The sequence below is a fragment of the Clavelina lepadiformis genome, chromosome 5 (genome assembly GCF_947623445.1).
Source record: "Clavelina lepadiformis chromosome 5, kaClaLepa1.1, whole genome shotgun sequence".
Lineage (NCBI taxonomy): Eukaryota > Metazoa > Chordata > Ascidiacea > Aplousobranchia > Clavelinidae > Clavelina > Clavelina lepadiformis.
In genome coordinates, this window is record NC_135244.1 from 22,890,988 (window position 1) to 22,958,452 (window position 67,465).

General features: G+C 36.7%; 7 protein-coding genes across 11 annotated transcripts in view; 4 read left to right on the forward strand and 3 right to left on the reverse strand.

The window, feature by feature from the left end:
* Positions 1 to 6,277, forward strand: part of LOC143459607 (kelch-like protein 26) — a 7,704-nt gene extending 1,427 nt beyond the window's left edge. Inside the window, exons 2-5 of the mRNA XM_076956823.1 lie at positions 412 to 552; positions 2,603 to 2,764; positions 2,832 to 2,976; positions 6,140 to 6,277. Of these exons, the coding sequence (XP_076812938.1) occupies positions 412 to 552; positions 2,603 to 2,764; positions 2,832 to 2,976; positions 6,140 to 6,245 (554 nt within the window). The 3' untranslated portion in view covers positions 6,246 to 6,277. The remainder of the gene's footprint in view (positions 1 to 411; positions 553 to 2,602; positions 2,765 to 2,831; positions 2,977 to 6,139) is intronic.
* Positions 6,278 to 10,564: 4,287 nt separating this feature from the next.
* On the reverse strand, positions 10,565 to 16,587 carry LOC143461008 (uncharacterized). 3 transcript variants are annotated; one of them, XM_076958740.1, is made up of 11 exons: positions 13,839 to 16,587; positions 13,610 to 13,758; positions 13,332 to 13,495; positions 12,959 to 13,036; positions 12,704 to 12,840; positions 12,530 to 12,614; positions 12,209 to 12,317; positions 11,409 to 11,492; positions 11,203 to 11,294; positions 10,868 to 10,976; positions 10,565 to 10,743 (listed from the first exon to the last, which is right to left on the reverse strand). In XM_076958740.1, the coding sequence occupies exons 1-11, from the start codon at positions 13,922 to 13,924 to the stop codon at positions 10,733 to 10,735; spliced, it is 1,104 nt and encodes a 367-aa protein (XP_076814855.1). In that variant the 5' UTR covers positions 13,925 to 16,587; the 3' UTR covers positions 10,565 to 10,732. The 3 variants fall into 3 exon arrangements, with proteins under 3 accessions (XP_076814855.1, XP_076814854.1, XP_076814856.1); XM_076958739.1 differs by having other exon boundaries at positions 10,565 to 10,976; XM_076958741.1 differs by lacking the exon at positions 10,565 to 10,743 and having other exon boundaries at positions 10,855 to 11,005.
* A 13,941-nt stretch (positions 16,588 to 30,528) lies between these two features.
* On the reverse strand, positions 30,529 to 37,884 carry LOC143460873 (uncharacterized). Of its 2 annotated transcripts, none has more exons than XM_076958535.1 (9): positions 36,241 to 37,884; positions 35,999 to 36,104; positions 33,240 to 33,346; positions 32,849 to 32,940; positions 32,306 to 32,467; positions 32,123 to 32,214; positions 31,655 to 31,795; positions 31,371 to 31,438; positions 30,529 to 31,221 (listed from the first exon to the last, which is right to left on the reverse strand). In XM_076958535.1, the coding sequence occupies exons 1-9, from the start codon at positions 36,391 to 36,393 to the stop codon at positions 31,090 to 31,092; spliced, it is 1,053 nt and encodes a 350-aa protein (XP_076814650.1). In that variant the 5' UTR covers positions 36,394 to 37,884; the 3' UTR covers positions 30,529 to 31,089. The 2 variants fall into 2 exon arrangements, with proteins under 2 accessions (XP_076814650.1, XP_076814649.1); XM_076958534.1 differs by having other exon boundaries at positions 32,123 to 32,223; positions 36,241 to 37,877.
* Positions 37,885 to 40,241: 2,357 nt separating this feature from the next.
* Positions 40,242 to 42,044, forward strand: LOC143460569 (leucine-rich repeat protein soc-2 homolog). The gene is made up of 3 exons (XM_076958144.1): positions 40,242 to 40,549; positions 41,151 to 41,264; positions 41,347 to 42,044. The coding sequence occupies exons 2-3, from the start codon at positions 41,244 to 41,246 to the stop codon at positions 41,785 to 41,787; spliced, it is 462 nt and encodes a 153-aa protein (XP_076814259.1). The 5' UTR covers positions 40,242 to 40,549; positions 41,151 to 41,243; the 3' UTR covers positions 41,788 to 42,044.
* A 1,415-nt stretch (positions 42,045 to 43,459) lies between these two features.
* On the forward strand, positions 43,460 to 49,071 carry LOC143458846 (uncharacterized). 2 transcript variants are annotated; one of them, XM_076955723.1, is made up of 6 exons: positions 43,460 to 43,547; positions 44,539 to 44,607; positions 46,118 to 46,361; positions 46,705 to 46,788; positions 47,106 to 47,180; positions 48,458 to 49,071. In XM_076955723.1, exons 1-6 carry the CDS (start codon positions 43,533 to 43,535, stop codon positions 48,484 to 48,486), a joined length of 516 nt encoding a protein of 171 aa, XP_076811838.1. In that variant the 5' UTR covers positions 43,460 to 43,532; the 3' UTR covers positions 48,487 to 49,071. The 2 variants fall into 2 exon arrangements, with proteins under 2 accessions (XP_076811838.1, XP_076811837.1); XM_076955722.1 differs by lacking the exon at positions 48,458 to 49,071 and having other exon boundaries at positions 47,106 to 47,543.
* A 723-nt stretch (positions 49,072 to 49,794) lies between these two features.
* Positions 49,795 to 52,468, forward strand: LOC143460523 (uncharacterized). The gene is made up of 2 exons (XM_076958060.1): positions 49,795 to 50,441; positions 50,522 to 52,468. The coding sequence occupies exons 1-2, from the start codon at positions 50,141 to 50,143 to the stop codon at positions 51,892 to 51,894; spliced, it is 1,674 nt and encodes a 557-aa protein (XP_076814175.1). The 5' UTR covers positions 49,795 to 50,140; the 3' UTR covers positions 51,895 to 52,468.
* A 9,514-nt stretch (positions 52,469 to 61,982) lies between these two features.
* On the reverse strand, positions 61,983 to 64,662 carry LOC143458845 (uncharacterized). The gene is made up of 2 exons (XM_076955721.1): positions 64,009 to 64,662; positions 61,983 to 63,928 (listed from the first exon to the last, which is right to left on the reverse strand). The coding sequence occupies exons 1-2, from the start codon at positions 64,307 to 64,309 to the stop codon at positions 62,556 to 62,558; spliced, it is 1,674 nt and encodes a 557-aa protein (XP_076811836.1). The 5' UTR covers positions 64,310 to 64,662; the 3' UTR covers positions 61,983 to 62,555.
* Between the last annotated feature and the right edge of the window lie 2,803 nt (positions 64,663 to 67,465).

Genomic DNA, 67,465 nt, shown 5'->3' on the forward strand with positions numbered 1-67,465 from the left:
GAAACAGTGAAAGCCATTTTAAATTTACAGTACACCCAGCTTTAGTTCTTACCTGTTTATGACATCACAATAGCAAGGTAGATTTAACTTAAGCGAGGATCCGCCACTGCTCTTGCCCCAGTCACTCGGCTTGTCTTTTTACGTTTTCTGATTGATTTGTTTTCTCCATTTTAAAATCATATTTGATTTTGCCCAGATTTGGAATTGTTCACCAGGACCACTGAACAGGAGCAAGTTTACTTAAATATCGTGCCCAAGGAGATAACAATGATAGGATAGCGCCGTCGAAACAAAAAAAGCACCTCACAATACACTCTGTTTAGATCTCATTATAATCCAATAATTATGATGTCATTGTAGGATATAACAAAAAGCTTCCTGCATAAATATTCACCTGGTTATGTCTTGTAGGTCTTGTTTATTGTGCTGGTGGTTATAATGGCACTGGTCGTCTATCATCATGTGAAAGTTACAATCCTAAAGAGAGGAAATGGTCTTCGATAAGAAACATGAATACAAAGCGAAGTTGGCTTGCATTGGTCAGTGCACGAGGTGAGTTTATTATTTTGATGTTTGAAGTAAACTTTTGTGAAAGTTATCGAAGTTGCGACAACTTGTTGCGACGGCAATATACGTAAAGCAGATACTCGCGTTCTTATTCGCATATTTTACTTTATGTCGTTGATTGTCACGTCACAGGTCCATTTTATAACTTAGTAAAGTGCACATGGTTGCGGTTTTCTTATTCTCATTCGTGTTCATGTCTGTGTTGTAACTCATTGATTCGAGTTGTTACGAGAACATGGTCTTCAAAGAAATCCAGACACTTAGATATACTCCTAAAAGTTTAACTTAACAGAGCTCCTTGGCGTTCATCATCACCATGAAATAGTTTGGTGGCAATAACACTTTTTACTTCTCTTTTTACTTTTTACTTTTTACTTTAGTTTTAAGCGAGTTCATCTCGTTTCATGAGCGCACTTCTCTCAAGTGTTTCCAACCCGGGTTTTTACCCAACCCGAAACCCGGGTTTTTCTACCCTTTTCTACTACACGAAACCTGGGTTTTAAAATGTAAACATTCCAATTTTTAGACAAATCCAGGAAAACTTTTGCGTTCACATTTTTCAAACAAAATGGGGTCGCTGTATACTATTTGCGCAATTTATGTTTTGATATTAGGCGATTAGTTCATCACAATATTTAGTGTGTGCAATATTTTTACTGGCAAGCTATAGGCATTTATTGGTATTGCGTGATAAGCAGCAAAGCAAGGAAACGTTCTAAACTTGATTAACAAGCACAATATAACTTGGCACATCAGACCTTTTATTTACTTAATAGGAGCTTTCGCAAGCTTGAGCTCACATGATCAGGTGGTCTTTAGGTTATCAATTGCGCAATATGCAAACAAGTAATAACACACGAGCACAGACAGTGCATTCTCTCCAGGGCTTCCTCACAACATAAAAACACCATCAATTACCCTTTTAAGATGCATTTACTGTACAAACTCACACATTCATACAATCAAAATGCGTTCATCGCGAAAGTTCTCTCATGTCGTTGCTTATTTATGCTGAGGTTCAAGCAAAGTTCATGACAAAATTTGGCAACAAAAATATTTGTTGGAGTAAAAGAAAATTGCCGAACTAATGAAATTACGAAAAAAGCCGAATTAACCGAACCAGAAAACATGAAAATATTCACAGACTTGCCAGGATCGAAACAAATGATTGTATCATTTAAACGGATACGAATTACGCAAATTCCACCGTAATACAATAATGTTGATTTTACCTTAATATTGAGTTAGTTTTCACAAATGTATTCTTTTGTCCGTAAAACCAATAACCGTGTTTGACACTTATACCCGGAACCCGGGTTTTGAAATTTCGTCCCAAATTGGAAACATTGTTTTTCTCTCGTTTAAAAAGTAAAAATCGAAAGCGAGTTTACGGGTCTGTCTGATCGCGTCAAGTGGACTCGTATAAGTGACGTAACGGTGACGAGCTTGGAAGCGGCTTGAGACATTTTAGAAAATAATATTCACAATATCACAAAATGCTGATGACTTGATTTATTTCTATGGAAACGAAAAATCCATGCACAAGTTTAGACACTTACTTGAGATATTTTCTTCAAAATATTTGAATAAATTGCCCTAACCCAGTAGCCTCAATATCGCATTGCGGGTACTCATTTGTGCGTAGGTCGTTGGTTTATAAATTAACGCACCGCACTGAACGGCATTTCGCTTGCTTGCTTGATAAAGCGCAGTCATTAAATAAAAGGAAATAAAACATGAACATTTGGATAATAATATCAATAAAACATTAATTATAATTTATTTATTATATTAATTATATTGTTATTATTTAACTATTAATTATATTATATTGTTATTAATTGAATTATATTAATTATGTTATTTATTTCTTTATTTCTTATATAAATATAATATCAATTAATTAATATTAATATTAATAAAACAATGAAACATTTTAGTTAATCTACTGAAACATTTGAAAGTGGTCAACAGTGTTTCAAGAATTTAATTCCACAAGGGACGTGTTTGACTGATTGATGGTTTATTTTCAAAGATTTGCTTTATGCGCTTGGAGGAATTGATGATGACTTCAATGAAACAAAAACAGCAGAATGTTATGATCCACGAAATGGAAAGTGGGAATATATTCCACCGATGAAAACCTGCAGATATGGATTAACTGCTGTTGTATTAAACAACGAAATATACGCGATAGGTGAGATATCTTTGAAATGTTTAAGGAGGTTTATGACTTGTCATGTTCTTTAAATGAACCAAATCAGGTGGACATGACGGTTCAAATAATCTCAATTCTGTTGAAAAATACAACCTGGACACAAAAACTTGGATTAATGTTTCATCTACGAATGAGAAAAGAAATGGTGGATCCGCTTGTGTAGCGGATGGTCTTATATGGATGTTTGGAGGGTGAGTAATTATATGTACAGTATACAGGTACATAATTATTGTTCATAATTATATTATTTTTTTTTATATTCACATTACTTAATTTATGTATTATACTATCAGAAATTTACCTTTATTAAAAGCTTAATATCTGATGCTGTGATTGCCAACCTGGGGTCCATGAAACGCTAGACTAGATTAAGGTGACAGTCATAATGAGTTTTGGGAAATCAATTAAAAACATTTCATTTCATTAATTTACCCAGTTAAGCTATGACTCGAACAGTGACAATTTTCTTAATAACAAGTTTTCTAATGTAAATTACTACTGGTGGAGCCGCTCAATTACCAGTGTTTTTAAATGCGGCTCCAACAGTGATATTTTGAGATAAAATATCATCACTGAAATAATTATCACATAAAAGGTGATAACTAAAATTGTCAATTGTTAGCTCAGAAAAGATTGATTTTTTAAAACTTTGCAACAGCACTCCAGCATGTAGAATAGATCATTCGTAGTTAGAGACATGGAGAGTGACAGTTCTTCAAACAGCGAGGAGGAATGTTTAGCTGTAATAGCCGTTGCTCTGACATACAGACAAAGAAAGCACAGAGTGTGGGTTAGAAATGCGTTTAAGAAAAATGATATCAGCAAAAGATATCATCAAAAGATAACAGCAACTACAAGCTTGTTGAAGAACTCGCTATTGGAGATAGAGAATTGTATGTTCGATGCATGAGAATGACCTCTAGTCGTTTTGAGCACTTGCTTTGCTTGGTTGGTTCTCAAATAACAAAACAGGTTACAAACTACACAAAACCAATTCCACCTAAACAAAGACTTTCGCTGACATTTTGTCAACTAGCTACTGGTGGGTCTAAAATATCTTGGAGCTTGCAGTATAGAATTGGCCGTCAAACTATATCCACAATCATTCAGGAGACTCGTAAGGCCGTCTACACTGTTCTAGCCCCTACTTATGCAAATATACTTGCATAAAATGGAGATTGGCTAACTATCTTAAAACAGTTTGAAGAGAAGTGGAACTTGCCGAAGGTTATTTGGGCGCAAGATGGGAAGCATGTACCCATTCGCAGTCCAAAAAAAAAGTGGGAGTTTGTGTAATAATTATAAAACGTTTTTTAGTATGGTTCTGCTTGCCGTTTGTGACGCCGACTACAACTTCGTTTTGTTTGATTTCGGGCAATACGGCAGTAACAACGACATTTGCTTATTACTTAAAAGTGATATAGAAAACTAGTTGGCTCATTATAAATTGAATATTCTTGATGGCAGCACTGTCGAAGAATGGCTTTACGATTCTTTGCCATAGTTTTTGTCTGTGATGAAATAAAGTAAAACTTCGAAACATGTATTAATAACTTAACAATCAGCACCATGCTGAAACGAAATGTATACAACTAGTAGGTTTTTTACAAGTTGAAAAAGTTGTTCTGCATGTCGGTTTCAATAAGACATTCCTGAGCTTGTTGCATCGCGAAATATGTCGATGATGTGCTTTGAGACGTCTTTTTTGCTGTGTTGATGCAGCCATTCTATGATATATCTGTACAACAAGTCAGATATATCATGCTTGGCAACATACTTAGCTTCTTCTGGAATGATCTTCAACTGCGCAGCAACCATCTTGTCAAAGATGTCATCCGTTTTATCGCTTTGCTTTCGCGTCTTGCTCCTCTTGTATTTTAGAAATGATTTTATTTCGTTAAAAACTTTATCTTGTCTTCGACGTTTCTTTACACTGCTCTTTCCTACACTTTTTATATTTAAAATTTTTGATGCGCAACTTGTATCTCTACAGCTGGAAAAACGTTTTCCTTTTCGGATTCATATAAAAGCAAAATTTCGAAAAAATCGGGATTAATTTTGAAAGATGGACTTCAAAGATGATTTGAAAGATGAGAGATCAGCTGCGTCTGTTCATCATCATCATCATCTGTTCATCATCCTTTATCTGTTGAGCAACACTTTTCAATCAAAAAAAGAAGTGCCTGGCTGCTTTTCAAGCGTTTCATCCATCTTGTTCCAAGAGTCCGGCTTGCGTAATTTATCCTTGTAGCCGGAATCACTCCTATCAAATATACAGGGATACTTTCGAACTTCTTCCGAAAGTTTTTCAGCATCCTCTAAGCTGCACTGATTAGTTTTGACCATGGCTATAACCAAGTTGATGTGACCACAAATCAGTTTAAATGCGGAATGCCTGTCTTGCCTTTTAAACGAAGCTCGAATACAATCATTAGAGCAATGAGCCTTGCTTATGTTATGTAATAGAACACACTTGTCGTTTTTATTTCCCAATATTAATTTCAGTGATAATTTAATTTCTGAAAAATTTTTTGATAAAATGTTGCTTAATTTATCACTATAATTATCGCTAAATTTGACAATTTAAATCATCACCGGCTGGTACGAATTTTTAAATCTTTGCCAAAAAATGCAGTGATAATTTAAAATTACTAGTGGTAGAGCCATAGCTTTATGGTGGCAATAGTAGGCTTCGGGCGTGTTTTAATTCGTTTCCAAGCCAAGAGTGGTTGATGTTTCTCGGTCATTATGACATCATACAGCAAAACGTTATCATTTTCTTGCCTAATGCAATCTTCACATAACGAGCGAAAGGCTTTTACTTTACAGACGTAGCTTGTGATTGTCTGATTGTGAATATTAGTTAGACCGTATGCTATGATTCGGCAGAAGATTTGCCGTAGTACCTTATAACCAAGTTTGTTACTAACTTCATCTCAGCCCCAGAATGTTTCAAATTACGCCATAAAAATTGTTTTGGGGCTGATGAGATGGTGTGTTGATTCCCTTATACGACTGTTTTACGTTGATGTCAAACGTTTGAGTTATGCAAAAATTTTAACAAAAGATACTGATAAAGAATGGGATACGATAAATGGTCACAGTAATTGACCAAACTTCGGTTGCAGCTGGTGACGAGAGATCAGGCTGGAGTGATGTCTGGACCACATTGTTTTGTAATCGTCTATTGTGAAGTTAATGCTTAGTTTATTTATTATGATTAATATATCCTGGATAACATGCTTTCTAATAGTTAACTTGCTTATAACCTGGTACAGTTATTATTTTGATGGACTCGTCGTCTATCATTTGCAACCATTTTGTGTTTAAGAGTTAACTTTATATATGTTATAGGCTTGGTGCCAAAACAGTTGAGTTCTATGATCCAGCCACCAACAAATGGCAAGTATCGACCAACATGGACAGACAACGTTGGTGTCCTTGCGTCTTTTCCATCTGAAGTTTTGTTGGATTTTGATTTCTTTATCGGGATATGTTTGACAGTTCATTTAATTTATTTAGTGATTAGTCAAAATTTTTTTTATCTTCATTATATTTTTTGCTAAATTCCAACAGTAATCGTTTGGAATTTGATTTTGACGTCATAAAATCGAATTTTGAAACATTTCTGCTCTTATCGTCTTTCGTTTTAATTCATAAAATTTACTCCAGTATATCTTTGTATTTCCATCGGTACACTGTCCCTCTACCTTGGTTGTCTCAAAAAATGAATTTGTTTTAAATTTGGGCTCATTTCTTGTTGACAATGATCGAATATTTTCACTTTAATCCGATGATTATTTGGTTTTTCTTTTTTAACCTTTAATATAAATTTTATCAAACTTTTGCCTGTTATTAGTTGTTTTAATCACGATGCCTTATTTTCTTTAGTTTAATTTTTTCGATTCTGTGTGGGTTGTTAGTTTTATGAACCGTGTTATTATGACTTTTCAAATTTATTTTAGCATTGACCTTATTAATAAAATAACAATTTACACCTGGACATCATACGTTTCATCAAAATCTAGAATTGATCGTTTTTATGTTTCTCAACAAATAAAAGTTAACGGACTCCAAACGATGGAAAATCCCCTCTCTGACCACAAAATGTTACTGGCAAATTGTGTTTCTTTCACCCTAGGGAAAAGAGGCCGCGGAGTTTGGAAAAATAATGTAAACGTGTTTCAAAACGTAAAATTTCGCAAAACGCTTGAAGAAAGATGGCCCCTCTGGCGCACCTTATATCCCTTACTCATTCCAGACTTATCCGCATGGTGGGTGGAAATTAAAAACAGGATTAAAGACTTGATAATCCAAATCACGAGAGAAATCGCGCAAGAAAATAGGGAGGAAGAAACTCGCCTCGAAAACGATTATAAATTGGTTTGTGAACGATTACCCCAAGCAAAATGTAATTACGACGATTACCTAGCCGCCAAAAAATCACTGGCTGAATTCCAACGCAAAGATGCTGATAAGAAATTGCGTAAAAATTTGCAAAGAAACTTGGATACACCAACCAAGAAATTTTTTCAAAGATTTATGCAAGATAGGAAGTCAATCCGAATAACCGAGGTCATCGACTCGGGAGGCGTAAAGCACATTTCGTCCCCATCGATTTTAAAAGAAACCCGTAAATTTTACAATAATGTATACTCGAAAGAAGTATCGTCTGAGGAGAAACAACGCTCTTTTTTGAAACATTTAAACGCTCATTTATCGCCCTCCGAAAGAGAGACGTTAAACGCTGAACTTAGCGATCAAGAAATATTCACCGCAGTAACACAAATGAAAAAAGGCAAAACACCTGGCCCAGATGGTCTCAGCATTGAGTTTTACGTCCAATGTTGGGACATCATAGGAGGTGGCTTCTTCGAAGTAATCAAAACGTGGTTCAGGGACGCAAGTACGACTAAGGAAAACAAAGAAGGTGTTTTAACCTTAATCCATAAGAAAGGACCTACGAATGACCTTACCAATTACCGCCCAATATCGCTGTTAAACTGCGATCTAAAAATGTACACGAAAATATTAACTAACCGTTTAAAAGGCAAACTAAACAGTATTACGCACCAGAACCAATTTGCAAAACCCCACAAATCGATTCACGACGCCATCATCAAGATTCGCGATCTGTATGAAAAAAGTAGAAATGAAAACCAAAACCATTTGTTCATATCGATTGACTTCTTAAAAGCCTTCGATTCAATCAACCACGCATGTCTTTTTAAGGTGCTTGAACGAATGCATTTTCCTTCTCGCTTCCTACTTGCTGTTAAAAATTTGTATTCTGACGCGAAATCCAGGATAATCAACAACGGTTTTTTATCTAAACCTTTTGATTTACCAAAAGGGGTCAGACAAGGAGACCCGCTAAGTTTATATCTCTTCATATTGGCAGTGGAACCGCTAAGATGCGCAATTAACAGCTCGGTCGAAATAGACGGTTTGGGTCCCACCCCAAAGTACAGTACGAAATGCGTCGCGTATGCAGACGACACCACCTTCACCCTCAAAGATGCGTACTCCGCCGAAAAGACGTTTAACCTACTGGATGATTTCAGCGAAGCCTCTGGCCTAAAAATCAATATCTCAAAAACCAAAGGCATTACCCCAGAAATCAAACCAAATACCACGACGCAACTGCCACCAATACAGTGGACAAACTCTCACCTCCAACTATTAGGAACAACAATACGAAATTACGACCCTACCATAAGTTGGTCACGGCCGTTAGAAAACCTGAAAAAAGAAGCGACCCGCCTTAAAAAAGTACATTCCACCTTTGATGCCAAGTGCATATTGGTTCGAAGTAAATTACTCCCTTTAATTTCATAAAACGCCTTCAGCCAGCCCATAACGACCAAGACAGCCGAGACCATAAACAGGACAATTGAAAGGTACATTTTGACGAGTAATAATACGTTCGCAGACATCGAAGTTCTACAAAGACCCAGAGATTACGGCGGTTATGACATACTCAATATTCCTGTGTATGCGCATTTGTTTTATTTAAAACCTTTGACCCCATTTTGCAGGGACAAAATAGAAAACAAGGTTCTGTCGTTGGAAAACCGCACAATAGAAAACCAAATCGGTCACCAACTGTCCAACCTCCTCGGCGTCCAGATTGATAACTGTACACCACATGTCACCTCCCCATCGATTTATTATGAGCATATGCTCGAAATAATCAGGAAGCACCGTATCTCACTGAAAGAGATCTTAAGCGGAAAGGTTAAAAAAATATACCAGCGTATCATACGCGAATGTGCCCCGCAGTTTTATTTGACTCCACCAGAGCGGTCGACATAGCCCAGAGTACACAACGCAATTCTCTCCAACGCCCAAAAAGCTTTCAACTACAGAGTAATATGGAATGATTTACCTACTCGAGGTGATATGACCAACTTTGTTCCCTACACGGAAACAGCATGTCGTTTTTGCGCCAACGGCCCCGACTCAGTGTTGTACACGATGGTAAAATGTAAAAAAATAAGCACTATTTGGGAATGTGCTTCCGGCGTTGCGCAAATTTTAACTGGTAGTGACGACATTAACTTCGAACCAACCACAATAACCAACTTCGATGGAATAGGTGGCCCAGATTTCGAGTCCGAAGACATGTTAACCTATTGGCTAACAGTGGTAAAACAAAAAATTTGGAAACATAGGAACGCGATTTTGTTTGAAAACCAAACTTTTAACCCTGACGAAATTATCCGGTCTAAGTTATTAAGAGGACCGTGTATGCTAGACGCACATGGGACCAGCGAAATGAAGGCCCCTATAAACAACAGATTGAAAAACTGTGTGCTGCAATGCAAAAGTATTTCACGTCACCTCTATCATAGCTTTTGATGGAAAATGACCACGCTAGACCCTGCTTTGACGTCATTATCAAACTGTTAATGAATTAGAACCTGTGTAAATTCTAGATAAACTTTGTTGTAATTGTTGCTTGCGATGTACAACCTTTATCGTACCTGCTACGTACGCTCTGCTTACAATTTACAGATGTGTCATTACTAAGATTTCGCGACCTGTGTTATTGTCATTTGTTTAAATCCATTACCATCACCGGCATGTTCAATTAAAGTATTTTGCAAGTCGATTTTGGAAAAGTTTTCCTTGTACATATTTTCTCTTTCTGTGCTATTTTTCCGCAATAAAATATCGCCTTTTACTAAAGATTTCCGTGTTTGGGAGCAATACAATGAGTCTAGTTTATTTTTCTACCTCGCCAAGGCGAGGCAATATTCTTCATTACCAAATTCTTAAGCTTTCCAGTATATCGTCGTATTGCGTTACAATGTCATTGATGGAATTTGCAAAGCATTGATGTTGTGCTGTAGCCTGTTTAGTAATGTCTTCATATACGACGCTTGCACGTATTTATCGAATGATGATGAATTGAGAAATTCTCCCCAAATTTGCACGTTTCCGATAATTATTGGACCGTGACTACAGCGGTTTCATCTCACTCAGACGGCGGTGACCAGCCCTGTGGGAGATTTTAATCTCAACTGGTTGATTGTTTCTTACTTAGAACAATAAAACAGTTTGTTGATTATTGGAGCTGTTGAACTAAGATATGCATTACACCTTACCCTAACGACGTCATCATATCACGAAATTTACGATGTGACAACATTATTAAACCTACGTCATGCGGGAAAGATGACTGTGATCATGCATGAGATGGTTGTATTTCGGGTCAGGTCTCACTCAAAACTGAACAACCACGTGCTGAGAGTTACAGGTTTTATGAGACATTTGCGTTTTGATCTTTATTATACAACTTTCCATCAAATTCGCAAAACATTACAACTATAATATCGAAAACTCTAGAACATAATTCGCTTCATCTGCGGGCCGCATGTTCGTCATCTTTGATCTAAACTTTGTGAAGTCTTGTGTTTCGTCATTGTTTTGCTAATGATAACATCATTTTCTTCCTTGTACCAGGAAGAATCAAATTCAATAACAAAAAACTTGCTATATGGGTAACGTAGTTTTACATCTTCATTTTATGCATTAAGATTTTGGAAATGACATCAGTGAGCAAATTTAAATAATAACCTGCATCCTTTTGCTTTACCAGTTCCTGGGTTTCTTGAAGCTTGCTTTCAAGATTCGCAATTATTTGGTTTAGGTTTTGCACCTTCTCCGCATTTTCTTTGGAAGTAGTCTAGTGTATCAAAAACACTGGTTTGAAACCTAAAATTTCAGGAGTATAAAGTGTAACTGAAGACAATTAAGCCAAATTAACCGAAAATGCATTAGGTAGGAAAGGATCGATTCTTTTAAATAATTCTTCCTCTCCTGCCTCATTTCGTCTTGTGCTTCTTTCATGCTCTTAACAGTATGGTCAGTGTAAAAAAGTTAGTTTAATAAGTCAAATATTTTATACATACATTCATCAATTTCTCTATCTCCGCCTCCTTTTGTTTAAGTGCTTGTTTCATTTCTTCTAGTTGTTGAAGCTGTTCCTTTATTACTTCACGCCCTGAAATAATCAGTGAGAATTCAAGAAATTAACTCTGCAATACAGCAACATAAAATTAGGTAGCACGAAGCAAACAGTAATAACACAATAAAAGACGAGGCCTATTTCACCCACCATCTTCATGTTCTTTGTGCAAAGTTTCGTATTTTCGCACTTTCAACAAACTGTCAGCTCTACTCTTTTCCAAATCTTTAATGTCTGCAAGTCGATAAAATATACTGATGTTTCAAGTAATGGTCATAATTGAAATTGTTTTACTTGTTTGTATGCTGCACTGTTTCCGATTACAAAATTGAAATTGTAGCTGCTGAAGCATTCACTAACCGTTAAACTGTGATTAACTTTAAAAAGGAATGCCTGCACGAGTGAGACCAAACAAACTACGCAGCAAAAGTTAAAAGTTTAAAGTGAAGATGAGATTTCAATCTTGAGATCTAGTTAAAAACAATTTTGTTTGCTCTATAACGCTAGTTTCCCAAATACCAGAAAGTTATCTGTTCCGTTACTCATTAGTCATTACAAAACAGAATTCCAGAAAAGAAAGTATTCCAACATTAACTACATTAAGAACATGGACCATAGCTAAAAAAGCTTTACATGTAAAAAGACATGGAAATGAGATATATTTGCCATTAAAAACCGGTCCAGTAACGAATGACGGCAACGCCATGGTGCAGGCTTATTATTCTCAAAATGCGAAAAACACTGCATGGTGTGATATACGTTACTGTTAAAATAAAAATTTTGTCATTGTAAAACTTGTTTTGCTAATGGTAACATCATTTTCTTCCTTGTACCATGAAGAATCAAATTCAATAACAAAAAACTTGCTGTATGGGTAACGTAGATTTACATCTTCATTTTATAGATTAAGATTTTGGAAATGACATCAGTGAGCAAATTTAAATAATAACCTGCATCCTTTTGCTTTACCAGTTCCTGGGTTTCTTGAAGCTTGCTTTCGAGATTCGCAATTATTTGGTTTAGGTTTTTCACCTTCTCCGCATGTTCTTTGAAAGTAGTCTAGTGTATCAAAAAAACTGGTTTAAAACCTAAAATTTCAGGAGTATAAAGTGTAACTGAAGACAATTAAGCCAAATTAACCGAAAATACATTAGGTAGCAAAGAGTACAGCCATAAAGAAGATGACATGCAAAAAAAAAATTTTCTGGGAAGGACAAAAATAGGACGGTGATTTAAATATTCTGATTTCATCGATCGATAAGCCAACTCACTTGCAATTTTTCATCCAGCTCGTCTTCCTCAAGAGCAAGTTTGGTCGAGTTCTGTAAAACATCTTGTCGACATTGCAATCTTGCCCTTAAACATAAAGAAATATGTTGATCCTATGTTAAACAAAATGGTAATCGCTTGGGTTGACGATAAATATAAACCGATGTAGTACTTACACCTTCCTTTCAATATTCACCACTTGATGATTCATCTGCTGTAACAGTTCACGCAGATTCGTCTCAGTTATATAAACCTTTGCTTTTTCTTCTTTTAAAGAATTTTGCAAGTGATCGATGACACCAACCAATTTGTTCTTCATAAAAATAAAAATATTTTTAGGTCTCAGCAAAATAAATATTTAATTGCAAAGAGTTGCATGGACATCATATAGAAGATATGAAAGGTGTCGCCATTTTTTTTAAATTTCTCACCTCCCTTTTTTTTCCAGGAAGCATAATCATGCTGTTTATCACTGGTGTCTTCTTCCTGATTAGAATCATCAGCAGATTCTACTACAAGAACAAGTAAACACAACAACTGCAGTGCAGACTTTCACATAACTACATCTGAAACTATAGCAGGAACGTCACAAAAAATGTATTTAGCTCCTATCACTTGATCAAGGCTAAAAAACAGTTATTCACCTTCAATTACAGTAACTTTGTTACAATAACTTTTATTAAGTGTTTTGTGCTCTAAATAAATCATCCACTAATACACTCATTCAAGCTATTGAAAATAGTTGTAGCTTATCCTTCTATTAAAATAACAAAAATTACGTAAAAAATAACACACAAACTTTACCTCAACTGCAATAGCAGTGAATTTCATTACACTGAAATTTTCGTCAAAAACTGACGAACATTTATTCACGTTAACAATCATGCACGCTCTCCCATACCCCATCAAGAAGCTTTGAAATAACCAAGTCAAGCGTGAGTTACGGTACGGCATAACACGAACATTGTCTGCAAATTATTTACAGAAATGGAAACCATGTTTTTGTCAGTCATATTGCAATTCAAAACATTGTACATATAAATGAGGAGATAAGACTAAGTTTTAAAAAGATGCTCATGTACCTGGGTGTTGCTGATTGTGACGCAGTGTCTCGATGCATTTTCCGAGTGTTAACAAGGACGTGTTAATTTTTCCAGCCTCCTTCAACCTCTCAACATAACCGTCGGTCTTTGCCCACCGTTCAGAGCCGGCAAAGTCACAAAATGACAAACTAAAAGAAGTTATCGAACAGTTACGTTTTTCCTGCATTTTACCTGTTGCTGGATTGCTGGACAATAATGAGATACTTACTGTGTAACTCTGGCTTGCTCAGGGTTGTCTGTTTCATTTATGCCGACTGTCTTTATGGAAAAGATGCAATGGCTAAAGAAATGCATTGGATTAAGTTGCCATATAGTTTCTTAATTATCTTAAATTTAGTTGAATATTTTCTTATACTACATTTCGCAAAAAATATAATCTTTTCAAAAATTGTTTCTATGTTCATGAAATACAGTAGAATTCGTCTTATTCGACACCTTTGGGAGATTAACCCTAGAATGCATGACAGAGGTCAGAATGACCCAAACGCTGCTGCTCATGATTGCTTGACACATATTGGCAACTCCTGGATTTGCTTGACTTTACTTGGTGAGAAAATAGTCTCTGTAAAATTTTACCTGATAAGAAAAATGCATTTTCCTTAAATATCCCGGGAGTGCGTAACAGGGGTCATTTCGACCCCGCAGGAAAGTGACATAGAAAATATATTGTTTATGGCTGTGAAGTGCTGCTGCAATTTACGGAGTTATAATATTCGCATTTTAGCAGGTTTGATGAAAAATAATAGTAAAATAGTAAACACAATAATATCGCAAGTTTTTTGCATTCTAGGGTTAAGACAAAGTGTCGAATCAGTGAAACTATACCAAATTATGGAAACACATGATAATACACGTTCGTACATTTAAAACAAGTTCATGCATCCCTTGTACAGTATGAAAACATGTTCATTCACGCAATTAATATAACAATATAATAACAATGTAATATAATATAATAATAATAATAATAACAATGCTAATTTGCGTAAAAAATAAAAATAAAATGCGTAGCGGTTGATTTGTGTCGCCGGCCAATTTGTTGCCGGTTAGTTGACCACGACCAATTGTCGCCGGTGAATTTGTTCACGGTCAATTGACGTGATCTCAGACTAGTACTTGTCATCAGAGCTCAGTATCAGACGCATGTATATATCGTTTTTGGAAAAGTACTTTCCAGATGAATACCTTCAGGTTCAAGCTGGGACAGAACCAGAATCTGTACAATGCCCTGTTAGACACAGGGCATACTTTAACTATTTTAAAGATATTTTTAACTACGGATTTGGAAGGCCACGATCTGATGTTGCGCGATACAAACTGAAAAACATCCAGCAACGCCAAGAAAATTCCAATCAGTTTTGACTCCACAAACTCAATGCTAAGTGTTTTTATGACAAGCTGAAAAGCTGACTCTGCTTCGGCGGAAGACGATCCAGAAACGGAGACACTAGCTATCGACTTTCAACAAAACATAACTTTTCCTCAGCTTCCTGTCGGAGAAATTTTTTACATGCCGCAAATTTGGCTGCATAACTGTTGTGTGTACAGTGCAAAAACGAACACATCTACGATGTAAATGCGGCAAGAAACTGTTGCAAAGCGAGTAGTTTCGTGCCTTCATCATTATCTCCAAAACAAAGTTTTACCCGGAGTCAAAAAGGTAAACGTTTATTCTGACGGTTGCAGGGGCCAGAACCATAACCACACTACAGTTCAGGTTTTTCCTACACTGGTCAAAAACGGATATTTTGATGCTATTGATAATAATCTGCCAATTATGGGTCACAGTTTTCTGCCAAGTGACCGGCATTTTGCTACGACTTAGAAAATGAAGCGGCAGAGAGAGAAGATGGAATGGTATGATGGATGGATCAACATGGTTGAAGAACAGTTTGAAGTGGTTCGAATTACCCAAGATTTGATAAAAGACAACATCGAAGCCGCAGAGTTGCTACTGACTCGGCACAACTTCATCTATGTTCTACCTGGTGTGTTTGTTGATGAGGCCCTTGAAAAGTTCTTTGGTCAAGCCAGACAACGCAGTGGAGGTAATTTCTATATTGACATTATAGATATCAAGGCAGCTGCAAAAACCTCCATGCACTTTTAAAATAAAAGTCAACTGCGTGCGAGTCTCATGATGTGCCTTGCACCTCTAACATTTGCATTGATGATGATCAATTTGACATCACCATTGCTGACACTGAAGACCTAGTGCAATCTAATATCTTGCGTATCGAAACTCAAAATGACGACGACCATCGGATCAATTCGGAGTTTCTCACAAACTTAAATATAGGTGGACTAACTGTACCTCTACTCTCAACAGTACATTTCATACATTCAGCTTATAAACTGTTTGGTAAGTGCAACTTGCATTGCTGCCGAACTCATCTCAGCCATGCTTTGCGTCGTATCGATAGTTCAATGATTGTAATTCAAGGAGCATGTCTTACTTTATCAAACATTCTGTTGAAAGCATTTGTGCTTGACAACAGTGACAAAGAAAGACAGCTCGGCTGTTTGAAAAGAAAAGAAAAACTCTCTACTAAAAACTGAACAAGTATCTTTAGTATGCCACAAGTAGTTTGGTTACTCATTTCTACAAATTTCATTGCGATGTGTCCCTTGAAATAACACTGTTCTAGCAATTTTTACTTAAACATGTTTAATATATATTGTAGAAACATTAACTTTCAATTATCTTATTTCAAGAATAACTAAATTGTTCGTCTTAGACGTGTTTCTGTTGAACTATACAGGCTAAACGGTTCCACGACAATTAACCGTGGGAAATAGACCGCGAACAAACTCACCGGGGACAACTGACCATGACGTAAATTTACCTAGAACCAACTGACCTTGAATCATATAATTTGAATAAACAACAATGCTAATTTGCGTAAAAAATAAAAATAAAATGCGTAGCGGTTGATTTGTGTCGTCGGCCAATTTGTTGCCGGTTAGTTGACCATGACAAATTGTCGCCGGTGAATTTGTTCACGGTCAATTGACGTGATCCCAGGCTAAACTGTCCATGTATAAGATTTTAATTCAGTTACAGGGAACATACTGTGTGTTTCAGTTGTTTAAGTGAGAAAATATGCAGTATTTTGAGTGATTTTACGCTATTTTTATGTGAGATGACCTTGTAGAAGGTTAAAAGTAGGAAGAAGCAATTCCTCACCCTTCAAAACACCCCAAAAGACACCAGAATGAAGGTTTACTATGTATTTAACACAAATTATGATGGGACCAAAGTTCCAGATACCGAGCATAGAGAATACCAGTCCTTCTATTTAAGGTTTCTATGAATAGAATAATCCATCCTTATAACTACCTCTGTTTTCCAGTGATGTTGAAAAGCTTAATGCTTGACAAAAAGCATCTTGATAATGCCACCAGGGAAACACAAATAAACCTGTTCCTATTGGCTTAGATGACAAGGAGTGCTACAACTGGGCTGTGCAAAAAAAGACAATAAGCAAAAAACAAAAGGCAATCGTCTTCATTGGTATGCACACTTAAACGTTTTCAAATTTCAACCAAGATGATATACACTTCACCAGATAGTTACACAAAATGTCTGTTCGCCAATTAACAACTCAACACTCCAACACTCACCTTTCCACAAGGTAGTCTACAAAGTTACTTAAACCTGCCAAAGGCGACCCAGGTACAATCCAACCTTTCAAAAGCGTTAATAAATATCTTTCCAACCGGATTCCAATCGTGCCGACCAGCAACCAATAATGGAGGAAAGTTGTGAAACATATTCAATTTAATATCGCCAACATGGCAGCAAACCAGTATACTGTGACGTGGATTTAAAACTATGTAAAACCTTCCAGTCAATAGCGATTGCAATATCTGTAATCGATATTTGCAATATATTGCATACAAGAGATATGGAATTTAAAATCATGATCTATTCTATATGATTGATTTGTGGAAAATACCCATGCTGTCTCATTCCGGGATTAAGGCAAGGCTTCTGATAAACTCGTGTGCATCAATGTTTGATGACAACATGAAAGTGATGAAATTCTCTGCTATTGCATACGAGGTATAAAATGAGAATCAATGTGCGTGCATGATTGTTAACGTAAATAAATGTACGTCAGTTTTTGACGAAAATTTCAGTGTCATGAAGTTCACTGCTATTGCAGTTGAGGTAAAGTTAGTGTGTTAGTTTATACGTAATTTATCTCATTTTAATAGATGGATAAGCTACAACTATTTTCAATACCTTGAATGAGTGTAGTAGTGGACGATTTATTTAGAGCACAAAACACTTAATAAAAGTTATTGTAACAAAGTTATGAATGAATATGAAAATATCTGTAACTTTATGCAGAACCAGTTGGTTGGTGTCATCGATCACTTGAATAATGCTTTAAAAGAAGAAAAGGCAAAGGTTTATCTAACTCAGAGAAATCTGCGTGATGAAGTGTTACAGCAGATGAATAAAAAGTGGTGAATATTGAAAGGAAGGTGTAAGTACTACATCGGTTTATATTTATCGTCAACCCAAGCGATTACCATTTTGTTTAACATAGTGTCAACATATTTCTTTATGTTTAAGGGCAAGATTGGAATGTCGAGAAGACGTTTTACAGGAATTGTACTCGACCAAAATTCCTCTTGAGGAAGACGAGCTGGATGAAAAATTGCAAGTGAGTTGGCTTATCGATCGATGAAATCAGATTATTTAAATCGCCGTCCTATTTTTGTCCTTCCCAGAAAAACTTGTTTTTTGCATGTCATCTTCTTTATGGCTGTACTCTTTGCTACCTAATGCATTTTCGATTAATTTGGCTTAATTGTCTTCAGTTACACTTTATACTCCTGAAATTTTAGGTTTTAAACCAGTGTTTTTTAGTTGGTTTAGTTTAAACCAGTTGATACACTAGACTACTTTCAAAGAACATGCGGAGAAGGTGCAAAACCTAAACCAAATAATTGTGAATCTCGAAAGCAAGTTTCAAGAAACCGAGGAACTGGTAAAGAAAAAGGCTACAATACGCAATGCAGTGATTTAATTGATTAAGTGATTTAATGAAATTCACGGCTATTGCAGTTGAGGCAAAGTTTGTGTGTTTTTTTGTTATTTTAATAGAAGGATAAGTCATAAATATTTTCAATAACTTGAATGAGTGTAGTAGTGGACGATTTATTTAGAGCACAAAACACTTTATAAAAGTTATTGTAACAAAGTTACTATAATTGAAGGTGAAGTCGCAAAGCCAAGCCATGATTTCATAAGGTTAGCCACAAAAACTGGCTAAGAATGCAACCAAAACAATTGGTAATTACAATAACTGTTTTTAGCCTTGATCAAGTGATAGGAGCTTAATTAAAAGTTATTGTAACAAAGTTACTGTAACAAAACGGCAGGTGCGGGCTCTTGAAAGGATGAACGCCTAGTGCTACCTTATATGCAAAAGAAAGGTCCAAATCCACGCTTTGAAACGTGTTATCGAAGGCAAATAAATTTGTTGTATGATTAACAGAATGGTACTAGAACTAGTACTTGTCATCAGAGCTGTTCAAAACTTACTTGTTCAAAATTACTTGTTCAAAACCTATATTTAGGTGATTATCAAACCATTGGTTACACCAGTCTTTCGACGATTTTTTTGCCACCTCCTTGTTTATCAACAAAACTAAATCGCACGCTAATTTTTAATGATCGTCTATAGTAAAGTCAGTGTTGGAAAATAACTTTCACCAGCTCTCAGCTTCATTTACAAATTTCTTTAATTTAGACTATGACTTTAACGAAAATCCGATTTCGAAAGCAACTCGAAAAACAAAGCCAACTACTTCGTGCAAAAATGTAGCTTCAGCTGAGGACGTTGAGAGAAAAGTTGGTTAACCTTAAACCCAAGCTCAAATTGCTTAACCTTTCAACACGAGACGAGTTGAGTTGTGGTTTCAAACTTTAGCTTTGTTTTACTTCCTAGGCCAAACCGAGGGAAAAAGAACGAACGCTTAAAAACAACAAACAACAAACAACAAAAACCTGTTTCCTTTTATGCTTTTGTCTTAATTTACTTGTTGTGTTGCAGCTTAGCTAAGTTCTTGTTTATTAAAGCTGTTTAATTAAAGGATACAATTATTTGTAATTGTCTGTTCAGTTCATACGTTGCAAGATTTGTTCTATAAACCCCAGCGCATGGTGGATAGATTCCAAGTGCAGATTAAAAAATATAGTAGTCCATTTCACAAAAGAACCCCATGCTTAAAGAAAAAAGTATGAAGAATGCTTGTTGACTAATTTTAAATCCGCTGAAATTCGACTTTGTGATAACTCGGCGCACTACCATGAGTACGTTGAAGCCAAACGAGCATTAAGAAATTATAGAAGAGAACAAATTTATGCAACTATTTCAAAAAATAGAGAAAATTAGGAAAAGATCGGCTCACGTGAATTTTTTTGCGTATTTTTAACAAAAAACGATCGCAAACTTTTAGTGAAGATGTATATCACGAAAACACTTTACCCATCAGCATACCAAAAGAAATGCTGACGGCTACCAAATATTACTGCGCCAAACGCAAGTCGTCTATGAAGACAGATGTAAAAACATAACTTGTTCATATCGAGTAACCTGCAAATCTGCAACATGTTTGACAGGAAAATACCTTAAAAATGGATTGTGAGATAAGCAATGATGAAACCAAAAATGTTGTGCAGAATCTCGCAAAGGGTAAATCACCTGGGCCAGACGGAATAAGAGGAGAATTTCGCAAGGAAATAAATAAAGGCGCCATCACCCTGATCTATAAGAAATGCGATGATGCAGATTTAGATAATTAACGAGCAATTACTCTGTTAAATCAAGATTACAATTTTACACAAAGACACTGGCTGATATAACAAGGGAAACCCTGAATGAAGTCATACACAAGCATTATTACGCCAGAAAAGACAAACAACTCTAGTACTATTCCAACAACCAATCGTATAACAGGAAAGATATTAACAGGTTAGAAACAAACTTTAAAAATTACATCTGAAACAATTAAAAACAACCAGCAATGCAATGTAAGTTATGGCTAAATTTGTTGCAAATAATTCATAAAATTTGCCTTGCGTATGTTGCAATGTTAATAAATGTATAAATGTTTACTTGTTTTTTAAGGTTGGCTCAAAAGCTTGGACCCTTGAGCAATGAACCACCACATAAAAAGCAAAAGTTGCCTCAGTTTGTGTCATATTGACATGAAATTTCACTTTTAAAAGCTGATATTTCCTTGCTCAATCTGAACGTTTCTGGGATTGAGGATAAGTTGGACTCCTTAATGTCACTTTCTTTGTTACAAAAGAATGAAGAGCCACCAATATTTTTAGCAGCAGAAACGGAAGAAGAACTTCAAGAAATTATTGAGCAAGTAAGGGTAATGATTTGGGTTAATTTACTGTAATTTTTGTACGTAAAACTGGCAGCAACTTCCAGGAATGCAATATCAGTCAATTGAGACATTTTGCAATGTAAATAGGATGTCAAGGAAATTGCCACACGAGTAGAACATGCTGACGTGGTGGCAACGACAAGAAATTTTATAAAGCTCTTCATGAAAAAGAAGGTGGCAATGACATACTTCTGACAAGATTGGGCTATGGGAGGAAGAAATTGAAAAAGTCATTTGTAGAGATCAAGCTATATCAACTTCTTCTGAGTAAGTCCGAGTTAAAAGTTTTCATATGGTTACCCATATGAAGGGAAATGGTAACGACTTATAGTCAATTCAATAAATTTAACAAACAATTCAGTATTGTGTGAAACTAAATACTTTAGCCTTAAGACTATGAAAACCACTAAAGTTGCTAAATCTCGGTTGTGAAGTTACCTTTATTAATTTCGAATTCGAACATCGTTCTATCTGGGCAAGAACTCATGTGCATTTGTAGTTCTGGCTTTAGAACAATGTGTCGTGCATTAAATGAACACACATCCTGCAATGTATATATTGTATGCATAAAACCAAATTAGTGGGTTAATAAAATACATGCTAATAAAGCATTTATTCACTTCTTAATTAAAAGTTTACAATTGATTTGTAAAACAGAAATGAAACATGTTAGAATAACCTTATCTGCACCAGGGTGGTTCTTCTTGCATTTCATGATGTGGCCAACATATCTCTTGGCAGAAATTCGATGCACCGGATCATATGGACATACAAACAGTTCATCACTATCTGACTTTCGCATAGACTGTTGATTCCCTGATATACTGGCCATTGTTTAATTTGAACCAACTAAAAAACAAAAGAAACTGAAAACTGTACAACTAGTCTTCTTGTTACCAATGAAATTTTCAGATAAAACAAAAATGAAAGGTAGACAATGATAAATTTAAAACTCTGGAACAGAAAAATCATTTTCAGCTGTGACATTGTAGCGGCCGTTGGATACTTATTGGTTTGTCGCTGGTTGTTGCCCTCGTGATGTTCCCAGCACGTGTGTATTTACGCATTGCTCGTTCACTTTACCTGCCCATTCGTTTTTGCACTGCCTGCGCGCCGAACATCAGTTTGAGTAAAGTCTTAAATTAAGAATGCCGTGTTCTTTTCAGTTAATATATGAGCGAAGGAGACAGAGAACAGCGATAGCAACCTTCTGAGACAAGGAGTCAACAACGCAGCATCGTGACAGCAACGCAACAACGTACAAGCGCTACCTTCGCCATATATTCTGGTGACCCCGACGTGATGTTTGAAGATAGGTCGTATCTACCACCTATGCAAGGTTTTGGCGTGTCTGAGCCACCGCAGGCCGATAGTGTGGTTGATGATACTTTAATTGACCCCGAATGCGAGGATGACGGCGAAACATCGCACGCTGAACAATTCACCACACGTGGAAGGCCAGTCAAGAAACCTGCGCGGTATTCGGACACTCCGTGCTGATTTTGTTTATGCGTTTCTTTAATTATAACGTTTCCATTTTGTTGTATGTTTTTTCCCTCAAGCCTACAAAAGGTAACTTGAGTTTTACGTTTAACCTATAGCCTTACACTTCATGAGTCGTGTACTATCGCATAAATTTAAATTCTAACTAGTTCGACCTAGTCTCTTTTTGCCCAGTTGTCAATTTGTCGTGCCTGTCAAAGGTTTATTATAACCTTTGACAATTATCGCTCACAACCTGGTGTTACGTGTAATAGCGTTATATTGCCGATTGTGCTTATCTTAACGGCCCTAATTGCCATGCTCTCTGACGGCGAACTCCTGCCGTGGAGAATTATTCCTTTGCGTTCTTTTGTTATGGTGTACACTGTACATTAGTAGCTGTTTTTTGAAAGGTGATGACCTACCCGCTGCTGACGCTACTACACTTGTCCTTGTTTTTTGCACGATACTTTGACACAATGGCGCTGAGATAATCTCAAATTTGTAATATGTAAATTGTGCTTTGATAGTTCACATTATGTTGTTCTTCATCGCTTCCCACCCCTTTTTCATTCTTGCCGGGAAGGAAAGATGTATGTAGCGGCCGTTGGATACTTATTGGTTTGTCGCTGGTTGTCACCCTCGTGATGTTCCCAGTACGTGTGTATTTTCGCATTGCTCGTTCACTTTACCTGCCCATTCGTTTTTGCACTGCCTGCGCGCAGGACATCAGTTTGAGTAAAGTCTTAAATTAAGAATGCCGTGTTCTTTTCAGTTAATATATGAGCGAAGGAGACAGAGAACAGCGATAGCAACCTTCTGAGACAAGGAGTCAACAACGCAGCATCGTAACAGCAACGCAACAACGTACAAGCGCTACCTTCGCCATAACTGCAAGATTTCAAATATTTCAGCACATAACTTTTCATGAACTCTTTTTAGGCCAACAACCTTCGGATAATTTTTCATCGATTCTCATTGAAATTTGGCCAATCATTATGGATGAAGCCAACCTTGCTCATTTATCACGCTTCAATGTTTTTACACATTTTTCAAGTTATTCTAGTGCCTCTTTCACTATGATTATTATATCTTTACTTTAAATTGTGTGGTACAGCTGTGCGTAAAGTAATAAAAAATTGTCACGGCTGTGACGTAGAGGTTTGGCATGACTCTGTAAAATGTTCTTCACTCGAAAACCTTATAGATTGCCCAAGGACTCAAGGAAAACTTACAAACCTTACAAACAAGAAAACAATACTGAGTAGCCTATCGGGAAGACTATATTTTTGATTGGAAAACTTGCGCTGAGTTATTTTGCCACCGTAGTGCTAGTTGGCTTCGTTGACATTTCTGATAAAAGGAAAACTTACAAACCTTACAAACAAGAAAACAATACTGAGTAGCCTATCGGGAAGACTATATTTTTGATTGGAAAACTTGCGCTGAGTTATTTTGCCACCGTAGTGCTAGTTGGCTTCGTTGACATTTCTGATAAAAGTGATCAATTATCTGAATTTGAATCTGAACATACATAGGATACTTTGCATAACTTTTATGTCAACAGACATGGCTGCAAACCTTGCCTACTACAAAACTCATTCTTTGGTGCTTTTGCCTACCACATTTTGTTTCAGAAGAATTTGAAAGTTTTCTGATAGAGTATGGAATCAATCATGTGAAGACTACACCATTGTGGCCTCAAGCAAACAGAGAGGTGGAACGACAGAACCACACACTGATGAAATCAATCCGTATTGCACAACTGGAGAAAAAGGACCGGAAGTTAGAGATCAACAAGTGTTTTACAGCTTACCGGTCAACGACACAGGCTACATCACCATTGCTGACACTGAATACTTGGTGCAATCTAATGACAGTGTCAAACATAAATGTATTTTTCTAGCTAGATATTTTGAACACAAATACCGATCTAATATCTTGCGTATCAAAACTCAAAATGACGACGACCATCGGATTAATTCATAGTTTCTCACAAACTTAAATATAGGTGGACTAACTGTACCTCTACTCTCAACAGTACATTTCGTACATTCAGCTTAAACTGTTTGGTAAGTGCAACTTGCATTGCTGCCGAGCTCATCTCAGCCATGCTTTGCGTCGTATCGATAGTTCAATGATTGTAATTCAAGGAGCATGTCTTACTTTATCAAACATTCTTTTGAAAGCATTTGTGCTTGACAACAGTAACAAAGAAGGACAACTCGGCTGTTCGAAAAGAAAAGAAAAACTCTCTACTAAAAACTAAACAAGTATCTTTAGTATGCCACAAGTAGTTTGATTACTCATTTCTACAAATTTCATTGCGATGTGTCCCTTGAAATAACTTTGTTCTAGCTATTTTTACTTAAACATGTTAAATATATATTGTAGAAAAATAAACTTTCAATTAATTTTATGTGAGATAACCTTGAAAAGGTTAAAAGTAGGAAGTAATTCTTCACCGTATTTAACACAAATACTGATGGGACCCAAGCTCCAGATACCGAGCATAGAGGATACCAGTCCTTCTATTTAAGGTTTCTATGAATACAATACTCCATCCTTATAACTACCTCTGTTTTCCAGTGATGTTGAAAACCTTAATGCTTGACAAGAAGCATCTTGATAATGCCACCAGGGAAACACAAATAAACCTGTTCCTATTGGCTTAGATGACAAGGAGTGCTACAACTGGGCTGTGCAAAAAAATACAATAAGCAAAAAACAAAAGGTAATCGTCTTCATTGGTAGGCACACTTAAACGTTTTCAAATTTCAACCAAGATGACATACACTTCACCAGATATTTACACAAAATGTCTGTTCGCCAATTAACAACTCACACTCCACTCACCTTTCCACAAGGTAGTCAGCAAAGTTACTTAAATCTGCCAAAGGCGACCAAGGTACAATCCAACCTTTCAAAAGCGTTAATAAATATCTTTCCAACTGGATTCCAATCGTGCCGACCAGCAGCCAACAATGGAGGAAAGTTGTGAAACATATTCAATTTAATATCGCCAACATGGCAGCAAACCAGTGTGCTGTGACCTGGATTTAAAACTATGTAAAACCTTCCAGTCAATAGCGATTGCAATATCTGTAATCGATATTTGCAATATATTGCATACAAGAGATATGGAATTTAAAATCATGATCTATTCTATATGATTGATTTGTGGAAAATACCCATGCTGTCTCATCCCGGGATTAACACTAGGCAAGGCTTCAGATAAACTCGTGTGCATCAATGTTTGATCACAAAATGAAAGTGATAAAATTCTCTGCTATTGCATACGAGGTATACAATGTGAATCAATGTGCGTGCATGATTGTTAACGTAAATAAATGTACGTCAGTTTTTGACGAAAATTTCAGTGTCATGAAGTTCACTGCTATTGCAGTTCAGGTAAAGTTTGTGTGTACATTTTAATAGAAGGATAAGCTACAACTATTTTCAATAGCTTGAATGAGTGTATTAGTGGATGATTTATTTAGAGCACAAAACACTTAAATAATTAGAAGTTATTGTAACAAAGTTACTGTCATTGAGGGTAAAGTCAAAAAGCCAAGCTACAATTTCAGCTGGCAAGAAACAAACACCGCCAAGGAACGCAAAAAAACAATTAGTAATTAGAATAACTGTTTTTTCAGCCTTGATCAAGTGATAGGAGCTAAATACACTTTTTGTAATGTGGTTCGAGTTACCCAAGACTTGATAAAAGAGACTATCGTGAACACTTCGCTGAATATTTCAAGACAGCGACGAAATGGGGAACTGAGAAGTATCTCGTGTTGGAATATAAAAGCTTCCGTTTCAGGAAGAAGCATTCGTTTGAAATTGACGTTTCAAAGAATAGGATGGGACTCGTTTGAACTAAATGTCGGATCCTTAAGCCTGACGTTCTTCCTACCTTAGAAGCTAGTTAGTGCTATACCAGCCAAGTACCGATTATGGCTGCGAAGAAGCAAGATGTTATCAAACTGAAAACATGCTTCCGCCAAAAAACAAAATAAATGATAGACCAACTCGTTACAACGGAAGATGCATTATTTCATGGAAAAAACTCGAGACACATTTTACACAAACTGCTTTTACCTTACGCAAGGAACTGAAAAATTGATTTTACTGTACATAACAAAAGTGTCAGATTTCTTTCATGATGTTGTTTGTTTCAGGTTTCTTTCATGATTTCACTAAAAACTTGTTTTTCAAAACAAAAAAGTCTTCCACCTCGTGAGGGGGCCCTTAAACGTGGGGCTCTTAAGGTGCGGGCCCCTGCAGCGACTGCAGGTATTGCAAGGGGGGTTCCTACGCCAGTGGGCAAGGTGCTATCTATCAATTTATCCAAGCAAAGCGCAGTGCATTAGGCTACAAATTTGTGAGGTCCTGAATATAATAAGGGCCCAAATCCAGTGAGTTGGACGATCTGCACCGCATAAAGTATAACGCACAGCAACACACAATACAGCTTTTGTGTTTTCCCATGAGTAACTACCCACATTAACCAGGCTTTGATAACTTTAACAACAAAAAATTGTGAAGATTTTTTTTGATTTTCTCGAAATAGTATCACTTGGAGTTTCAAGTATTCAATTGGTTGGAAGCCGGTAGCAATTCCTATCAAGGGTAACTACGATGAAGGTGATTTGTCTGCCTTAACCCATTTTTTAACATGATAGGAACTAAATGCTGTTTTTGTGATGTTGTCTAACATGGTTTCAGATTTTAGCAATTACTGTAACTAGGTTGCTGTAACAAAATGGCCAGTGAGGCGAACGAAAACAATGTCAAAAAACAGCAACATGATGTAAACTCATCCCTTAATTATGACGACAATTGTTTCCAACCAAGAAATACTCTTCGACAAGGTAGAAACAAAAAATGTAAATGTCTGTTTCGAATGAACGCCAATTAATTAACGTACTCCGACACGCCATTCCACAAAGTATTGAACAAAACATAAGCCTGCCGAAGGCGACCAAGGTACAATCAAAGCAAGGAAAACGTTAAAAATATGTTTTCAACCGGTTTCCAATCCTGCCGACCGGCAGCCATCAATGGAGAAAAGTTAAAAGAAAATCAAACTCTCTCCGACAACATGACAAACCAGTAAGCCTACTATGAGCTGGATTAAAAACTGTGACGTCCGCCAAGCAGGATTATAAGCTGATTTGAAACCATGTAAACCTCTCCAGCCAATAGCGATGCCAATAGCGCTGGGTGGGTTTTACAGGATCCGGATGAAGCCACAATTTTTTCACACATTTCTGCTTCGTTACCCTCTCGTGTATTCAGACGTCAATGTACAAACTGAGATTTCTTTACAAAATTGCCCGGACTCAAATGCATGAAATAAAGGAGCGGAACGATTTGAAACCGTGGCTACTTACAGCCGTGATTCCAATCAACTAAAAAGCGCAGCAACGAGGCACACTATAAGTTAGATTACGTCATAATTACGATGGCGCGTGCGTTTTTAAAGGTGATTGTCCATAAACATAAATTAGTTAGGCATAGCTGCAATGTCGCAGCTAGAATTTCACTTTATGTTAACTGGTTAATGTTAGAACCTAAGAATAGGACACAATAGATTGATTGGGTAATTGGGCCTACCGCTATTGATTTTATGATTATTATATATTAGCCGACCTCTACCAGAGCTCAATAAGGTTATATTTTGGTAGTTGTCGTTGTTGCCTAATTCAAAAAATCATGAGAAGCACATAAAGACAACAAATACCTGTATAACAAAGATTATAACATATCACACAATACAGTAGCTCGGAAGTTTATTTGAATACTTGCAACAGAAGAATAATCAAAAATATCCCAGTCAAAACCGCTCTTATTCAGCAACCTCAGTTTAATTTTAGCAAGTCTAATAGTACGGCACCTTTCAATATGGCCAAAATTTCTAATGCAATTTCTAATTTTAACTTTCAAATGCATGGTTTCGTTTACATGTTGTTCTGCAATAAAATTCTGCAATAAAGAATTCACACATGTTCCGGGATCGCTCAGCAGAACGACGTAAAACACTTGATAAGTACGGCATTTTTTAGGTTTTGGAGTAATTATCGCTGTCGCGTTTTTGTAAATTTCGTAACTTTTCGTTCTATATGGATCCATTTCAAGGTCACCATCGTGAAGAGGAGGAAATCTTTTTTAAGATTCTGATAAGGTCTTTTTTTCTTATGTCCATTTTTACGTCATACATTCAAATTGTTTTTAATTGTGACGAAGCAGTACAAGTGTACAAATTTCATAACTCTTAAAACTCGTTTTGTGAGTATACTTTGTTGCTTTTGTGTTTTTTTTTGTTCTGTTACAATCATTATTTTAAAATGCTTTTTGAAAATGCTTTTTTTGGCTGATTGGAAACGGTAAACTTTTTTTTTTGATAAAAAGCTCCTTTATTTTGTTTTTGAAAATTTGGAGTCGGAAAACTTTTGTTCGTTTGGGTAGTATGATTTTGCAAGGATTTTGCCACAATGACAGTGGTTTAAATACGGTGTCATTGTCGATTTGGTGGGAGTTGGTTCGAGTAATCTCATGACGTCATGTCTTGAATTAATCGCAAGATTGCTTGAGGATGCGCCACTCGAAAATTCAATTTAAACACAAGCTATGAGCTCACAGTTATAACTCGGCTCAGTTACTTGCCTTATTAGGTCGCTTTTGTTACAGTCCGCCTTCTTCCAGCTTTGAAGTCATTGCCCTTATTTAAATGTCATTTCTATTCTGACATAGTTGGCCATCATCAACGAAATTATTGTGAATGAATGACTTGAACGGCGAGAGACAGTCAAGGTTCTTTCAAAACAAGCTCGAGTACCTCGACGATAAACAAGATGGCCGGAAGTGGAGGAAAGTCGTAACGTCATTTGCCAGGGTCAACTAAAAGGAAGCAGAGGAACGGTACGTCAACTAAGTCAAATCTTACGAAGGAATTTTTACGCATAAGCTGAAATTTAAGCGCACGTAGCTATTCTACATTTAAAATACTCTATCGTAAATTTCCCACGATTATGGATAACGGATGGGTTTTCATAATATTTATTGTGTATCACAGAAACTTCAAGTTTTCTTGTTTGACTTGGCCCTTGTTTTAACCGGAATAATCTATATTTTAAAGTAGGCTAGACTTTGTAGTAAAAAAAACTGTAATCTTAACTAAAATGTTTTGGCAATTGACAATTTTTTAGTCTTTATTAAACAGTATTGCTCAATACAAATTCCCAAACTCTCAAATTTTTTCTAAAAGTTTGAATCCATCAACAAGTTTCTATTCTTAACTGCCTTGTTTTACGGTCTTATGTTTCTATGGTGTAGGTATATCGATGTGTTTCCGTTATGAAATGATGCCAATACAACTGCAGTTTTGTTGTTGTTTAAGCTAACTAGGCCTGCCTTGCTTTTGCTTAGCCCACATAAGAATCTTCTGACCGCAAGTAATTCATGGAATTGTGTCACCTTATTAACAATATTTATGTAAGTTGGATATTGATACCTAAACGTACAAATAGCCTATACTTTCTATTTAAATGAAGAATTTTGGAATTCTAAAAGCCAGTGCTTTCAGATGATCTATTTCTGAAGAAAACAATGAATTCAGTCTGACTTGTTTTTTTTCAGCACTACTGTATAAAACAGGTTTCCAGTGAGATATGCAGCTGGATCTATGAACATTCAAACGGAAATGTAAACGAACTCAAGAAATATTTACTCGCATTTCATCTGCTTTCACTGCTTTGCGATAAACGTGTCCAATGATCGTGACAAGCGATTATTATAAACAAAGTATATATTCATTAGGTTGCTGGAGACTTATCGCGCACTTCTGTAAAAAACAACAGTGGCAAGTTTTCAACGTCTGAAGTTTTGGTTTCCTTGGTTATTGACGAAGTCTATTGTTTGACTTATGTGCTGTGTTATTGTGTACTCTCTACACAATTCGGCTTTTGATGTATTTTTATAATTGGCTGCTGAAGAAAGGGTGCACATTTTTATTTTGAATCGAAAAGAGCTCACGAAAGTAAATAAAACAAGACTTGGTCATTACAGTGAAATGTGACAAAGCTGCACAAAAATATTTGAAGGTAACCACTGAGACATAAAAGTAACATGGGGGGCGACGTGAAGACAATGAAAAAGGCAAAAAAGCTGTAATAAAAATGTAGATAAAAGTCGCACTTGCTTTTACGCGAAGTCACAGGAGCGTACCGGTCTATACTTAACACAATGTACAGCGTGGACAGCTTTCCCATTTCTGGTGAAACGCCAACTTGAGACCATCGGTACCAAAATTAAATCTCACAATGGTATAAGGCAAAACGCAACAAATGGTATTAAATACACGGTCATGGATCTGCGAATTTTTAAGGCACTGTTTGCCCAAAGCACAGGCTAAAATATCGTTAAAAAGTATGAGCGTTATTCAAGATAAAAGGATAAAAAACGGCAGCACACAGAATAAACAAACATACGCGTTGGCAGTAGAAAAAGCGTAAGGGAGCAGGTTTAAGCAAACTCGATGGTCGCAACATAACGAGCTATATCTCCTGTTTGAGTTGTTGGTTTATTTCTGCAATTCTTCTCTCAATTTCTGGCTTTTTTCTCAACTTCATCAGTTGCTCGACGTTCAGTTGAACTCCGCTCTGGGACTCTTGATCGAGTTTGTTGATCTGTAAATTTAAAGCAAATTGCTCATTTATACTAAACAAGGCTTTCGAAAGTTACTATCTATATTGTCTATGTGGGCTTATTATGCATTAACTTCTGTAACAAAACGTGGGTTCATATTCATTTTGAAGGAAATTTAATGGCAACAAACCTGGCGAATCATTTTGACTAGTTTTCTTTTTTCCTTTGCAAGTGCTTCTTCTCTGGACGACTGATTGTCTGTTTGATGAAAAAAGTAAAAAAAAATCATTGACATTGTTTTGCTTACAACGTTTTCAATGTAACGACATTTTCCAATAGGCTACAGCGATTTTAGCATGACACGTCGCTACTGGTCAGTACAAGTGCACGATAAAACTGGAAAAAGTAACACTTCCCATAACGGCAACTACTAAATTCCTAATTAAACACGTTGCATTAAAGACATGAACTTTCCGGTATCCGCTATCGAAACGACCCGCGTTTCGGCTTCCAATAATAATCGTGATCTCTCCTCATCCATTTCACGGGTGGCAACAACCACATCATTAACTACCGATCTCGGGACGTTGATTGGGATCCTTCCTCGACCTAACGCTGCAAAACACATGCTGGCTTAGCCAAACAAGCAAAGTCTGTTGATTTGCAGAAGCAAGGGTCAGTATTGTTGGTTATACTGTATTTAATTAGGTATTTCCTCTATTTTTGCTGAAACGCTTTTTTTCTACTGAGATTTGAATATAAAGTTATTTCTTGCGCTATAAGTATTAAGTATTTACGTGTGGTGGGGATTACTCCGAAACTGACAAAAAGTTGGTGCCAAATTTGTAAACTAAAGTCTATATATTTCAGGATCGGAGCAAAAGTAAACTGTATTTTAAACAAATGTTTAGCAAACTGCACAACCCTAAAAAGTTGATTTACGTTTTGGTTGATGAGATGGTCTACTAGCTGGTTCAGTTGGTTCGACTGAAAAGTTAGCGGCAAGCGACGGCATGGTCGTCGGCTCACGAGACCTTAATTGACTGTATGTTAAATGAAATGCTGAAATCATGCTGTACGATAAAAATCATGCACATAGTGACCCTTCAAAATAATCATAAAGACCTATTTTCCTTGGACGGCTTTTGTTCGGGCCGATTTAAGTTTCTTCCCCTGGCCATACTCACAAATCCTGAACGAAGCTGAGGCTCAGTCAGGGGTCTTCTTTCCATGGGGAAGGGCTGCAAAGTTTGAGATGGACGAAGCTCAGAGGGAGTGGCTAGCAATCTGTTGTCAAAAAAATTGCATTTTTTAAGTGTAAGTGAAGTATTTAGAAATAAAAACTTTCTTGCCCAATTAGAGTCAAAATGATAACCTTGCTAACAAGTACAGTATTAAAATTTAATAAAATTTGTATGTACAGTATAAGCAAGGTTTTCCTTACAAGCATACAGCATGCAATACAACTCGAAATAATTTTCTTTCTACCGATCAAGGAATATTCTAATTCTAGTTAACATATTCTACCATCTATAAAAGAACAATTATATTCTCGAAAACACTCTTTGTTTGTAATTAATGGTAAGAACAGCCAAGAAATTAAAACAAAAAACCGTAATGAATGGACTACATAAACTTGACTTTTAATAAAATTAGAAAGTAATTTACTCTTGTTCTTCCACATTTACTTCCATACGCCATCGTGTGCTGGTTGGGTTTGGTCGGTAATTTGGCCTCCGTTGTCTCTCCTCTTCCGAAACCTATTATAGTTTTCATAAGCACAGACAATATTCGTGAAGATTTAGAGATATAAGGTCACAATATTAAAAAGTTGACCAAGTATTTTTAACAGAAATGAAACTGTCTACTGCATCAAAGGAGGAGTGCAGTTAATCTAGCAGCTGTAAATTATTACAATTGGCAAAACAATTTTTGGTTTTAGTAATGCCCAATACCATGTTGAAAGAAAACTTCTCAGTTAAGTTAATCCATGGACCTAGATGTATAATGAAACTAACTTAATACAACGAAATTCGCGACCAACAATTATGTCTGAAACCTCTAAATCCCAATCTTCATCGTCGCCAAAATCTAAATCTTGAGAAGGGAGAGGGGGAGGTAGAGATGTACAACCCTTGACTTCATCTCCGTCATCAGAAAGCCGTTCTGCAAAATCATTGGTAAGGGTAAGTTCCAAAAATTAACACCAAATATTACCAAAAACAATACACTTATTATTGACACATTTCATGGAATTTTGTCATTGCTATTGACATTCAAAGACAAAACTATCAGCTTATATTTCTTTCCTTTTAACTAAACTTTTGTCAACCTTAGCATTCGTTGTTTTGGTTCATTATAAATATAATCCTCTCGTGCTTTTAAGCTGTTATTCCAAACCGTTTCCTGCTCAGCTGCATAGAAGCCCTTTCCTATCTTCAACTGCCAATGAATATTAACTGGTCCTACACTTCAAAACCGGGCTTCGTTTTCACAGGTCAACCTTTTGTTTGACACCAAACAGTTTCTGATTATGCAGATGAAACTCCATCCTCAACGCTAGTGTTTGAGAATCTGAAAAAACCTCTTTCACATCACAATATTTTGGACCATGCCTCAACACAGACCATCGTTATCAAGCTCATCAAATCCAATAAAGCAACTGAAAACCTGAGGTGGGCACGAGTGTGGCCAATTTTGAGCACACTTCCTTTCATTAAGAGTAATCTCAATAGCGACGCGTTTCTTCAAAGTAGGAACGGAACCACGAGCACACTCCTTTCTGAGAGCTAGTCACTTGTTTTGTACAAACATTGCTGTCATTGCACAAGATGGATGCAACTGGTTGGATTAAAAAAAAACTTAAGCTTTTGAACTGCCGTCAGTTTATGTTTATTACTAATAAAAGTAATAAAACTGCCATAATTTTATGTAGTGAATAAAAAAACTGATTGATTTCAGCCTAATTTTATGCACAATTTTCGCTCCGCAAAGTTCACAGAATTCACAGAGTTATCATTACAGCTTCAAAATTAGTTTCACATGGCCATTATTTTTATAACTTAACTGATATTTGCTGTGAAAGTGAAAAACATTAAATTGTTAAACGTCAGTACCTACATTTCTAGAAGGTTCTGATAATCTACTCGCCTATCAATTATTTGTGGCAGGGGTGACCTAAACAAAACCCTTTAACATGAAATTTCCGAACATTGGCAACAAATGATGAGCAGTTACAATAGCAGTCAGACAAAAATTTTACAATGCAAATTTGTAATGTATGAACGCAATTGGTTTTGAAAAATATGCCGGAATGAAGCCATTTTAATTGCTAATGCAGAAGCATGAGCGACAAAACAAGCGCACTTTTAGGTGTATAGAAGAGTGAAAGTACCAAAAACGCTCTTTTTTATTGAAAAGCGTGGGCAATGCTCATTTAGAAAGAGCGATTGCTCAGCTTGGCTGCAAACAAAGCCAATCAAAACATAGAGTTTCTACGAAGCCAGTTGCGACCAATGCACCAACTTAGTTGAATCTGAAATACAAGTTACGAGACCCTATTTTTGACTTGGAGGTAGCTTAGGATGCCTTCTGACTCCTGTCACGTGTTGACTGACCTAGCAAACTTAGCTAACAAAAAGCCACCAAGAGTAAATTTCCACATGGAATACTAAATGCAACACCCACCACAAGACATTCTTAAGTGCTACACACAATGAAAATGCTGATTTCAATATTGCTGAAATGACTCAACAAAAGGAGAGATTGCTGGGAGGATATTGTGAAATGAATACACTTTACAAACACCAGCAAAAAGATACCTCTTTACTGGCCGTCTCTCCTAAGCAAAACGCAGTCACCAATTCTATCCCAAAGCCGATGTTCGGTTCAACAGTACAAACATATATATTCAATACAAACAAACTAGACGTGCTTTGCCAAGCAGAAACGCAGCACCCTGTGAAAAGCTGAAACTAAAGGGAACTGATAAACAGCTATTAACTGCCTTCTTGCCCTCCGGAGCTCTCCAAATCAATCAACCAGCCGAAGAGTGGAAAAGTGCAACATCGCAAATTCCAATAACATTGCTTGAGAAGTTCCAAAGCAATGAATGTCTTAGTATTTACCCTGGTCAAGAAATATCTGCTCAGGCAATATCTGCTCTGCCTGTGGATGATACTAATGATTACTGCTTCCTTTTCTTTTGTACCATTCAAGCTTACGGAGCAAAAAACTTGATAAAAATTTCCTGTGCGGCTAAATCCTCTTAATATACTGAACCTACCATACTGCAAAAGAAACATACCGCCAAGAGGGTTGTATGCCACGCAACAACTCCCCAAACATCTCACTTCAACATCAATGCTGCCCGGTGTGGTGATTGGACTTCAAAACTCTACCCCTCCCAATTCACTGTTGGTCTACTATAGCTACCACTCCACCTTTTTGCTGGCATTCCTGACAAACTGTGGGCAAACTTGAAATGCCCGAAGAAAATCTTTGCCCCAAAGCTGTAGTGCAAAGTCATAGTCAGCAGAACACCAATCACCATAGCAATGTTCCATGCCTACCCACTGACCAACTACAGGACCTGAATGATCCAGACAAAGCAAGTGAAAAGTAATTGATGCAACTGGCCAAGTACATCTGACCACATGCGAAAATGAAAAAAGTTTCATTTTGCATTGTGTTTTGTTTTGAATTCCTTATAGTCATTCAATAAATTTAACAAACAATTCAGTATTGTGTGAAACTAAACACTTTAGCCTTAAGACTATGAAAACCACTAAAGTTGCTAAATCTCGGCTGTGAAGTTACCTTTATTAATTTCGAATTCGAACATCAATCTATCTGGGCAAGTATTCATGTGCGTCTGTAGTTCTGGCTTTGGAACAATGTGTCGTGCATTAAATGGACACACATCCTGCAATGTATATATTGTATGCATAAAACTAAATTAATGGGTTAATAAAAATACATGCTAATAAAGCATTTATTCACTTCTTAATTAAAACTTTACAATTGATTTGTAAAACAGAAATGAAACATGTTAGAATAACCTTATCTGCACCAGGGTGGTTCTTCTTGCATTTCGTGATGTGGCCAACATATCTCTTGGCAGAAATTCGATGCACCGGATCATATGGACATACAAATAGTTCATCACTATCTGACTGCCGCATAGACTGTTGATTTCCTGATATACTGGCCATGGTTTAATTTGTAGTAATTTGAAGCAATGAAAAACAAAAGAAACTGAAAAGTGAAAACTAGCACAACTAGTCTTCTTGTTACCAATGAAATTTTCAGATAAAACAAAAATGAAAGGTAGACAATGATAAATTTAAAACTCTGGAACAGAAAAATCATTTTCAGCTGTGACATAATTGCAAGATTTCAAATATTTCATCACACAACTTTTCATGAACTCTTTTTAGGCCAACAACATTCGGATAATTTTTCATCGATTCTCATTGAAATTTGGCCAATCATTATGTATGAAGCCAACCTTGCTCATTTATCACGCTTCAATGTTTTTACACATTTTTCAAGTTATTCTAGTGCCTCTTTCACTATGATTATTAGATCTTTACTTTAAAATGTGTGGTGCAGCTGTGCGTAAAGTAATAACAAATCGTCACGGCTGACTGGCTTCCAGGCTTTGTGACGTAGGGGTTTGGCATGACTCTGTAAAAGTTCTTCACTCGAAAACTTCAAAGATTGCCCTAGGACTCAAGGAAAACTTACAAGGCTACAAACCTTACAAACAAGAAAACAATACTGAAAAACTTATCGGGAAGACTATATTTTTGATTGGAAAACTTAAGCTGAGTTATTTTGCCGATGTGCTAGTTGGCTTAGTTGGCCTTTCTGATAAAAGTGATCAGTTACCTGAATTTGCCAAAAACATACATAGGATACTGTGCATAACTTGTATGTCAACAGACATGGCTGCAAACCTAGCCTACTACAAAACTCATTCTTTGGTGCTGCTAGATAAGTTTTTTTACCAAATAACTTTCAACGCTAACTTATCTGGTATGTTAGGGTAACGATGCATGCACTGTGAAAATGGTTGAAAGACATAAATGTTTTAGTCGTCTGACGTAGCCTAAGTTTCAACATGTACGGCTATTGCAACACCTGTGACAAAACCATGCCTTCCGTAACTTTTTGTCAGGGTATCGCAATGTTGACCGAAGTTTTCATTTACTTCATTGTGAAAACAGTTGTCTTCTGCTAAGAAACTCAATGAAAACAACCAAATAGTAATGTAAACCAGAGATATCAGTTTGGCGGTTAACCTAACGACGTCAACTGCCATTTGGCCACTTTACTTTAAAAGCGTTTGTCACATTTTTCACATACCGCTAATTGCCTGATTCAGTGTTGGCCTTCAGGCTTTACGTTTATTAAACGCGTGCGTTTTGTGTAGGTAGTCATCCAGTTCATTTGGTTCAATTTGTTTTACTTTACTTAAATATAACTTTTTCAACGGTTTTCATTTCGTGGGCAACATCGGTCTACAATTACATGTTTGTGGCAAGTCATACTGGACAAAAATGATAACCGTTACGTACAAGATGTTAAGTTGAGTTGAGTTCACCAAGTGGCACAACAACAAGTAATGTTTGGCTTTGCGATAACAAAACCTGGAGTGGTAGCTTAGTATGGCAAGCCATACAGAACGAAAGAGAAAATCGTCAGGGATAAGGTATAAGGCATAAGGTATATAAGAGTGTGACCGTGGGTTGAGATCTTTGCTGGTCAAAGTTGACCAAAACCTTATTGCAAGTGCAAGCCGTACTTTTTTATTCCTAAAACGTACGTGATGTTTTAGTCCAGATTGGCCAACAACGATCCCAACCCAACACTCCACTCTTTGTTATCGCGTAACCGTCCACGATCCCGTGTTTTTTGTCCCACTTGGCTAACCCAATACTTTAGCGGTATTTACTTTTGTCCGGTATGGCTTGCCAACATACATGCTAGGCGAGAAGAGCATGAGGCTTTTAGAAGAGTTAGATTATCTCGGAGTAAACGGGACTGTCTTTAATCTACTACTTGTTCTCTCCTTAAGGGACATATAGGCGAAGGGAAATAAGGCGATTTTCCGCGTCTTCCAGGTAGCTTCTCAGTGAGCTTTAACCCTACACTTTCATGAGCGTATCTAGAGGGTGCCTGGCAAGTTCCGTTCCGTCGTTTGCCATCAACACAAGCTGTCTGCATCGATTCTAACACAGAACATTATCATCTCATTGCTCCAAGCCGTCTCAGTTACGTTGCTGCCACCTTTAGGTCCGTGATATAAAAATGTACAATTTCAAACACAAAGCACAAATGAAGTTTTTCATAGGGTTACCGACCTTTTTTCCGCAAGATTTTAACGGTTTTTTGCCAGATTTCGCATCATGTATAGGCCTCCAATGTTTGGTGTATTTTTTCTGTTACCCTACTTTTCAGTGGAAAATTCTTTGCCATTTTTGGTTCTGTTACTGTTCCTTACACGCCTCACCGTGGACACGCTCTTACCTTTTTTCCACTTTTCCAACTCCATCAAAATTCCTTGAAATGCACTGATCACGTGGTATATCTCGCAATTTTTTTGTATCTTTTTTCCTCCAAGTTACAATTTTGTAATTTCTATTGCCATTGTAATAGTCTGGGTAAAGTTAATTGTTTGATGATTAAAACCAGAAAAGCCGTAACCTCAATGCAAGTCTACAGTCTACACATCAAACAAACCATTTTTTTCTAAAACATTCTTTTTACACTAAGTTGTATTAAAACCAAATGTAGTGTAGTCTGTAATCTGCATGCAAGCTAACTAATCTATATACAGTATTCCGAACTTACCTGCAAGATTTACCCGGCATTGCGTAAAAAAGTTCAGGGCGTAATTAAGTTTTTTTTTGCTTCCCAACTGTTGGAGTTAATGCGTACTTTGTCTCTCTCACAATAACCTGGTTAATGAAAATGTTTTGTTTCACTGCCGATTGATGCCTCTTCCGCTTTCTCTGGAAAACAAAAAAATTAAAATTTAACTTGGTTATTTGTTAAGTTCATTCAAGTAACTTCTGATGTGATGTACACTTTGGTTTCTCATATATAGCCTACTAGTATTGTTCTATACAATTAATTTTATATTATACATATCACAAATGGTCCTCACGTTGAAGAAGAAATAATGGCTTGCAACAAATCAAAGCTTTGCCTGGCGTGGTTCTTGTAGACTTTTCCACACAAAACGGCAACGTGCAACGCTATGTCAGAATGGTTCTTGCTGCTTTCATCTCGTCTGGTTTGTAAAATATTTCGTCTCTGGCATGGTGATTTCTAAGCCTGTAACGAATGTTTTGCATCTGCAGACGACAGCACATTTGAAACGCCGGTTGAAGACAATGCATTTAATTGGCATGACAGCTGATATGCAACATGAGCAATTTGCTGGACGAGCCATTTTATACAAACATAAATAGCTAATTTGTGTACATCTAAATGTGAGATTTACGATTTATCTCGATGCATTATAAAGCCGTACTTGAGGCAAAAAACCAAAAATTTTTGCACTTTGTGCATCATGGGTGATTATTATTAATTCCAGGTGAGCAAATGCTGAAATTATAGACTCAGCTTTCATAAACGTTTGGTTGCCCTTTGGCTGAAGCGAAATCCTAAATACGCTACTGATGACGGAGCGTACAATTTTTCTGAAAGCAAAAGTGAGGATTCGGACAAAAAAGTTTGATAAACACTAGTTTACACAATAAGGTATTTGTATTAACACCACAAGCAGATTTAGTGGTTCCCTGCCACCTGTCGTTGTCCGAATCTGGCTCAAGCATTGTACAAGTTTGCCCACCATTGGTCTAGTTACTTTAGCACCGCATCGACAGAGCGTTTAATTACATTGGCCAAAAAGGACTGTTAATTAATCGATTTCGTGCGTAAGATACAAATAATAGCCTATGAGCAAATTTTGCGTATTTATAAAGTGGAATGTTAAGAGAACAATATGCTATGAAAAAAATGTTTGATTATATTGTAGTGTATTGAAGTACTATCGAATATTAAGTATTGAAGTACTATCAATTACTGAGCAGTAAACAATAACAGGGAGCTATTTGAAACAGTAGGCTGCTGTACAACAGTAACACTAGTTTTTTTTGGTTATTACACAGCTTCTCTAAATCACTATTCAGCAACTACATGACGTCACCAATAGCATGCTGCTACTCAAAAACAGCTAAAATTGGTGACATCATGAGAATATTTTAGCATGTGTTCAGTCAAAACTGCTATTGCTAGGACGAGCCTATTTTACCGAAGTGGCGGAAGTTTTTTTGCCAACTTGGATCAGGCAATCAGGTGGGTTGTCAGGTGGTTGTCGGGTTAGGCCTAGCCTATAATATAGCGAATGCGCATGTGCTTACCGGAAAGTTACGTCTTACCTAGGTAGGAAACGTCACGTTACTATTTGCAGACAGTGCAGCTGACTGTGTTTGCTATAAATTAAGCAGTAATCTCTGAACGTACTGCTTACCGCTATCAGCTTACAATAGAATTATGCTGCGCTCACAGCTTGCTCCGTACTGCCGTAATGTAACAGATTTGAAAATTTGCTGGAAGTGTGTTAAAAGTTACCAAGTTGCACTAAAATTGCAGTTTTTAAAATTAGCCTAGGCAAAAGGGGCCATGCATGCAATAGCGACTAGCGGTGCTAGCCTAACGGAAATGTTTGATGAAATTTGCCATAATAAAAATTTAAGAAGGTATTGGGCTAATTCATTTTGTTATTTGATCTGAATTTGCAAACATCCCAGGCAGACTATGGTTTCGGAATATGCTATATCATAACTCCCGCATTGATGTTTTAGTTTTAGATTGAGACACTGTACTGTGTTTTTTAATGGCATCCACTGTCCCCCTGTGCTTATTGTTCAAAAGCTAATCTGTATATATGAATCAGGAACAAGGTGCTCTTAAAGAAGCCGCCCAAAAGGCTGCAAGTAACTTGGATTATAAAGGAAATAGTCAGGCAGAACTGTGTCAAACAGATGAGATGAATGACAACACTGTACAGGTAAGGAATAGTAACTCTGTAGCTTATTGCTTTGACAACATATCATATACTGGTAGAAAAGCTTGCACTACATTTAATTTAGACACATGGTGCTCAAGGAAAACTTTCTTTTTCAAAAATCCGTGCAACAACTGACAATGGCAAGGAGTCTTCCAGGAAGATATCAGTAAAGTACGAGGATATGAGGGTTACTAAAAAACCGTCAAAGAATAAAAAGCAGAACAAAGTAATGGCGCACGAAGTGCAGAAGAAGATAAACCGTTGCAAGGAAATGCAAGAAAAAATGCTGGATTTAAGCAAACTAGATTTGGTGGCATTGCCCACCACAATAAAAGACATGCCTCAACTTACTGAGCTTTACTTATACAAGAACAAACTAACTAAAGTACCAGATGAACTGGGCTCGTTAATTCATTTACAAACTTTGGCTTTAAACAAAAATCATCTTATGAATTTACCATTGTCATTACAAAATTTAAAGCAAATAAAAATGCTTGATTTCAGGTGCATCACTGAAGAATAATGCAGTAATTTTTGCTAATTTTAAAGCTAAACTAAAAGCTGAAAATGTTCCAAAAATATTTATATTACATTTCACATATATGTATTGGCAAAGGTTTTCATGGCATAAGGTGTGATTTGTTTTCAACATTTAAAAACGGTTAATATGAATATTGAATTTTGCAGACACGATAAATTGCGAGAAGTACCAAGTGTTGTTTACCAGCTAAAGTCTCTTCAGATGCTATATTTAAGATTTAATAAAATCACCACTATTAATTCATCACTAGAAAGCATGAGCAATTTAACACAACTCATCATTCGTGACAATAAAGTCAAGGAAATCCCTTCCGAAATAGGTACACACTATAGGCCTACTGTGATTTTTAAACTTAAATGTATGAAGCTTGTATAGAGTACAGTATATATATATATATATATCCAGGATTATGTTAGTAACTGGGTTAGTTGTGAAATGTTATCAGTCAAGACAAAAGAATTCTTGATTTCTTGTACCGAAACTAGTATGAAAAAGCGTACCGAGATTGCTTTGCACTGACGTCATTGATAATAATCGCTAGTTACAATCATGGCAAGGAGATGCGGTTATCTTGCACTTTCATGGATGAGTGGAGCTTTGAGTTTTATTTATGATTGAATACAGGAAACTTTGTATTTGTGGTACCTTTTAAACTAGTAGCGGTGAGGCAGCCGCTACAATAAGTTCGAAATATTCGTTTGATGGTTTGATGAACCCGTAAAACATTTAGAGACCAAATATAAAGCAAACGATCGCATTTATAAGTGAAATTGTTTGTTTGTTTTGAGATCTAGCCTATAGTTCCAGCGAGAAAGTTAAACTATTTTCCACCTTGACCGCGATGTGCGATGTTTACGCTCCTTTTGTATTGACCCTGTGGCAGTTGGCGTTACGCCACCAAAAGATTACACTACCCATAATGACATCACACAGATGTAACGTCACACGCAACAGAGAAGCGACGCTTTAGTTGCAGTGAAAAATACTTTATGGCGGAAACAACTTTGTGCTGGGCTGTTGTCTTTTTATTCACAATAGGCAGAGAAACAATTGTTTGGTGTTAGACTAATACTGTATGTGCGAAGTTACAAAATAATATATTTAGGCTGAAATCAGATTGCTCCAAAGTCTAACTCTTACACCGATCCCCACTGGCGATCCCGAAACACGTGATCCAGTAGTAAGCCTACCCCATATTAGTGACCACGACTCGCTACGAACTCTACAAACTTTACTCTGTGTATGCTCAAGTAAAGACGCTTCATGATTTCTTATTGTCTTTTATGGGGTATTTTCGTTGTGGTGATTTTTAGCATTGACCCATTTGTGAAGTTTAGCGAACCATGATGCAGTACCTGGTCGGTCAAAGCTTGGTCAGGTCTTCAACAGACTCTTTGTACTGTGGTATCAGTTACTTCGTACGTCACTAAACATCACACACCTGAACAGCAAAGGTATTAGTTCATCTAGGGTCGACAATGGCGTGACGAAGGCATCTTTTGTAAACGAAATATTTTCTATTCTTTATCACGGCCTGTTGTAATCAGTTGTTGAGGCTGTAGGTTGTCTCCGGATGAAGGTTTTCTTGTAAATATTTGAAACATCAAACTATGTCAAGTTGAACTGTTTGATTGTTTGTCTCGTAAGATTTAGACATTTGTAGGTTAGATTTAAATATCAGTTTTTTCCTGCTCAGCTTGTTAAATTGTCTACGTCATCGCAACAAGATGGCATCACCATCGGTAAGTGAAATTATGACGTCATTAACATTTTCATAGCGCGTACGCAGTTTTTAATTTGATGATGTCACGAAGATTGATATGGCTTCGCGAAATTTGTATTCTTGAAATTTTGAATGGTTGTGAATTTAGTTACTTATAAATCATTTTAATTCTTTGTTAATTGGTTGTCACTTGTTAATTTGTTTGCTTGATTATTATTGTTTATTATTGCTTAGTTCTTGAATATTATTATAGACTTACCATTTATTATGGCAGTTTTAAATTTTAAACTTTGAGTAACTTTAACAAAGTTTTTTAACTGCTGCTGATGTATTCAAAAAATGTCGAGCACAACACACAAATAATTTCATGATTCTGAGCAAATTGCAATCGGGTTTAAATGGTTTAAAATATATTTTTACTTTATTTCCTGAAATCGATTTTAATATCAGGCATCAGATAATAGCGAGGTAGATGGATTGTCCTTTATAAAAGATTTCCTGTTATTGTGCCTGTGTGTCCGGTTCAATTCGGCACCGGTTCAACTTACACCGCTTAACTAATTTCTATTGTTTACAAGTTTCTTTTGATTCTGTTCATTGAAAAGTTCGACATTTTCTTTACGAGTAACTTCGTTGTGACGTATGAATACGTCACCTCTTGTCCTTTTGTGAATCCTTTGGTCGGTTAAGATTTCAATGAATTGTTAAGGTCATTAAGATATTTAGTAAATAATTTCGATAAATTTTTGCTGGTTCGGTGAGAAATGCTGCCAAACCATCTTGATTCGCATATCATTGTGAGGATTTGGTTGTTTATAACCTTCATATTTTCTATACAGCATCATATAATAAACTTTTACGTTTGTTTTCTTAGTTAATTCGTGACGTACACGAACTTTCAACCCAAGCAAGAAAAAAGTAAAAAACATCTCCTTACATAAGCATTGGGCTGTCATTGAGAATAGCGTTAAAATTAGATTTTCTTTGTAGTAGAAATCTTGTCTTTGTAGACTTCCAGCCCAAGCAAGCACATCATGATCAGCTACAACTGGAGTGACTCGAAGGAGTTGGCGCATAAGGTGGGTTGTGCCCAGTTATGTTGCGATGTCTTGAAAATTTATATTAACTGTTGCTTGATGAATCTTTTTTCGAGTGGAGCCATATTTTATTTAATCATCTGCGTGGAGTCGCTTTGCTTTTTATACATTTCATTAATATCATTGCCCAGTGACCTAGTGATATCTAAGTTAAAGGCAAATTCAAAAACAAACTTGTCTTAAATCAAGTATTAGTTGAGAGTAAATATACTGGTGAAAGGATTTGTGCTGATATACTGTAGTGATTAAGCAGTTATTGCCACAAATCAATGGTAAACACCGCCTAGTTCTTGCTTATTGTGACGTAGATGGCGGCCATTATAGTATTACGTCACAATCAAAAAATCAACGGGTATAACTGAGATATTTAAATCAAGTATCAACAGAATATTTTATGTTACTGACAAACAAAATAAGGCATCATAATAGATTGCTTTGTAACAGGAATGTTTTTCGTGATATAAGGCGAAGCGAACTTACAGCTTAATCTTCATTTTTGTTGCTACCCTAGTCCAGTAGCGATAACTGTGGTGTGGTCACATTATGATGTGATCAGCGAAACATGCGACGTGAAATGCGTAAACGTTTGCGTGGTATCTGCGCAACATTACAAAAGGAATTTTAACTTTCATTTCAAAAAAATGTAAAATACGAGACCAGTAGTAAATATAAACTGAATCGCTTTTTACACGCGCCACAGATAACATGCAAACATTTACTCATTTGACGTCGCATGCTTCGCTGATCATGCAAACGTCATATCGAACTAGCCCAGTGCGTAGGATTTAAAGCATAAAAACATACAAACTGGGAAAACGTTTTTCAATACTTTCGGCACGACCTGCTTCACAGAACGCTTGTACACTTGTATAAAAAGAATAAAAGCAGCAGGACAATTAGCATTGTTACGTAAACGCCATTGAAAAAATATTTACATTCAAACCTTAACTCGGTGAGAGTCTGGTCCGTTCAATACGCTTTAGCTAGCCTAGCACTACTAATAGTATACCACACTTAATTCAAACCCTATTCATGGAGCATACATCTGCCTTCTCCATCATACCAGTAGGCCGAAATTGCGACATAAATTTGGCAATAACTGCTCAACTACTACGTATTATTGAATATTCTTTCTGCAGCATTCTTACTGACAACTATTCACCCTTTCCCAAATACCGTCGAAGAGGCAAAATATTTTCGATCGCTTATACTTGACGATGAAAATTATCAACTCGCTTTGATTCATTTTTAAGTTGTAAGCGTTTTTGGATTCGGACTGTAAAGATTAAGCCGCCCAGTTGGGCAGCATATGCATTCATATACAGGACGAAAAAAATATTGAAAATATGCTGTTTAGTTTTTATTTCACAGTAGTTTAAATCTTACGTACTGGGCAAGTTCGATACGAAATCACGTTACGTGGTCAGCAAAGCACGTGAAGTGAATACGTAAGAGATTTGTTGCTTCATTAACTTGACATGGATTGTTCTAGATCCATGATCGTTTGTCTGATGCTGGGTACCAGGTTTGGATAAACAAGGGACAGATGAAAGGAAATATCTATGAGAAAATGGGGGAAGCAGTCGAGAATGCTCACATGGTTCTGATGTTCCTTTCTCCTAACTACGAGACAAGCGAAAATTGTATAAGAGAATCTTCACTCACGGCTGATTTGGCAAAAAGGATCGTCCCAATTCGAGTCCTTCCTGATGAATACCAGCTTATAACCAGGCTTCGTGAGTATGATAATCTACAATATATGTAGATCTATAATCTATGATAATTAATCTATAGGAATATCATCAACCGTAATAAGCTGCCTGAACCTGCCCATCCAAGCAATAAATTCTTGCCTTTTTTCTACATAACTAAAGATGGCGTTTAATTGTTCTAATATTTTTTATTTTGTTCCCTTGTTGACCTCATTCCTGTGGAGGAATTGATGTGGTCGCCTTTTATTAGGAGTTAGTTACCCCTAAAGTTTTTGGTCAGCTTTTTCTTGTTAGTTTTATGAGTGCAACGTTGCCATAAATTGCTCATTTTAACATTTTGCTGTTATACCAATGTTGATAATTGCAGGTTTGCTGACACAAGGCTTGACCTACTACAACTTCAACAATGGATCCTTTGATGACAATTTCAACCAACTTCTTCATGAGATAGGTGAGTTTTGCCTTGAAATATTACTTTCTTCAAATTTCTCAGATACTTTGTACATATTGCCAACTGAAAACCCCAACTTCTTGTGGATTTATTTAAATTGTATATGGAGGACACTACGACCTAAACTGTAAACGGTCTTTGTAGATTAATCAATCATCGACTCGGTATAGATGTTGATAATAGCAGAATAATAATATTTGTGCATGTGTATACTATTATTTGATGATCATTGGATGACTACTTCAATCAGTATATGCTTGAAAATATACATCAACTACTTTGGTTAAGATTTGTTTTTATTTTTTGTTTTGTTTTAGAATCCATTCCTGGTATAGAAATGACAAGAAAAGTGGAAACTAAACTTCGTAAAATGAAAATTGCAGAAGTTCCCAGTAATAAGTTATTTTTTAACCTGGTAACAACAGTTTAAGTTAATACTTCTGTTAACAACTAAATAACTAAAACTCAAACTGATTCACCAACAAATACAAACAAAACCCTTTATCACTTGTGAATAGATTTCATTGATATCTCAAGTCAAAGGTGAATATTCATTCTACATCTTAATTGCTGAACCCAGAGAGTAAAATCTAAATCATTTCCCAAACTTGTCAATCCAGATAAAAAAGTTGGATAATAATTGACTAAAATACTCCCAGGTTTTTTCTAAACGGTTTAATGCAGATTACTTGTTTGGGCTACATTAGTATTCATTAAACACATTTCTATCAAACTCTTTTTTTGCGTTTTTCTTCATTTAAATTGAATTATTTTGGTTTCCTTTCAACTTCAACCAGTACATAGCTGCTGGTTGTTGTAAAATAGATTGTTAACTTTGCGCAAGATTTTTTTAGCTTTGTCACGATGCAAGAATATAAAATCAATCACGAATCTATAAAAGGAAATGAGTTGTTTAATCTACCTCCTTCTTGTCAAGCTTTGTGTTGATGACGCAATGAAGGAAGCTTAATTTAACACAAATATCGCTTTGATAAAAGTTAATCAAATTCGAGTTCATGACAGGGACAGATGACAGCCAAGTTAATGAGATTTTAACGTCTGCTGTTTTTTCTTTAACAGGTCAGTCTGATGAGATACTTATGATTGGTGGATTGGATTGTAAACAAAGTGGTGTCAAGTTCAACACCAAGACAAAGCAGTGGAGTAACATGCCGGTATGTTTGCTTTATAAATTCTTTAACTTAGAACAAGCGAAGTCTTTATACTGTCATAGACATACGTCGTCTTGCTACAGCATTGTGGTACACACAAAAATGTTAAAAGCCAACAATGTTTGGTCGTGACCAATTCTAACCTTTGAATAGGCCGCGTATTTTTGTCAAAAGCACCTGGCTCAGACAGGCGTCCCCAACGGGAATTAAAACTAAAATAAAGCTATTTTCCAAGGATGAATTATTGAAGCGTGAAATAAAATTTTCTCTCAATTTTTTGCGGTTGTAGAACAAAGCAGACAATTTCACAACTGTTGAAAAACAAGAAAAGCGGCGAAACTTGTCGAATTTAAAAGCAAAGGTCCAAGTGAAACGACTGTGTGGAGGCAAACCCATGTTGCTGTATGCTCTAGATCCCTTGACCTCCACATGCCACTATGGCATTTCCACTTAACTTTAAGTTTTTTTATCATCTTCACCATTTCACTTCTTACTAGGTCAGCTATGTCCAACCGAAGTACCTTAGTGGGCCCAAAAATTTCGTCACTAGTTCAATTGGGACCACACATTGCCACCATAAATAACTTACAATTCTAACCACACAAACACAGTACCAATAACACGTATAATAACGGACGTTATGACGCTCAAGCAAATTGTACATGAATGAAACAATAATCAACGGCAAACTTTCATACACAGATACACTTTTATACACATTTCATACACATCTATTTAATACACATAAACACATCACTTCACATATAATACAACGATGCCAACGGCACACTTTCATACATATTTCATAAACATACACTTCACAAACAATAGAAGGATACCAACACCAGGGCCGCACCAAACCTTCAAAAGGACCGCATGCGGCCTGCAGTTAGGACAAAATCTTCGGGCTGGACACAGCAGTACTTGGTGGTTCTTTCAATGCAAATGTTAATTGCTTCTGAGTGTGTTGAATGAATGTCGTTTTTTTCCTTTTTTCCTTTTTAAATGAAGTGATTTGAAATGAGCAATGATGTTATTATGTCATAGACATATACTTATTGACAATAAGTATTGTGACACTTGGAAATGAGTTGAAAAAATATATTTTGTTTCCCTGTGTCTGTTTGTTCATGGTCCAATGTGACTCAAGATAAGATCATTATGTTTGCAGTCAGTAACAATTGGCTCGGACAGATTTCTCTCATAACTAAAAAAAACTAAACTTTTATTCAAGAGATGAACAGATGAAGTTCGAAATGAAATATTTTTTCAATTTGTTTTGGTTGCAGAGCAAAGTAATCAAAGCAATTAAATAATGCAATTATTAGAACAGTTAAAGCAAAGCAATTATTACGCAAATGATTAAAAACGTGAAAAGCGGCGAGAATGATCGAATTTAAAAGAAAAGTGTCCAAGTGAAACGACTGTGTTGAGGCAAAACCATGTTGCTGCTTGCACTAGATCAGCGGTCTCCAATTTTTTTATACCACGGACTGGTTTCATGCAAACTAATTGTTGCGCGGACCGACAAAGCTAGTTTAAACATATAACAATGAGACGGGCACAAATTTGTTGATACGCTAACTCAAGTACATCTTTATACGGTGTTATTTGGAAGTTACCAGAAAATTTTCACCCGACGTAACTGTCTACTTTTAACAACGTTCTATGCCTTCTTAACAAACACTCAGGTTTTTGTTGAAAAACACAGCATTAAAAATTACCGAAATTGTTGAAATGGCTGAAAACGCAGAATCGAAAACCGCCGAAATGCACTCAGAGAAAGCAAAACTCCATCAAGGCTGCTCAAGTCTATTGTAACAAGTACTAATAACACTGTGCTGCGTTAATTTTTAGGTTACTAAAGTATTGACGGTTCTTAGTGTACTTTTTGATGCTGAATCCAAAACTGTTATCCGTTTTCTTCAATCAGGTCTAGTTTTTTTGCAAATTGCATTTGAAATTTTTGACAACTTCAGCTTTCAGCGTTTGCGATTGAGATTTGTGGTGTCATAAAAATGATTTAGCTTTTGAATTAAGTTTTGATGAAACTTGAGTGACATCACAATGAGAAGAACATAACGAATGCACCTGGTGCTTGAAAAGTTAAACTTCTGAACTTGTTTTTACAGGCTAGTTTAGTGTGCAGTTTAGATGATTTGTTTTTACAGTACTGTACAATGAGAAAGTGCAAAAACGATCCAGACAGGTTCTGTTACATATGTGGCAAGGTCACCCTGCGCAGTCGCCAAGCAAAAATTACGCAGTTTGTTAAGAAAGCATATTATGCGTATTTTGGAGTAAAACTAGGCGATCAGGACAAGGCATTTGCTCCGCACATATGTTGTAAAGCCTGCGTTGAAAACTTGAGATTATGGAGCCTAAAGAAAATAAAGAGCCTTCCTTTTGGTATTCCTATGGTATGGAGAGAAGGAAAAGACCATGTCACTGATTGTTATTTTTGCATGACCAACTTACAAGGTATGCTGATACTTGCACTGTATGGAGGCATTTTCATTAATTGCTTGATTTAAGAGTAAAAGTGTTCTTTTTCATTTTAGGAATAAACCGGAAGAACAAACAACATGTGAAGTACCCTGATGTTTCTTCAGCCATGAAACCAGTACCACATGGCCCTGGTATTCCTGTTCCAGAACCACCTGGAGAAATAAGTGAAATGGAGTGTTCTTCATCTGCAGAGAGCAAAGCAAGTGAACAAGACACATGGGATGCAGAGCAAAGTACAAGCCAACCGAAGCCTCTTACACAGCCTGAGCTGAATGACCTAACACGAGATTTAAATCTCACCAAAGAATCCGCTCAGCTCCTAGGATCACGACTACGTGAGAACAACTTGCTAGCTCCATGCACCACATATTTCTGGTATCGGTATAGAGATAAAGAGTTTAGAAAATATTTCAATTATGACGAAGACCATTCCCTAGTATACTGTCAAGATGTTTCAGGATTAATATTAGCTTTGGGCATAGTCTACAGTTCGGCAGAATGGCGATTGTTTTTGGACTCATCTGTAAAGAGTTTGAAGGTAGTATTACTACACAATGGCAATAAGATTGGTTCTGTTCCTGTTGGACATTCAGTGAAGCTCACTGAATGCTATGAAGACATGAAATTCCTTTTGAAATCTCTTCAGTATAGCCAACACAAATGGAAAATATGTGGAGACTTAAAAATGATTTCAATACTTCTTGGGTTACAGGCCGGTTACACTAAACATCCATGTTTTTTGTGTCTGTGGGACTCGAGGGCTGATGATCGCCACTACACACAAATTAGCTGGCCACCCAGAACAAGTTTTACACCTGGTTTTAAAAATGTCAAATTTGCTTACTTAGTTGATCCACAAAATATTCTTTTGCCACCTCTCCACATTAAACTTGGTCTCATGAAAAACTATACCAAAGCACTTGATAAGGATGGCCCAACCTTCAAGTTCTTACAAATGAAATTTCCCCGTATCTCTGAAGCGAAGCTACGAGCAGGAGTCTTTGATGGGCCACAGATCCGTGAGCTGATGAAAGACGAAGGTTTTACTGCACACATGAGTGCAGTAGAAAAAAGAGCATGGACAGGATTTCGAGCAGTAATTTCAAACTTCCTTGGAAAGCATAGAAGCCCTGATTATGAAGCACAGGTTAAAGAGCTGCTTGAAAGTTTTCAATCCCTTGGAGCCCGGATGTCTGTAAAAATGCACTTTCTGAGTTTGCATTTAGATTACTTTCCTGACAACTGTGGTGACTACAGCGAAGAACAGGGAGAGAGATTCCACCAAGACCTTCGCCATATGGAAGAAAGGTACCAAGGATACTGGGATGTAAACATGCTTGCAGATTACTGTTGGTGCTTAAAAAGAGATCTTCCCAATACCACACATAGAAGAAAATCTTTGAAGCGACACTTTTTGTCAGCATAAATCATTTGTATTTATATTGTTATTGCATTTAACGTCGTAATATCATCATGTGCCGCACAACGCTTTCTGTGTTAAGCTATTTCGAACACTTCATTTTTATTTCACACATTGATGTTGGCAAGTATTTCACATTTAAAACACATTTGTGATGTGAAGTGTTTACGTGTCTATAGTGTAACATATTAACTTCTACTTTTAAGTTGAGCGCCGTTGAACAAAATTATGTGTTAGGAAGCTTTCTTGGTTAGTTGTAAGTGCCTTTATTTCAACTGTGTCATTATATTTTTTTAGTATTTAAAATGGCTGTCATTGCAAAAACCTTACATTCAAATAAAAATACCATCTTGCGAAAATTGACAACATGCATGACCAATTAAGCTACCCCAGAAATTAGTTTCTTTGTGCACAATAATGACCAAAGCTAGCATAATTAAATATGTGATAGAAAAAAAACTTGACCTGATTGAAAAAAACTGGTTGCATTTTTGAGTTCAGCGCAAAAAATCGATTCAGAAACAGTTAAAACATCTTTGACCTATGAAAAAAAATTTTCAAACGCAGCACAGTGTAATCGACCGTTGGTGCCAGGCATTATCCTCATGCATGTTCGAATTTTATCTCTTTACGCGAGTATTAACTTAATTGGGGCAAAATAGAATTGATGGAGAAACAACAATATATTGCCACGTTAAAGTGTTTTAATTATCGCGATAATTTTTTTTTTGAATTGGCAAGCTGCTAAGACAGGGGCGGGCAACTTCTTCGGTCGGCGGGCCTGATATGAGAAAATGAAGTACTTGGCGGGCCGGATTCCTGAATCGATACATTAATCGTGTATTTTATCTTTATGTGACATCACCATTCAGATTGTTACACTTCTTCTTAAAGAATAACTAACAATCACTATATTTGACGTAGTAAGCAAGTAGTGAGGGATTGCGGCAGAGTGTGGCCGCAGGCCACATTATCATGTAAGACCGGAAACTGTCTGCGGGCCGCTCAAAATCCCGTCGCGGGCCGGGTCCGGCCCGCGGGCCGTATGTTGCCCGCCCCTGTGCTAAGAAGAGTGAAAGTTAAAGTTATGAGCTAACAAACATTCCTTGCTATCGTGGAATGTCGTGTATTGTTGTTTCTTGATTGAATCGATTGTTATGAATTGTCGCCTGTGGAAAGTTTATACCTGTGTTATTATATGCCACTGTACAATCCTCTCAACCACATACCTTTCTTGACCATGTCCATGGACCATGACTTATTCATATTGTATTGTTACCTGCAGATAGTTTTTGTACATAGGTCTGGTCAAATCATCTCCATTAATAACATCATATGCAGTATTTTGTTGATATTGTTAGTAAATTCACTTTAATTGATGTTGACTTCATGCAATGATTTTTATCATACAGGATACAAACATTGCTCGGGAACGTCCATCTGCTGTAAATTACAATCAACAAATTTTATTGATGGGTGGTTATGAATGTGGCTCCTTTAACGCCCTTAACTCTGCTGAGATGTTAGACTTGAATGATGAGAATCCAAAGTGGGATAGCAACTTGCCTTCTATGGGAGAAAAGCGATATGGATTTGCATCAGCTTTATTGGATGGTAAGTTATTATGATGTCATAAAAATGCAAGAGCAAAATTAATGCATACTCTTTGTATTATAAACCTTCCTTTGTGGGTCATAATGACGCATAAACATAATTATTAATGTGATGACAATACAAGTTGTCATGACCTTGGAGCTCAGATATAAAATCAACAGTAACTAAGGCTTTATTAAAACAGAATTGCTAGTCCTAAATTAAACATAATTAGTTACGTAAAACGTGACTGTAAACTATATAACACTTATATAGAAAAACTCTTAGCATTAAGCAGCCGACCCGCCCACACTACGCTTACTACTGAATAACGTCGTACAGATGAAACCCAACTCAAGAACCAATTAAGGCGGCGTGATTATGCGCGAGGCAGAAAAGGAAGACAAAGGAATGTCACCACATTCTCCCCCGGTTAAATAATTATTAACTAATAAAAATAATAAGTAATTTCAATGTCGAAAATTATAAACTCCTGTCGCCATATCTTTGTGGAGGTCTTCTCTCTCTCGTGGGGTTTGTGAATCAGCCTCTCCTGAAAACGTTTGCTGCTGTCCATCTTTTTGAATGTCAGTCTCTTTTTTGCGCATTGTCACTAGTGCCTGTAGACAAAGGTAATTCTGGTTGACATAATGGGGAAGTGACGTCCGACGTTGCGGCTTGCTCAATTTCATCGTTAGCTGGGTTTACTTGTGGGTAAGGTGCAAGGTCGGAAGTTGATACCGCACTCTGCCTTCCATTTGGATATTTAACTAGATCGAAAGTGGAGTTCCCCATCATTATTTCAATAGGATCGCAGACTGGATCGCCTTTGCTTCGCACAAATCGACGTAGCAATACGGTTCCTTTATTTACTAACCACGTAGGCATTGAGCTTCTCAAAGTTGCCCGTCTTGGAAAATAAAACATTCTTTCATGTGGAGTTTCGTTAGTGGCCGTACAAACAACGACCTAATTCCGTGTAGGGCTTGAGTGAAAACACGTTCCCAATGTTCTTCTGAGATTTTTATAGGAGGATAAAAGCAGTTTTATGGTTCTCCAAATTGTTTGATTGGTTTTTTCGCATTGCGAGTTCCCTTGCGGATGATACGGAGTAGAATAACTCGTCGCAATTCCTCGAGCCATGAAGAAATCTTTAAGTTTCCGACTCATGAAGCTTGATCCTCGAGCACTATGTATCTATGCCGGAAAACCAAACAAGCAAAAATGGTCGACAATCGAAAAAGGTGTCTGAAAACATCTTCTTGCAAGGATAAACAAAAGGATAACGACTAAATTCATCAAGAATTACTAATAGATAAGGTTTCGTAGGCTTACCATACGTCCCGTTTTAGCCAGGACAGTCCCGTTTTTTAAGGCTTTGTCCCGGCGTCCCGGTCAGTCAACCAAAAGTTCCGCTTTGGCATTTAGTCAGCCAGCATTGCCCCACACTAAACGAATATTAGCACATTGTGATAGGTCTGTTTAGCCAACACTACACGAATATTAGCATGCTGCGATTGGTTTGTTTAGCCAACTTGCTGAAGAGCAATGCTCGATGCGTGTTATTGTTTTGTTGTGTTAAATGTGAAAGTAATTGTAACGTCATTCAGCGGGTAATTGGTCCAGTAGTGAGTTGATTGTTAACGCATTCGCTGGTTCAGTAATAGTAGGCTAGAAGGAGGAAGTGATCTTTTTGCGGTTAGGTTATTCAAAGAGCCTATTTCGTACCGGTACTTGTTTGCATTTCCTTCTGCAAAAACCATTTGAATGTGAAAGCCCTTATCACCTGCAAAATTAACACTGAATTTTCCTGCTGTGATTTTTATGAGAAAATAAAGTCGAATAAAGACTTCATGAAGAAAGTATTGTCTACAGAAAAGTATGATTGGACGATTATGTAAATTTACAAATGCTTGAACATTGTTTTGTTTCCTAGTAAAATGCATTATTTTAGTTTTTCTTGGTGTCTTACTACTTTAGTTGTCCCTGACGATAGCAATCCAAAATAGTTTCATACTCCTAGTAAAATATGAACCACATTTATCTGAGGCTCGTTGTTCTGAAGCGTCCCGGTTTTCAATCACAAAAATATGGTATGCCTAAGGGAATCATGAAGCGATAACAAGTCTTTTAGGCAATCCACCGTGACACAAACTCTTGAGACGTCGTCGGGGACAACATTTTCCTTTCCTGACCTGTGGCGAATTTCATAGTGGAAAAGAATCAGTTCTAGACGCCAAATCAGTATTTTGTAGTTTTTGAATTTTCCTTTGTTGGTTTTACTGAACATAAAGGAAACCGATCTTTGGTCCTTTATTAATGTGAAAGTTCTCCCTTTAAGGTAGTGGTCCCATTTACGGACCGCTTCTATGATAGCAGTAGCTTCCTTCACAGTAGAAGGATAATGTCGTTCACATTTACTGAGTGTCCGAGACATGAACGCCATTGGGCGCCCTCCTTGTGACAAAGTGGCTGCAACAGCGTAGTCGGACGCATCGCATTCAACCTCGAACGGCAGATCTTCACAGATACTACTGAGACTAGCTTTAACAATTTCTTCTTTTAGCTCTGCAAAAGCATTTGACGTCTTAGCGTTAAAAGGGAACTCGGTGGCTTTAAAGAGGGGGCCAGCTTTTCCGAAAAATTCTCGATCCATTTGGAGTAGTATGCAAACATGCCACAAATTGGTCATGTTCTTCAATCGTCGCACCAGTAACTTTTAAGTCGTCCAATTTAGCAAATACCTTTTTTTAGGTTATGGCGTCCAATGAAATCATCAATCACTCTTTGAAAAGCGGCTACAACGTTTGTAACACCAAAGGGAAGTTTTTTGTATTGATAGAGGCTTCAAAGCCCAAAGCTTCAAACGCGGAGAATGTTCCTCTGCTCGAATCGGTAGCTGGTGGTGGGCCGACCGTAGATCGCGTGAGCTATAGTATTTATCCTTTCCAACTCTGTTGACAATGTCCTCGATGCGTGGAAGCGAGTAAGCATCGAGCAAAGTGAAGCGATTGACAGTTTGCGAGTAGTCAACCACTAAACGACATTTTTCTCGGGTTCGCACCACTAGTAATTGAGCTTTCCACGGCGATTTCGACGGCTCAATGATGTCATCGGAAGGTAATCTGTTAACTTCGGTTTTTATGAAGGCGGAGTCTTCGCTCGAGTAGGAACGAGTGCGAGAAGCGACAGGGTAGTAGTCCTTTTGCATAAATTCGAACAAGTTGGGTGGGTCAACATCGGCTGCCCGCTACCGCGAAAACCTTTTCGGAAGCAGCAGACATAACAAGGGGATTTTCAGCTCCACCAAAGTCGAAAGTAACCGCATCATGTCTTTTTAGAAGCTTCTGCCCCAAGATAATATCGGGAGGAGAGTTATGCATTACGTTTAGAGTAGCTCCGGCCATGCAGTTGAATGGTTATTTTAGCAAGACCTTGTGTTTCTAACTGCAGTTTAGTGGAAGCCATGGTTGTATGACACACACTTTTCCTTCCGGTTTTAACTTGATCTTTTTGGCTAAAAAGCTATCGATAAAATTTTCGGAAGCGCCGGAGTAAAACAAGGCTTTAATGGGTCGGGCTTTAATGACAGCGTTTACGACTGTTTAATTGACGACGACACGGCTGGAGGCAGCCGGGAGTCCCCGCAAGAATAATGGTCCCAGATGATTTAGCGGCGATGTCAAAATACCGTTCTGAAAATCCACTTGATTCCTCACAACAGGCCGGAGAAAAAGTTTTTAGGAAAGAGCGATTACTGCGGCAGACATTTGAAAAATGGCCTCTTTTTCCACAATTGTGACATTCTCGATCACGGGCGGGACAGTGATTACGACTATGAAGCACACCGCCACAGTAGAAGCAAGTCTTCTGAGTCTTCAAATTACGCACCTTCGGAGCGACAGCTAATGATCCTCCAGTTTGTAGTGTACTTTCTCTAGGTGTCACAGTGAGCAACGTTGATTGGGCCGAAGCCACCAGGCGAGGGACGCTCCTACCAGCGCCCAATGAGCTCGATTGCAATTGAGCTTGCTCTAAGTTTTTGGCTAAATCGGCCGCACGTTGTAGGTCGACATTATCTATATCTATCTCCAACAGGCGTTGACGTATGAGCGAAGAACTCACCCCATTAATGAAAGAGTCCCGTGTAAGTTCGTCGCGGTGCTTACTCGCTGTGACTGCTTCAAAAGTACAATCCTTAGCGAGTACCTACCAATCCAGCGTGAACATCGCAAATCGACACACATCTTTTCCGGTGTTTCTTACTTGGTAATTTCAAATGTTTTCAAGCCCCCCCCCACCATAACTTTGCACGTAACACAAAATACATTGTAGTGTCACAATAAAATTTATATAGTAAATTTAACTTGGAAACAAAATTCTAACGAACGAAAATGCGCCCAAAACCTTAAAGAAAAGATTAAATTTCTTTTCCAAACAAAGACACGTTTAGCCTAGATTTAAAAATGCAATCACTGCGTTAGTGGTTTAGCGGGTAGATAAATTCTATTATTAAAACAATGTGGTCGTAGAAGCAATAAAACTGAAGTCCTCCCCATTTCCTTCATTGCTCCGTTGCATTGAATTTCTTGCCGAAGTTTAAATCTCTCCGTTGATGCAGGTAGACATAACATCACAAACCTAACCTCTCTCAAGTACATACAGTATATACAGAAAACCTTCTATAAACAGAGTTAAGGTGATTCGTGTTTCCTAATATGTAAGTTAGTTAATTGTTAGAATTTTTGATAATCAAATTTAATAATTGATTACTGGATTGTTTAGTTACCAAAGATATGGTGATCGGTTGGTTATTCAATTTTAAGGTTAAGTATCTTTATGTTTGACACAGCTGCTAATAAAAAGTTATGTTGGTCACACCGTCAAAGTAATAATAGTAATGTAATTTAACACTATAGTCCACCAAGACTGTGAAAAATTAAATAAAACAAGTTATTTAAGTCTTACTCGATTATTTGGTAGGCGTATAGTTGTCCCAAGTGACAAAAAAACGGTTACACATAAAAACTTTATTTTTTCTAATGGTCTCGCAGTCGTCTTGAGATCTGTACACGGATCCCTGATAGACTGCGATCAACTGGTTGGGCACTCCTGCTGCAGAGGTTATAATTCAAACAATTTAAATGCGCTTCCTAGAGTCGCTCTCCTTTAGCCACGATTCACCCGAAATCTGAGTTCCTAATTTTAGTTCTGTAATTACCGGTGTGCATTTTTAAATGAAAGTGACTATTTCCCCATAAACAGGTCACACAGCCCGTTGTTTAAGATAGGCGGTTAGGTTAGGACATTGCTTCTCAATACCTGGATTGCGACCTCAAGCAATTTGGCTATATCACCATGTAAGATTTGTAAGTCGTGTTTCATGGGTTAGAATTATTACAGCTTTTAGCGTAACACACGTTACGTAAAACTTTATCATCATATCACATTAATTTTGGTGTTCTGAAGTTTAATTATTACGTAACAATAGGATGTGTCACACGCAGTAATCGTTGGACACTTGCCAACTACAAACCTAAGTAATTTGTGGAAAACACAACAAAAAAATAATAGCACAGTAGTAGAACAAAATAAGTGGGCTTATAGGTGTGTAGATGAGTATAGGTTTATAGCTGTATTTCTTGGACAAATTTCCAGACTTGCGTTTATTCATTCGAAGCACTGTAGTATGTAAGAATTGTGCACGGTAGAAATAGGTGCGGCGTATAAGCCCACAGCTGCTTTTTGGGCTTGCATAAGTGGGCTTATATATGTGCAGTACTATTGTGGCTTTCCAAAAACAAAGTTAAAATATCTGCTGCTGAGTACTGGGTTATTCAGGACTTAAGATTTTTTTAGTTGAATTAAATTGCATTTTGCTAACATTGTTGCAACTCACTAGATAGGAAACGTTTAGATTCGAATTTCTGGAATTGCTATCTCTATTCTCGAAACCATTATGATTCTACTTTGACCAACCCTAGTAAGGAGAATGGGTATTTTAGTTATTTAGCAATTACTTGAGGTTAGGTTTAGGGTTCTATGTTATACAATTAAGCTAGATTACCAAGAAACTTTAAAAATAACTTCTAACATACGATTGTTCCCGATGAAACAGTGAAACTCATTTTAAAATTACGCACAGCTTTAGTTCCTTTCTCGTTTATAACAACACAATAACAAGGTAGATTTAAATTAGGCGACGATCCGCCACTGTTTTTACCCAAGTCACTCAGTTTGTCTTTTTACATTTTCTAATTGATTTATTTTTATTTTGAGCTTTGTTTTATTTTACCCGGATTTGGAACTTTTCAACAAGCGAGTCTGTGCTTTAACCACTCACTAATGTTGTGATGTTATCAAAAAAGTGTTTGAAACAAAAAACACAGTAGGCTTATGTCACCGTAAGCTCCGTTTAGACATCATTAATACAATAATTATGATGTCATAGTAGGATGTAACCAAAACCTTCTTGCATAAATATTCACCTGAATGTGTTTTGTAGGTCTTGTTTATTGTGCTGGTGGTGAGGATGCCACTGGTCATCTATCGTCATGTGACAGTTACAATCCTGAAGAGAGGAAATGGTCTTCGATAACAAACATGAATGAAACGCGAAGTTCTTTTACGTTGGTCAGTGCACGAGGTGAGTTTGTTATTTTGATGTTTGAAGTAAACTTTTGTCAGAGTTGTCGAAGTAAATTGAGAGATGCCAATCACCAATCGTTCGCTTCCACATTGATAAAATCATACTGGCACCTGGTACGGGACTGCAATAAACGTGAAGCAGATACTCGCGTTCTTATTTGCATATTTCACTTGATATCGTTCATTGTCACGTCACAAGTCGACTTTACAACGCAATAAAGTGCACATCGTTGCTGTTTTCTTATTCTTATTCATGTGCAGTGCATTCTCTCTAGGGATCTCTCCAGGGATCTCTCCAGGGCTAACTCACAACATAAAAGACCATCAACTAAACATTTAAAATACATTTATTATACAAACTCACACATTCATACAATTAAAATGCGTTGATCGCGTAAGCTCTCTCATGTCGTTGAGTATTTATGCTGATGTTTAAGCATAGTTCATGACAAAATTTGACAAACAAAATGTTTGTTGGAGTAAAATAAAACTTCCGAGCTAATCGAATTACGCAAAGCTGAATAAAACGAACTAGAAAACATGAAAATATTCACAATTCTGGGATCGACAAAAATTAATTAATGAATTAAACAGAGACGAATTACATAAATTCCACTGTATTACAATAATGCTGTATTTACCTTAATATTGAGTTTATTTTCGGAAAAAGTTCGTTTTTCTCAAAACTTCAAATTCCAGGTTCATCACTTATACCTAGAACTCGGGTTTTGAAGTTTCGTCCCAAATTGGAAAAACTAAAAAATATTCAGCTTAAAAAAGTTTAAAAAATCAAAGCGATTTCCGCGTCTGTCTGGTTGCTTTCTTGAGAAAAAATTGTGGCGTTTAGGAATTTAGGAAATTTATTTTACGTGAGGCCCAGACGATGGTCCAGTGTTGTTCCTGAACTTTGAAAAACTTTTCAACTTACCAGGAACTAACTCATGTAAATAAATATCAAAGCGAGTAGAAATATTTACTCGCACGCGACACGCGTCGCTGACTTAACTTGACTCACTTAGGCTTACTCATGTAAAAAGGTTGATGACGTGTCACAACAAAAGCGCAGAAACAAACGATGTGGTCTTTTGTGTCCGAGACTTTAATCGATGCAAAACTCAGTGCAGAGAATAGAAGATCAAGGGGCAGGTCACGTGTTAAATGTTTTATCAATTGAAATGACAGTCTGTGTGACGTCACAGATTTTGTACTTAGCAAACAGCATCCCAACATAAAAGTCAATGACAGCTTCTGAATTAGGCGCCAGCAGTGATAATCCGTGTATTTTGAAACAAGTTTATAAAAATCAACAAAAGGTAAAAGAAGCAACGAGAATTGGACAAAGAAAATATAACCACTGTGAAGGATTTGACTTTTTCTTCATAAAGTGCTGGAGCAATAATGCTGGAATTTCAAGCACAAGTGACGTGTTTGATTGATTAATGGTTTATTTTGAAAGGTTTGCTTTATGCGCTTGGAGGATGGGATGATAATAACAATGCAACAACCAAAGCAGAATGTTATGATCCGCGAAAGGGAAAGTGGGAGTATATTCCACCGATGAAAACCTGCAGATCTGGATTAACTGCTGTTGTATTAAACAACGAAATATACGCGATAGGTGAGTCTTGCTGCAAGTGCAAATATCTCTCAAATTTTTAAGGAGATTTATGTCTTGTCATGTTCTTTAAATGAATTAAACCAGGTGGAGATGACGGTTCAAATCATCTCTCTTCTGTTGAAAAATACGACCTGGACACGAAAACTTGGATTGATGTTTCATGTATGAATGAGGAAAGATGGGATGGATCAGCTTGTGTAGTGGATGGCTTTATATGGGTGTTTGGAGGGTGAGTAATTACACTGTGCTGCGTTTGAAAATTTTTTTTCATAGGTCAAAGATGTTTTAACTGTTTCTGAATCGATTTTTTGCGCTGAACTCAAAAATGCAACCAGTTTTTTTCAATCAGGTCAAGTTTTTTTTCTATCACATATTTAATTATGCTAGCTTTGGTCATTATTGTGCACAAAGAAACTAATTTCTGGGGTAGCTTAATTGGTCATGCATGTTGTCAATTTTCGCAAGATGGTATTTTTATTTGAATGTAAGGTTTTTGCAATGACAGCCATTTTAAATACTAAAAAAATATAATGACACAGTTGAAATAAAGGCACTTACAACTAACCAAGAAAGCTTCCTAACACATAATTTTGTTCAACGGCGCTCAACTTAAAAGTAGAAGTTAATATGTTACACTATAGACACGTAAACACTTCACATCACAAATGTGTTTTAAATGTGAAATACTTGCCAACATCAATGTGTGAAATAAAAATGAAGTGTTCGAAATAGCTTAACACAGAAAGCGTTGTGCGGCACATGATGATATTACGACGTTAAATGCAATAACAATATAAATACAAATGATTTATGCTGACAAAAAGTGTCGCTTCAAAGATTTTCTTCTATGTGTGGTATTGGGAAGATCTCTTTTTAAGCACCAACAGTAATCTGCAAGCATGTTTACATCCCAGTATCCTTGGTACCTTTCTTCCATATGGCGAAGGTCTTGGTGGAATCTCTCTCCCTGTTCTTCGCTGTAGTCACCACAGTTGTCAGGAAAGTAATCTAAATGCGAACTCAGAAAGTGCATTTTTACAGACATCCGGGCTCCAAGGGATTGAAAACTTTCAAGCAGCTCTTTAACCTGTGCTTCATAATCAGGGCTTCTATGCTTTCCAAGGAAGTTTGAAATTACTGCTCGAAATCCTGTCCATGCTCTTTTTTCTACTGCACTCATTTGTGCAGTAAAACCTTCGTCTTTCATCAGCTCACGGATCTGTGGCCCATCAAAGACTCCTGCTCGTAGCTTCGCTTCAGAGATACGGGGAAATTTCATTTGTAAGAACTTGAAGGTTGGGCCATCCTTATCAAGTGCTTTGGTATAGTTTTTCATGAGACCAAGTTTAATGTGGAGAGGTGGCAAAAGAATATTTTGTGGATCAACTAAGTAAGCAAATTTGACATTTTTAAAACCAGGTGTAAAACTTGTTCTGGGTGGCCAGCTAATTTGTGTGTAGTGGCGATCATCAGCCCTCGAGTCCCACAGACACAAAAAACATGGATGTTTAGTGTAACCGGCCTGTAACCCAAGAAGTATTGAAATCATTTTTAAGTCTCCACATATTTTCCATTTGTGTTGGCTATACTGAAGAGATTTCAAAAGGAATTTCATGTCTTCATAGCATTCAGTGAGCTTCACTGAATGTCCAACAGGAACAGAACCAATCTTATTGCCATTGTGTAGTAATACTACCTTCAAACTCTTTACAGATGAGTCCAAAAACAATCGCCATTCTGCCGAACTGTAGACTATGCCCAAAGCTAATATTAATCCTGAAACATCTTGACAGTATACTAGGGAATGGTCTTCGTCATAATTGAAATATTTTCTAAACTCTTTATCTCTATACCGATACCAGAAATATGTGGTGCATGGAGCTAGCAAGTTGTTCTCACGTAGTCGTGATCCTAGGAGCTGAGCGGATTCTTTGGTGAGATTTAAATCTCGTGTTAGGTCATTCAGCTCAGGCTGTGTAAGAGGCTTCGGTTGGCTTGTACTTTGCTCTGCATCCCATGTGTCTTGTTCACTTGCTTTGCTCTCTGCAGATGAAGAACACTCCATTTCACTTATTTCTCCAGGTGGTTCTGGAACAGGAATACCAGGGCCATGTGGTACTGGTTTCATGGCTGAAGAAACATCAGGGTACTTCACATGTTGTTTGTTCTTCCGGTTTATTCCTAAAATGAAAAAGAACACTTTTACTCTTAAATCAAGCAATTAATGAAAATGCCTCCATACAGTGCAAGTATCAGCATACCTTGTAAGTTGGTCATGCAAAAATAACAATCAGTGACATGGTCTTTTCCTTCTCTCCATACCATAGGAATACCAAAAGGAAGGCTCTTTATTTTCTTTAGGCTCCATAATCTCAAGTTTTCAACGCAGGCTTTACAACATATGTGCGGAGCAAATGCCTTGTCCTGATCGCCTAGTTTTACTCCAAAATACGCATAATATGCTTTCTTAACAAACTGCGTAATTTTTGCTTGGCGACTGCGCAGGGTGACCTTGCCACATATGTAACAGAACCTGTCTGGATCGTTTTTGCACTTTCTCATTGTACAGTACTGTAAAAACAAATCATCTAAACTGCACACTAAACTAGCCTGTAAAAACAAGTTCAGAAGTTTAACTTTTCAAGCACCAGGTGCATTCGTTATGTTCTTCTCATTGTGATGTCACTCAAGTTTCATCAAAACTTAATTCAAAAGCTAAATCATTTTTATGACACCACAAATCTCAATCGCAAACGCTGAAAGCTGAAGTTGTCAAAAATTTCAAATGCAATTTGCAAAAAAACTAGACCTGATTGAAGAAAACGGATAACAGTTTTGGATTCAGCATCAAAAAGTACACTAAGAACCGTCAATACTTTAGTAACCTAAAAATTAACGCAGCACAGTGTTATTTATACAGTATACATAATTATATTATTTTAAATGAATATTATTTAACTTATATATTATAATATCATACTGTAAATTTACTTTTACTAAGAGCTTAATGTCTGATGTAGTGATTGCCTATCTGGGGTTCATGAACCACTAGACTAGATGAAGGTGAAGGTCATGATGAGTTTTGGGAAATCAAATAAAGACATTACAGCTCATTAATTTTCTCAGTTGAATTATGGCTCCACCAGTGACAATTTTATTGAGAATTTAAATTTATCACTTCCAGTGACAGTTTCTTCAGTAACAAGTTTTTACTGTAAATTACTGGTGGTTGAGAGATCAGATTGATTTCTGGACCACATTGTTTTGTACTTGTCTATTGCGAAGTTGATTACAATATGGATTACGTAGTTTATTTATTATGGTTAATATATTCTGGAAAAATTGCTTTTCAATAATTATCTTATATACAACCTGGTACCGTTATTATTTTACGTCATTATCTATAATTTGTGTACATTTTGTGTTTAAGAGTTTACTTCAAATATTTTGTTTAGGGAATATGCCGAAACAGTTGAGTTTTATGATCCAGCCACCAACAAATGGCAAGTATCGACCAACATGGACTTAGAACGTGTCTGTCCTTGCGTCCTTTCCATCTAAAGTTTCGTTTTGAGATTTTGATTTCTTCATCTGGATATGTTTTACAGTTCATTTAATATATTTCGTGATTTGTTGAAATATTTTTATCTTCATTATTTTATTTGCTAATTTTGATCAGTAATTGTCTGGCATTTAACTTTGACGTCATAAAAACGATCATTTTCAAATTTGTTGTTTGTGCTTGGGAATTTTTTTAGGTCGTTTCTGTCAGCTTAAAGTTTTTTAATCAAATGGCTCATCTTAAACTACCTATTTTGTACAAACGAATATTTGTTTTTAATTAAATGTATTTTCTGCTTTTATCGTCAGTCGTTTCAATTTATAAATATTCTTTCATTTTATCTTTGTATTTCCATCTATACACTGGCCCTCTACCTTCGTTGTCTCGAAAATGAAATTGATTGAAATATGGGCTCATTTGTCGTTGACATTGATCGAATATTTCCATTTTAATCCGATGATTATTTCATTTTTTAAACCCTTATTATAATTTTCTCAAACATTTGCCTGTTATTGGTTGTTTTCCTCACGTGACCTTATTCTCATTGTTTAATCATTTGGATTCTGTGTGGGTTCTTTGTTTTATATGAACCGTGTGATTGTGACTTTTCAAATTCATTTTAGCATCGACCTTATTAATAAAAAGACAATTTACGCCATCATCATACACTATAGCAGCTGTTCAACACTTTAAAACTTGTTAATGTATTAGAAGTAATATGTTATACTATGTTAATTAGTAAGTGAAAAGTTATAATTAACCAATGTACTACAGTATCCATTAGGGATGGGCCGATACGAACCCAAACCCGAATAGATTCGCCGAATATCGCCTTTATGGAAGATTCGGGCGAACACGAATGCCAACAATGGCGAACCCGAATACAATATTACTTATAAATTTATTGTCTTTCGTAAAAAATGATGATCTAGTTTCCCGACAATGCTAAACTAGAGTCAGCAATACTTACAATGAAGGTCGTTTACCTAACGATTTTGCTTTTCCGATCGTTTTTTTAAACACTATTTTTCGAAAGAAAGCGATTTGTTTATCGATTACGTCATTTTAGAAGCAAGACTTGACAACTTTTGGAGAAAATTTTATTGTTTCGTTCTAATACGATTAGATTCGGGATTCGTTCGTGTCGACCTTCATGATATTTGGGTTCGCACGAACCCGAATAATCTTCCTCGCGGCACATCCCTAGTATCCACGCATGTGGAGGCATCTGCTTTATAATAAAAACCGATTAGCTGCTGGGCAGTGAAGTGAACTTTCCTTCTTTAAAAACCCATGACTTTTCTCTACAAGCGCCAGATGAAAATAATCTCGTAGTTTGCATTCGGTCGTGACGTCACTCTGCATTCGGCGAGCCAACATTGGTTGGTGTTGAAATGATTAAGATTGCTTCTCATGTGCGTCATTGCAGTGGTTCTTATCATACTGCAAATTTGTCAACATGCATGCCAAATGCCATGGCCAAATATATTGATAAAATTGGAAAAATAATTTCGTTTCTACATCTTTCGCGATGCAAATTTTTTTTTATGCCGAGGACTCTCAACAAAATGAGTTAAAATTATCCTCTCTTATGTTTATCAGTGAGAAGCGCAAATTTTTTGAAAATTAGTTTGACTAACTTAACTCTCAAAGACCAACTTACATGTGCTTTGTGTTCATATTCAGCGCATGGATACCAGTTTTCCCGCTCATTGTGAAGCGCAATGGCATGGTTTGACGTCATCTTCATTCTGACATGTCAGATGAAATAGTTGAAATACAGTATTAATCGCCACCATAATTTAGTCAAACTAGCTATGTGTTCTGGCTACAAGCCACAGACAAGTTAATTGCATTCAAGGTTGCCATGATGTTGATTTGCCAAATGGCATCCTGTCTTGTTAGATTTGTCATACAACAGCCGTTTAGTGATCCATTCGCTCTGTGCACACTGCTAAGCGCGTTAAAACTAAAATACGTGTATTTAATAAATTTTTTATCCTTCAACTAAATCTAAAGCTGGTAACCTTGATGTATTTTATATTTGATATTTCATAAAACATAATATTTTACGATTTTCTTCGTTACTTTAATCAGCGCATTGGTGCAAGCAAGTTAAACTACCGTTTTCAAAATTTTCAAGTAAAGATCGATAT

Bases quoted from the DNA above. Each gene is read 5' to 3' on its own strand.
- LOC143461008 (XM_076958739.1), bottom strand. From the start codon at position 13,924: ATGCATTTCTTTAGCCATTGCATCTTTTCCATAAAGACAGTCGGCATA. The intron at 13,759-13,838 runs GTAAGTATCTCA...AACTTCTTTTAG, and splicing joins GAGCAAGCCAGAGTTACACA to TTTGTCATTTTGTGACTTTG. The intron at 13,037-13,331 runs GTAAAGTTTGTG...TTCTTGTAGTAG, and splicing joins TCACTGCTATTGCAGTTGAG to AATCTGCTGATGATTCTAAT.
- LOC143460873 (XM_076958534.1), bottom strand. From the start codon at position 36,393: ATGGCCAGTATATCAGGAAATCAACAGTCTATGCGGCAGTCAGATAGT. The intron at 32,468-32,848 runs GTAAATTACTTT...TTTTGACAACAG, and splicing joins GTAAATGTGGAAGAACAAGA to ATTGCTAGCCACTCCCTCTG. The intron at 32,224-32,305 runs GTCTTTATGATT...TTTAACATACAG, and splicing joins AAGCCGTCCAAGGAAAATAG to TCAATTAAGGTCTCGTGAGC.
- LOC143460569 (XM_076958144.1), top strand. From the start codon at position 41,244: ATGAATGACAACACTGTACAG. The intron at 41,265-41,346 runs GTAAGGAATAGT...CATTTAATTTAG, and splicing joins TGAATGACAACACTGTACAG to ACACATGGTGCTCAAGGAAA.
- LOC143458846 (XM_076955722.1), top strand. The intron at 46,362-46,704 runs GTGAGTATGATA...TGATAATTGCAG, and splicing joins CCAGCTTATAACCAGGCTTC to GTTTGCTGACACAAGGCTTG. The intron at 46,789-47,105 runs GTGAGTTTTGCC...GTTTTGTTTTAG, and splicing joins CCAACTTCTTCATGAGATAG to AATCCATTCCTGGTATAGAA.
- LOC143460523 (XM_076958060.1), top strand. From the start codon at position 50,141: ATGAGAAAGTGCAAAAACGATCCAGACAGGTTCTGTTACATATGTGGC. The intron at 50,442-50,521 runs GTATGCTGATAC...TTTTCATTTTAG, and splicing joins TTGCATGACCAACTTACAAG to GAATAAACCGGAAGAACAAA.
- LOC143458845 (XM_076955721.1), bottom strand. From the start codon at position 64,309: ATGAGAAAGTGCAAAAACGATCCAGACAGGTTCTGTTACATATGTGGC. The intron at 63,929-64,008 runs GTATGCTGATAC...TTTTCATTTTAG, and splicing joins TTGCATGACCAACTTACAAG to GAATAAACCGGAAGAACAAA.